Consider the following 72,089-nt stretch of genomic DNA (forward strand, 5'->3'; position numbering starts at 1 on the left):
CTTAAGGGTGGAAAAGTTTTAGATTGAGGTATATTTGGGTACCCTCGTCTTTTCAATTGGTATTAGAGTAGGAAAACATGAAAAGATCTAACAATATGTGTTTGGTGCGATCCAACCTATAAGAATTAAATCTAATGACTGATTCTGTTAACGTAATACAAGATAAAAGAGTTCTGTATTAACTCTTGATGACGAGAAAAACATTGTTTCTTCGAATATAGAAATATCTTAGTCAAAAGAATTATAGGAAAAATTTCTTTCGTGTTCAACCGAACTAATTCATTCATTAGAAAGAAAAGGCAAGATTTTAGACGATGTAAGCTGTCTGCAAGCCAAAAATGATCAACTTGTTATTTATCTTGCCTCCTCAAAGGTTGAAAATAATTCTCAAAATATACAAAATCTTGAGGAAAAATTAAGTGCTAGTCTTTCTCGAATGGAACTTTTAGAGAAAGATCGTAATGCTTCTCTTGAAAAATTCTATTTGTTTGAAAAGAAACTTGCTGAATCTGAAGCAAGGAGTAACTCTCAACAAGTAAGTTTTGAAGAGAAAGAATGTGTATATCTCTCTCGATAAAAATACCTTGAGGCTGATCTAGCTGGTGCTCTTGATAAAATCAAGACGTTGGAAGAAGAAAATTCGGACCTTAAAAAATTTATTGTTAGCTCAAACAATTCAACCTCAATGTTAGAAGCAAGTAGAAATCATCGTGATACACGAGGATTGGGATATAAGGGAATAAATGCTTCAAATATTATCAAAGAGGTAAAATTTGTTAAAGATACAAATTATTCTCAACCATAGGCTTCTACTAATGTTAATGATGCTCTTATTTCGTGTAAAGAAGAAAAGCCTGTCAAACCTAAGAATTGTGTTCAACCAGCAGCAATCAAAGAGAGCATTTATGCTAATGTCAAGAAAGCAACAACGTTGAATAAAGATAAGAAGAAGAAAACTCGTCGAGCTCCAATGCAAGAGGATCCACAAAAAGGTAACATTAAAACTCATACTTCGTATATTACTAAGCATTATTGTTATTGTGGTAATAAAGGATGCAAGATTCGTAAGATAGAAGATACAATTTCTTTTGTATCAAAAGAATTGGCTAAGATTTCTCCCCAAAGGAACTCAGATCGATCTTGTCCAAAGTTTAGGCAAAAGAATTATTATAGTGATAGTTCAAATTTTTCCTATCGCTCGACAAGGTCATCTTATAAAAGACCCAAATATAGAAAGAGAGATGACTTTGTGAATGCTAAGACAAGATCTGATGTTCCAAATTGGAGAAAGGTTGTTTCGCAAAATATCCAAAAGGACAATGATCCTAATGGTATGAAGGAGAAAGCTGCTCCTGCGAAACCCAACTCTAAATAGGTCTCAAAGTCCTCCATAGCCAAGAAGGGACCAAAAGTTAGTCAGAAGAATGACTCCCAGCTTGTAATTGTTGGTGACAATAATTACAAAAGTTTTCTTGAAAGACTAAAGAAAGACATCATGTCTGAAATCTCTTATACTAGTGAACGTTGTGATAATGATACTCTTCACCACAAGTCAAAGAACAAAAAGAAGAGATGGAACAAGAGAAAACAAACCAAGCAAGAGGTCAGGAATGATGATTTTGTCTTAGTCACTCGTAACGAACAAGACAAGGATCAACTCAACACAACCTAGTTGTATTGGAATGTGCATGCTCACCCTTGTGCTCAATATTATGAAGGGTGAGGAAGCACGTGAAACTGAGCACATGATCTCTCGATTATTATATGACTAATTAACATCTTTAGGGATATTTTTTTCTTCTATTCTATACTCATACCTTCTCTATCTATATTTGAACTTTTGATAGAAACAGTAATTTGGACTTTATGATGTTGATATCTACTGATCATATATGTGTATCTCTTGTTTACATGGTTAAAACGAGACAAAAATCACTGAACTCGGATATCGTATGCAAAATTTATGTCTAAAAATGTTTCGTGCAACCTACCTGGTATCATAACCTAGTTGGTATCATAACCTAGTTGGTATAACCTGGTATCATAACCAGTTGGTATAACCTGGCATCATGACCTGGTATCATAACATGGTACATACAAAGGAGTGTAAAACTGTTTTACCCATAATCTCTTCGTCCGAACTCAGAATGACCTTATTCTTTTTGTGTTGGTTCCGTAATTAAATTTTCTACAAGATTGAGGTAACTGCAATACTTGATTTTATGTTGAATATTTATGGTGCATTGCAAATTAATTTATGAGATGTATGTTTTTAGTTTTCATAACCTTAATATTCGATCTCATATTGTGTGAACCCTTATGGTTTTGGTGACTTTTTGGTTTAGCAGGATTAATTTCTAGCCCATGTTGGTAGGATTTATCAAAGGATCTTAAGGGGTTCCAATTGAAACTAATATGTGAAAAAGTCACAATATGTTGAATCATTTGGTTTAGCATACAAGCATATGTGTTTCGAGGTTTCAACTTTTGCATCGCATAGTTAAAACTGGTTTTCAACCTTTCTCTGGTAAAGGTTGGTCCTTGTTGTTGTTCTTTTGTTTTGGAGAGAGGATGGCAACACAACGGGTGAGAGTTCTAATATGAACTTTTGCTTAATGACATATCTTTCTAGGGTGAAGAGGATGCTGAACTTGAGGTAACGAATTTGTTAGTTAATCATTTTCCTGTTTAAGAAAAGCCTGATTTTATTGCATATATTTATTGCTTTTGCTTAACAAAATTTCGGTACAATTGATGTTTATTCCATTATTTGTGTATGGATGTGTGTGTGATTCAATTGTTTCCGGTTAAGAAAAACTATTGATGTCTTGCTTTATTGTTTGGTATCAATTGTTTAGGATTACAAAATTACGGTGCAATAGCGGTACTATAATGTCTATGTTTTTTTCAATTGCTTCCGGTTGAGGTAAATAATTATGCAAGTTGATTTATTTGGTTTTTATGAATCGTTATGGCTTAACAAAAAGGTTTTCGGGATAAATTGTTTAGTCCAATTCAATTCCGGGTAAGAAAAACTAAGTTATTTATGATCTTCGTTAGACTTATCAAAGTGGAGGTTTCAGTTATTCAAGTCTAATCGAATGCCTTAACAAGAAATGCTATTTAACTAACCTAATACTTTTCTTGTTTAAAAGTGAAAGGTCTAAGTTATTATTTGAATAATTAGAACCTGATGAGAAAAATAGAGTTAATTCTGATCTTTATTTTGGTCTTATCGAACAAGCGATTGTATTTGTATAATTGGTTTAGCAAAAGAACTAAGATGCTTAGTCAATTTTTGATTTTCTAAACTATTAGGGAAAATTGCTTCAGGCAATTGCTTCCTTGGTAACATATCAAAACAAAATTACTTTGTAGTTTCGCTTTTGATATTGGTTATCTAAAATGGTGTTGGAACCCTCATGCTTAACTCGTATAGGTTGCAAACCTTTTGAGATTTGTAACATCCTTCGGGTTGTCTGTTATCTGCGTGTACCTTTGTCATTTTTTGACAAAAATTGGGAGAAATATATGGAGTAAACAAGTTCTTTGGTATCACTAAGGAAAGGCCAATTGTGCTTAAACGTTATATCTAACGAAAGAGTAAAGCATAGCCTAAGGGGGAGTAACATATCATCTTGATACTTGTGGTTATCTTAACTACAAAGGGAATAACAAAGACGTGCGAATTGAAAATCTACCTATCTTACCTTTAGGGGGAGTATTAACTTTGTTATTATAAAATCAATATCGGCATTTATGGATTGAATGTATACAGGTTATTGTGCTATTGAAACTTGGAATCAAGCCTATGTGTAATGAATTCTTGTAATTTTTTTATCCATATGATGTAAGAGTTTTTTCACTAAAAATGACAAAGGGGGAGATTGTTACAGCATTTCTCGGTTGAACCCACCAAGCGTTGGTATGTCAAGTTTGGTTGTCATATTTTAGTGAATCAAAACTCATTTAAAGAGTTGCTTGATTATTTACTAGAGTCAACTTCGTATAGGTTAGCTAGAAAGTTACTAGGATATGAGACTTACAAGTATTACATTAAAACTTGAAGAATGTGAAAAAATAAAGAGCTATAACGACGACATCATCCTTCCACTTGAGGTTCGTAATATTTGACTTGAACTTTCATTCCTAACGTATCTTTCAAGTCGTGCATATTGAAAACATAACTACGAAGTTGTGAATGATTATACCTTAATTAGACATAGTATTAAGGAATTACAATACGAAGCATAACGTCTATCTTTTGAACTTCGTATATAAGACATCGACATAATCGTATGAATGCTATTGTGATTATGTGTATGGGTATGGGTGAAGATTTTTTCCTAGGAAACAATGTTTTACACTCGTTTAAAGGAAGTATAATTCATAAACTTGTTTTATGGCTTATTGGTATTGTTATTCATTGCAAATCTTTGGATTACCAATATGTGTGTTTAGTATAACCGCTCATAACTTGTTTATGTATCTTGGTAAAACTATTCACAATGCCTGAATTTTGTATTGGTATGACTTTTATTAGTGAAACCGATCCTAAGTAATCACCTGAGATGGTATGATCGATATTTGTAATTGGTGTGACAATTCCTAGTCATTGGGTGACCGATCCTAGAACTTGGTTGGGATTAATCACAAGATGTGTAATCGATCCTTGTAGTAGGTCAACAAGTTTTAGTAATTGGTGTGTCTGATCCTATAACTTGTGAAACCGATCACAAGTAAGTACCATAAATAAGTGGTAACCGATCCTGGTACTTAGTTAACAATATTTTGGAAACTAATGTGACCGATCCTAGTATCCACTTGGAGGTAGAACCGAAACGTGTTTTGGTAGAACCGTTAAACCCATGAATGGTGATTGAATGTTTTTGATCAATCACATAGTTCTTGGAAATCAGATGAACCAATTCTAAACTCGTTTGGAAGTGTGGCAAATCGGTTCCAATATTGTAAATATGAAAAATGATTTACAAAGTAAATATGTCGACATACTTTAAACATGTGCAGTAACTCTTATCTTTTATTGTTCAAAGATATTCCTTAATAACTAAAGGAGAATCCCGGATCGAAATAAATTGAGAATCTTTTAATTAAGGTTTTTAGTTTTATATGCTTTTAATTTCCAGCAATTAAAATGCATATCTTTAGAAAATAAAAATTGGTAATGTGCATTTACTAATTGGAGATTTTCTACTGAGATATCGGTCAATATTTAGACAGAGCATTTCCAGGAATTATGAAAACCTAATTTGGAATATATTGCATATCTTGAGAATATTTTAGGTTTTGGAAATTCCTTGGTGTCCGAACTTCCTTGGTCTATCAATATTGAAGTTTGCATTTCAAGCAAACTAATCCTCAGAGCAAGCAAACTAATCCTTGGTCTATAAATATTGAAGTTTGAGAATCTTCTCTTCTGATATAAGATTCACTCAAACTAGATCGAAGTTTCGACGGGGATCTTTAGACTGTTTATAGATCTAAAAACGTCTTGTGATAATCCATTGTTAACAGAATCCGTTCTGTGTGTGATTGATCACAAGAGATTCAAGTTGATTGTGTGCGGGTGTTTATTGAATATCTAAGAAGATTTGAAGACAAAGAAGATTTCTTGTTTGAGTTCATAAGCTTTGGTGTGCACAAAACTTGATCGGCTGGGTATCCAACTATAATCGGTTTATTTTTGTGATAACCTTGATTGATTAGTTGAGTAGATCGGCATCAACATATTGTCTTTCTGACTAAGAAGTAATGATTGCAAAACCTAGACAATTACTTTGGTAGTTGTTGAGGAGATAGATCTAAGAACCTGGCAAAAGAGTTTATTGGGATAAACGGAAGAGCCTTTTGTCAAGCTCATATCACTTGTTTGAAAATAGTTGTTACCGAACAGATTTGTTGTTCTTTTACTGTTTGGAATACGAACCAAAGGAATTGTTCCAAGTGCGTGACTTATTGCAAGTTGGAGGCACAGGGATACAGATGGAAATAGGTGAACTATAGGTTTAGTTGCTTGGTCTCAACTATTCGAAGTTGGTTTAGATTTTGTATAGCGGCTTAATCCTGAGAGTATTCAATTCTGGACAAGGACCGGGGTTTTTCTACATTTGCGGTTTCCTCGTTAATAAAATCTTCTTGTGTCTTTTACTTTTCTATTTCCGCAATTATAATTGTTTTTATTACAATTAGAAGTAAAATACACAAAACGTTAATTCCTAATTACTTGATAGCAATCCTATTGTGTTTTGTTAAGTCCGAACCTATTATCAAGTAATCATACTTCGTTGTTGTATTGTCTTGATATTGTATCCATAGTCAATCACACAAGTTATCTTGTTGTCGTATTGTCTCGATCTCGTATCCATAGACGATCACACGAAGTGCGAACCGATTAGTTGTATTGTCTCGACTCAGTCCATAGACAATAACTTTCGGAGAAAGGACTTATAGGTGGAAAAGTTTTAGATTTAGGTATATTTGGGTACCCTCGTCTTTTCATCTCGGATTAGGATAGAATGTGTAATTGAGCTTTAGACTTCACGGAGTTCACCAATTGAAGAAAAAGATCTACTGAGGAGCTTGGAGGAACTTCATCAACAAAAGGTATGTGGAAACTAAAACTTATTTATCACTCAGAAGTCTATTCTATTCTACCTTCTAATGAGACTAAGTCGTATAACTATATAAACTTTTAAATTGTACACATTTGATATTTCGAGTTTAGTTTATCTCGCGTATCTATTTCTCGAAATACGTGTTATAAGATTTTTGCTTTAGATATGTTCATCGTATTCTTTACGAGTTTAGTTGGAAACAATTTATTTGTTGGAAACAAAATATCAAGTCAAAAGATGATCATGTGAAAATTACCTTGAACATCTTATATGAGTTGTGTGAGAGAGTCATTTGATGTTAGATCGGGAAGTTTCGTATTCATCATTCGGTGACTTGAAAGTTACTTGAAGATAATGGTATGTGTGAGATTAAATGGGAGTTTAGAACGATTACCCTTGTCTGGATACAACACGGTATGCATACCTAGTATGCGAACTGTATTGTGATGATTCAGGTCCAGATTCTTGTTTGCGTACCTAGTATGCGAACGTATTTACCTGAGAAGGTCCGGAACTCTTGTTTGTGTACCTAGTATGCGACCGGGCTTGCTTGAGTTAGGTCTGGAACGGTTGTTAACGAACTGGGTTTGCAAACGGCTTGACTAGGCCAAGGTCCGGAGCTACTGTTCGCATACCCAGTTTGCGAACACAGTGGTGAAGTTCTAAAATTGGTAATGTATGATTCTCATACTCATGAACTAAAACATTTATGATTTAGGAATGAAAATTAACTTTGCAAACAGTGGATTAATGTTCATGAATTGATTCTTTTATAAGTACTTTGTATGATTATGAATCACACTAATTTCGTTTCAATTTTTTCATGAATATTTCTATGAGGTAGTGAACCATTGAACAACTCTATTTGAAGCACAATTAGATTCATTTGATTATCTATCATGATTGATTGATCTTCATATTTGATCTGAAAGTGTTAGAATACGGCTAAGACAAAAGTATTGATATGGCTAACTTCGGTTAACTGTTATTGAGCCAACTCAATATACACGTTTAGGTACGGTTATCCATATCTAAATATCAGTATATTTCATTTGTGTGTAACAAGCTAATACCATCTAACAGTGGAGATTGATCGCTTAATTTCTAAGTAGACTTAGCTTGAATCTTAAATCAGGAGTTCATCTAACGGTGAATATTGAATGCTTTGTTACTAAGCTATCTTAGCTTTGATTGTAAGCAACCCTAATTTGAAACACTATATAAGGGAGAACTCTAGCAACTGGAAAACCTAATCCCAACACTTTCTTGTGTCCTAGTTGCAAACTAGAGTCAATTCTCTTTTAACCTAGGTTTTCCAAAACCATTATTAGGTTAACGACTTGAAGACTTCATTTGGGATTCGTGAAGCCCGATCCAACTATTTTCTCTGTAGTTGTGTATTATGATCTTACTTGTTCTATCATATTGAGTTTTATCTACTCTAAGATTTACTCGAGAGTTATCTACGATAGGTAAGATATAAGAAAATCACAACAGTTCTTCGTCTCAGACTCTTGTGATTCCGCAATAACTTTTTATGTTAATCAGTTAGGTTATCGTGAGGTGAATAATATTTCTAGGCTGCTCTTCGGGAGTATAAGACTGGATTATTAGTTGGTTCCTATTCACCTTGATCTTTGTACCAAAAGACGAAACAAAAACATAATAAATACTATACATATCTGTGGGAGACAGATTTGTTTATAAGTCTTCGACTTTGGGTCGTAGCAACTCTTAGTTGTGGGTGAGATCAACTAAGGGAATCAAGTGCCTAGATCCGGCGTGGTTCTAGAGGCGTAAGGAACGCGACTGTACCTTAATCAGTGTGAGACTTGGTTAGGGCTCAACTACATTCCAGTCCGAAGTTAACTTGTAGTAGGCTAGAGTCTGTAGCGTCTTAATACAGTGTGGTGTTCTAGGTCCCGAGGTTTTTCTGCATTTGCGGTTTCCTCGTTAACCAAATTTCTAGTGTCTGTGTTATTTCTTTTCCGCATTATATTTGTTTATATAATTGAAATATCATAGGTTGTGCGTAGTTCAATCAGTTGATAAATCAGACCTTGATTGTTGGATATAACTTGATTGACACTTGGGCATTGGTATTTGGTATCGTCCAAGTTATTTCTCATATCAATCAGGCTCACGGATTTCTATCTGTTCGATTTGCTGATTGTATTGAGAAAGAAATAAAAACTCTTTTATATAATTCTTGATTGAGTCTCTCTTTTAAGTTAGTGCTCTCGGAATATAATTGGAGTTTAGTCCATAGAAATTGCCGAACGAATTATTGGGTGTGGTTGTTATACCCCCAGTTTTTCAATTGGTATCAGAGCAGGCAAACACGTAAAGACCTAAAAATTCTCTGTTTGTAGCAATCTGACTTTATGGACAGAAGTGATATCTCTATAAACGTACCACCAGTATTCGATGGTTCGAATTACTTATGGTGGAAAATTGCTATGCGTGCCTTCCTTCAAGTGCACGATTTTCAATCATGGGTTCGTGTTGTAAATGGCTATAATCCTCCATTAGTTACAGTAGACGGTGTAACTGTTGCAAACGATATTGGTGATTATGATGTTGTCGAGATTCCTTCCGCAAAGCAAAATTCTGACGGGTTAAATGCTATCACCCCAGATCTTCAGCACCATGTGACTACGTGAACTCGGTATAAAGATGCTTGGGATATCTTAGAAACCGTATTTGAAGGGAATACCTCAGAGAAAGAAGCTAGGCTTCAAAACCTAAATTCTGACTGGGAAAACCTTCGCATGGTTGATGAATGTTGTTCAGGTCATTTTGATCTTAACAGATCATTGATTGCACAAAAGATCAAGGATATTGTGAAGAGAACCAAAAGATTTGAGAAACGGTGCTCTCTCTCTCTGATGCTTCAGATGATTCAATACAAGAAGTAAAATCATGTTAGTTCGTCAATAACATGCATACTTCTGAAGTTTGTACATAAAATTCTGCTCTCTCAGCAGAAACTTCTATTAACTCAAATTCGGAGAATATGCTGAGATTTTGTAATTCTTGGATAAAAATGAAGAAATTCACCAAGAAAATCTTCAACTAAAGAATTTGTTGAAGAAACTTGAATCATTTCTTTTGGTGAAAATCTTGAGATTAATAACCTGGATGATGAATTCACCAGACCCTATCTTTAAAGGAAAGAAAGATAGATACTCTTAAGTGTGACTTGCAAAAGTTGTCTGGAAGTTCTAACAAGATCTCAACAATTTTATTTGGTCAGTAGTCTTTTGGAAACACAAATGGTATAGGGTTCAAAAGCAAGACTGTGAGCACAAACAATTCCTTTGTTCCATCCGGTTCTGGAAAGATGGATGTAGAACATTGTGATAAACATGAAGTCAATAGCCAGAACAAAGATTCATTTATGAATTGCTTATTTTGTTGAAACGCGAATCATGTTCAAAGTAAGTGTTGGAAATTCAAGAAGAAGAACAAAAGAATTGCCAAGCTTCAGAATAATATGCAAAAGATGAATCTGGCATTGGGTAACCAACAGGGATCCTCAGATGCCAAGAAGAAGTCTCGAAGAACCAGAGTCAGGCAAGGTAAGAAATCTGTTTATACAATAAATATTGGTATGTCATCCTGTGACACATGAAGTGAGCATTTTGTTCATTATGTTGCTACCTAACGGTAGTAATGTTTGCATCTCATTATTAACTTGAGATATGAGGAGTGCGTCAAGGTTGTCAAGTCTTGTATAATTATTTTTTTAAACAAGGACATGTTAGATTAGTTTTGTAAAGAGAATATTTTCTTATCAAAAATAGATAATGAATCTTGAACCGCGAGGACTTTTTCAAAGTGCCTTTAGGGTTTTGTGTTTCCGGTATTCTATTTATATTCCTTTGAAATAAAAAATTCCCATCACCCTTTTTCTTTGAAAGATACAGTATCATGGCTCCTGTAACCAGAGGTACCACAAAAAGGGATGCAGTGGAAGCAGTTAATGTGTATCTATGTGAAGGAATCCATTCCTCAAGGAAGAAAAATGAGAAGTCCACAAAAGATGAAAAGGTTCTTCCTCTAACTGTTTTTTACTTTTTTGTCAGCATGAAAATAACTTTAGGGCTATGGTGAAGGATTTCATCAGCTAAAGAAATGATTTAAAATCTCAAATCATTTTATCTTTGGAAAAGATATCTCACTACGAACAAATGTTTTCTCTGACAAAGAACACCTTGTGTGAACTAAAAACAGAGCTTAGTGAGTTAACTGACATTTCTGAAGATTTGGAAGAATTGAATGATCTTATAATCAATAGATTTTTTCAATAATGAAAAGGAATTCTCGGTAAACGCCCTGAGAAAGCTCTACGATGTCTAGGAAACTTCTTATGAGAATTTTTTCTTTTGTTTAAGAAGGAGAACTAGGGTTTGGAATAGTAATTAATGTGATTACACATAGCTATTTCAACGATTTTCATCTTGCAATGTTTTAAATTTATTTATTTAAATTCTAAAGTTATTTGGACGATGATTTTTGCAGTATTTAATCTTTTTGATTTCATATATTGCAATTGCTTATGAGGTATATATGTGTTTACATTCGTGAACCGTGCTTATCTCATATATGCTCAAAAGTTAAGTCTATTATGTCTTTATCCAAATATTGATAAAAGATAAAATGAACTTTTGAAATTTTTTGCAGTATTGATCTTACCCTGATCCACTTTTATGTGAAATTATTGTATGGATCCGTAAGTTTTCTTATGTTGAGTATTTCTGATTAAATTAATCAATAAGGTCTCCTTGGTGGTTAATTTATTCGAGTTTACTGGATACAAATCCATGTAATTTGTTAATGTCCAAAGAAATCCTTCTTTTCTCTTAAAAGTAAGGTCGCTCATGTTGTTCTTTTGGGAATGACATCAAACACGGGAGATTTCTTAAATGAACTTGTGCTTAATTGCTATATCTTGGTGGGGAGTGCGGTTGTGGAATATTGTAGGAGTTATCTTATATCTTTATAAACTCCTTGATGAATATAAGTTTTGACTATGTGAAATCATCGAAACAAAGTTGATATGTTCTCTGTTAGTCATGAAGTATCTTTTGGAAAATTTCATTATGATCCCGTAGTTTTCTTACCTTTGCCAATTTATATTGACAAAAAGGGGGAGAATTATTTGGTAGTTCACACTACATACATATGGTTTACGGATCATTATGTAAGGGGGAGTGGTTATCATTGTAAGATTGAGTTATTGACTAAGGGGGAGTGATATATATCACTATAGTATTATTTCAAATTTGTGAGACAGTTGGACTTTGATTCTATAGTAATACTATGACACTGTATAACAATGATTGAGAACATCTGTTTTCTTATTGTTATGGCCACATATTTTCAACAACAATGATGCTGAGTTGAACACATTCAGAATTGCTGGAGTACTTGGAGTAACCAAGAATTCAAGGAAAGTTGAAGAGCCACGGAAATCAAGCATGATGGATGAGAAGCTACAAAGTTTATTTATTTTGTAATCCATATGTATTGATAGTTTTGTCACTAAAATTTACAAATGGGGAGACTGTTAGAGCACTGCTCGGTCGAACTCGCAAGCGCTGCCATCTCAAGCTTGTTTGTCAAGTTTAGTTGATCAAAACTATATACTTGATTTCTAGTCTACTTATAGATATGTCTCGGATTAGGATAAAATGTGTAGTTGAGCTTTAGACTTCACGGCGTTTACCAATTGAAGAACAAGATCTGCTGAGGAGCTTGGAGGAACTTCATCAACAAAAGGTATGTGGAGACTAAAACTTATCTATCGCTCAGAAGTCTATTCTATTTTATCTTCTAATTATACTAAGTCGTATAACTATATAGACTTTTACATTATACACATTTGATATTTCGAGCTGAGTTTATATCGGTTATTTATTTCTCGAAATACATGTTGGAAGCTTTTTGCTTTAGCTATGTTCATTGTATTCTTGACGAGTTTAGTTGGAAACAATTTATTTGTTGGAAACTAAATATTAAGTGAAAATATTATCATGTGAAAATTACCTTGAACATCCTCTATGATTTGTGTGAGGGTACCCAAATATTAGGATCGCACCAAACACTGATTGTTAGATCTTTTCGTGTTTGCCTGCTTTGATACCAATTGAAAAGGTGAGGGTACCCAAATATACCTCAAGCTAAAACTTTTCCTACCTATAAGTCCTTTCTCCGAAAGTGATTGTCTATGGACTGATCGAGACAATACAATTAATCGGTTCACAATTCGTGTGATCGTCTATGGATACGAGATCGAGACAATACAACAACGAAGTATGTTTACTTGATACAAAGGTTCAGACTTAACCAAACACAATAGGATTGCTTATCAAGTAAATAGGAATTAACGATTATGTAATTTACTTTAATTATAATAAAAAAATTATAATGCGAAAAATAAAAGTAAATGACACAACAAGATTTTGTTAATGAGGAAACCGCAAATGCAGAAAAAGCCCGGGACCTAGTCCAGAATTGAATACTCTCAGGATTCAGCCGCTACACAAAATTACACTAACTTCGTATAGTTGAGACCAAGTAACTAAACCTATAGTTCACTTAGTTCCTTCTGTATTCCCACGCCTCCAACTTATAAATAAGTCACGTACTTGGATCAATTCATTTGGTTCGTATTCCAAACAGTAAAGGAACAACAAATATGTTTGGTATCAACTCTATTCAACCAAGTGATATGAATCGGAAAAAGGCTCTTTCGTTTATCTCAACATAAACTCCTTCGTCAGGTCCTTAGATCTATCTTATGTTCAATCACCCAAAGGTAATCAATTAAGATTAAGCCAACAACACCTTTAATCCTAAGAACCGTGTTAATGCCGATCTACTCAGTTAATCAATCCAATCTACCACAAGGATAAACCGATTATTAATTGGATCCTCTTTTACCGAAACAAATATTGTGCACACCAAAGATTATAAAACCCAAGTCAGATCTTCAATATCTTCTTTGTCTTCAAATCTTCTTAAATCTTCAATAAAAACCTGCACACAATCACTTGAATCTCTTGTGATCAATCATGCATAAAACGGAGTCTGTTAACAATAGATTATCACAAGATCGTCTTTAGAACTAACAACAGTCTAAAGATCCCTGTCGAAACTCTGAACTAGTTTGAGTGAATCTTATATCATAAGAGAAATTCTCAAGAATAAACAAACTAGGTGCAATCAGATTTCAACCACCGTTAGTCAATCAAATCAATCGAAAACAAAAGATAAACCACAATTATCTAGTTTCCCACCAATGGGTCGCGCTAGAGCTTCTCAATCCCAAATAATACTTTAAATTGAGCTTCCGTAAGAGATTTCTCCTAATTAGGTTACTCTCCTCTCCGAATAGGAGGCTACACCAGTAACAACAACAAAAGAGTAAATCTGTTGTTACGAAGGATTAGTTTGCTAGAAAGGCAAACTGCAAGTGTTTATAGACAAGGAAGTTTGGAAACCAAGGAATTTCCAAAATCGAAAATATTCTCAAGAAATTCATTAAAGCACAAATTTGGTTTCCATAATTCCTGGAAATGCTCTGTCCAAAAATAACGATCGAAATCTCTCGGAAAATCTAATTAGCAAATGCACATTACTAATTCTGTAATTTCCGTACAAAATGAAATTAATAACCTTAATTAAAAGATTCTTAACTTACTTATGTTTCGATCCTGGGATTCTCTTCCCTTAGTCGTTAAGGAATATCTTTGAACAATTAAAGAAATAAACATTCACAACACGTGTTCAAAGTTTGTCGACATCTTAACTTTGTAAGTTCTCTTTCACACTTACAACCTTGAAACCGATTTGCCACACTTCCAAACATGTTTAGAATTGGTTCATCTGACTTTCAAGAACTATGTGATTGATCAAACCAACATTCAATCACAATCATGGGTTTACGGTTCTACCAAAACAAGTTTCGGTTTTACCTCCATGTGAGTACTGTGCATAGTCAAACTAGCTTTCCAAAAATTCGGTTGACTAGGTACTAGGATCGGTTCCCCACATATATATGGTATCTAACTTATATGTGTTGCACATGTCCATAGGATCGGTTCCCCTTTCTGCTATAAACCTTGCTGCACCCCATACAAGGATCGGTTTCCCTTTTCCCAAAAGTTGTCAGACATACAAAACCGATCATACCACAGGTGGTTACTTAAGATCGGTTTTACTAATAAAAGTTATACCAATACATAATTCAGGCCTTTGTGAATAGTTCTACCAAGAACACAACAAGTCGTGAGTGGTTATACCCTATCACACATATTGGTCGTTCATAAGATATGCAATGAATAACAAAACCAATAACACCTGGCAATTTCCTTTTCGGTTCACAAACAAGTTTATGAACTTACTTCCTTATAACACATGTAAACATTGTTCCCTAGGATGAAATCCTTACCTCATACCCATACATAATCACAATAGCATTCAAATGATTATGGCGATGTCTTATCTACAAAATTTAATGGTTAAGCAATAAACCTCGTATTGTATTCCTTAATACCATGTCTATCTATAGTTCAAATGCTTCGCAGTTATGTTTTCAATATGCACGACTTGAAAGATACGTTAGGGAATGACACAGTTCAAGTCAAATATCACTAAAATCAAGTGGAAGGATGATTGTTGTCGTTGTAGCTCCTTACTTCTTCACATCTTCAAGACTTCGCAATACTTGTAATGTCTCATATCCTAATACTTTCAAGCTAACCTATACGAAGTTGACTCTAGTACATAATCAAGCGACTCTTAACATGAGTTTTGATTCACTAAAATATGACAACCAAACTTGACATACCAACACTTGGTGGGTTCAACCGAGCAATGCTCTAACAACTCGGACTGTGAAGATTATAGTTTAGACGAAAATACTAAAAATAAGGAAAATATATATACAAGATTTGCACGATAATGAGAGATACTAGGACTTCAAATTCCACCATTAATCACATTCAATTGGTTCATATAATGACTCATAACAATTCTAGCTCTTTTATTGACTCTTTTCTTTGCCAAGGTAGATTTCTAAAACATTAGATGTAAATCATAAGCATGGATTATCAAAAGTTCTTAACACTAAGCATAACCCATCAAACTAAATCACAACTAATCAAGAAAAATCATAAATCAATTGGATCAAGTACAAAAAGTCATAGAAAATCAAATATAGTTACCAAACAATTGTGAAATAAGGCTTCCTTCGTTGTCCTAGTGATGGGGTTTAGCTCCTCATGGTAAAAACACGCTCAAAATAATAAATCATAGCTTAATAGGTGTTTTTATTGAATAAGATATATAACACAGTGATTCTGCAACAATGTATTAGCGTTACAGAAGTCACTGTTACAAGAGGTGTTACTAACTGAAGATAAACATGACTAATGGACTGTTACAGAACAGTTTAAAAATAAGACATTGATTGCGACTATTGTCTGCAGCTATATGTTCTTCAGCCTAGGGTTCTTGAGAACGACACTTCATGTATGTCGTCTGCAACTCTTCTTCTCCCTCTTCTTTGTTGCTACCGCAGAATCGCTTTGCAGTGATTTTTCTTGCTCTCCAACTACCCCTAACTCTCGACCCCCCCCTCTGTTCTTCTCCGGTCTCTATTTATATATGCAGCAACCCAAATTCTCCCGGGAATATCTTCTTTTTCTTTTCTTCTCTTCCACGGAAAATATTTCTTCGGGAATCATTTATTTCCTTTTTCTATTCTCCTACACATCTTTTATTGCAGTCCAAAACTCGTAAAGATAAAATTAATTCTTCAGAGAAGATATCTTCATTTGTTCACAACGAAATTTCCAAATATTTGACCCAAACCCGATATTCTTTCCTTTTCTGTTTTATCGTGTTTATACGTGAACCTTCCTGTTTTAAAAAACTACCAAATATAAAGAAAATTTCATACCTTCTTTTTGATTCCAACACGTCACTCCTCCCTGCCTTGTCGCAATAGACTTAAACCAATCGGTATGCATGAATAACTTGCATAAAGTCATCACAAAATCTTCGTATATTCTCTTCCCTTTTTAACCGAGATAAAGAAGAAAATATTCCTCTCTTTTTTTCGAAACAAACCCTACTACCTACCCTGTTAAGACGAAACAAGGCCTAACCAATCGAACCGCATGACAAGATCCGAGTAAACCTCTGCCAAAAATCAACACAGGAAACTCGCAGGTGAACTGAAATTTCCCGCCGAAAATTTAGTTTGAATTGGTGAATAAAGGTGTCCCCTTATCCAGTGCTGGACTTCCTTTAGCCACTGGGTGCAAATAGTATATTCATGGGGTGCCGTTATCCGATTGAGGTGCCCCTTATCCATTTTTTTTGGGGGGTGCCTTTATCATTTGTCTTGGGTGAAAATAACAATTCTTGGGGGATGTTTCCAACATATTTCCGGGGTGCCTTTACGCATATTTTGGTGCCTTTAGTGATTCCTCCGGGGGTGCAAATATCACTTTTCGAGTCAATTTTGCCGCAAAAGTCTATTTCTCCAAAAACACTTACAAAAACATAAAATAATCAAAAATACAAAATCGAGCACTAACAATGCACATAATTGAGAACAAAATAGACACATAAATGCGTCTATAAAATACCCCCAAACTTATTATTTGCTTGTCCTCGAGCAAATCTACTCTACAAAATAAAATCCTTACTCATTGTCGCAGGCATCGCGATTGCACTTATCATGTGCAACAATCCTTTAAACCCCTACGTGGCCCTAGTGGCCGAGTTGTAGTCTCGGGAGGGTTTACAAGAGAAAGACCCACAAAACCTTTATTCCAGGTCCTAGCTATCTAAGCAGAACCTTGAAAGGTATTAAAGAATCTCCTTGGTTGGAATACTCTCATCAACCACAGGAGGAAGTACCCTGATACGAAATTCCAATTGTTGAACACGGGTTTGCACTCAAGCATATTAAAATTCGTATATAAGTGACAGAGATCTACTCAGGTAGTCGCACTATGGACATCAATATCCGGAGTCAACAAATCACATGAATAGATTAAAAAGATGGATATAGAGAAAAACGTAGATGGTTTTGATGTTGACTAAGGTGAACAGTGTTCCCCATATCAGTCTGAAGGCCATTGCCAAGATGAACCTAACCTAATGGGCTGAGATACTGGTATACAAGGGAACCAGTGGTCGATAATCTTTCTAGATCAACTCAGCTGGCATATACAAGGGAACCAGCGGTTGATTAACTTTTTTTTTTACTAACAACATGATTAGATCTTGCGGATCCAAGCGCATGCTTCTTGTCAGCAGATTACATGGTAATTCCCGTGGATCCTGCGTTCCATGCTTGTGTAGGCGACGGAGACAGGGAGAACACACATATATTGCTATCCAAGTGTTATTTTTTATTTCTTTTTATTTTTGAGAATTATTTCGTTTGGTCTGGTTTTTTTTTTTTTTAGTAACTCAATCACTCTATTTCACCATAGCAGTGGTAACAAATAGGAGTGTAGGCCCCACTAAATCACTTAGAAACATAATTTAAAAAGAAAAAAAAACAGAAGGTGAAAATGACTCAACGAGATATGGCGAAACTACCATGTTATTCCTAACACCTGAGCTCTGTGCTTTTATGAATAGACTCTATGTAGATGTTTCCATCCACTCAGATTGGTTCCTCAACTCCTATAATTAAGATGCTTCCATCCACTTAGATTGGTTAGTGCCATCCTTAATAGGCATAAATTTCTAGGCTCTGGAGTTTAATTATTACAACTAAAAAGTTTCTCCCATACCCCCAAACTTAAATCTAACATTTTCCTCAAATTTCTAAAGGTAAAATTAAAAGCATGAACAAAGAGAAACTGTTACCATTTGAAGCAAAAGAGTTAAGGAAAGATATTACCGTGTTGCATAAGGAAGGGTTACCTCCTAAGAAGTGCTAAGTTTAACGTCTTCAGCCAGAAATATAAAATAATTAATCACCTCGAACCATATAGCAATAGCCGGAACAACTGTGGGTCATCTGCATTAAAAAGTGTTATCACAGACAAATGGAAACCGCAGCAAACCAAGAACAAACATAGCACACCCTTGTCTAGTTTCCTGTTTAAGACAACTACATCTAGTTGTGGTTCAAGTTCAATATTCTATAAAGGGGTCTAAATAAAATATTTTCATGGGCTGCACCTCATCATAAGTAAGATTCGATTTATCAGGTTGTAAAGTCTGGAAAAACTCAAATAAGAACTTAGAAGCACATAATAATAACCTGAATAATTGAGGATCATCTAAGTCAATCAGATTTGATTTACACCGTTGACCACATTGAGAGTGGTGGTCATTCTTAAGAAAATGTGCCGATTCTAATATCCTAAAGTACTTAGGCTTAGTCTCGTAACTTAATAACTGACACATGTGAAACTCATACGTTCCCACAATCGGTTGAAAAATATTTGGTGAGAAAACAAAATCAATCTGTGTATCATAGCCCGGGTAAACCACATCAACCAGAGGATGGGTTTCTAACAACTGGACTTCTTCCTGGACATCATTAGGTTCGGGAAAACGTGTCTGAAGATGATCTTTTAAAATGGTAGAGGTACATAATTCAAGTCCCAAGTGTGGGATGTATGTAAGAGCTAAAGGTAAGGCACATGGAGAATGATAATCACCCCCAAGCTTAGAATTTTGGGTATATCTAGATAGACTAGTTACAATTTCCCTAATTTCTAGATCGTCATAATCCTGAAAATAGTCAATTGCTTTTTCTAGGTTATACTCAGGTGATGCATCCTCACTCATATTTAAAAGCTCTCCGTTGTCCCTGTGATGGGGTTTAGATCCTCATGGTAAAAACACGCTCAAAATAATAAATCATGGCTTAGTAGGTGTTTTTATTGAAGAAGATATATAACACACTGCAACGATGTGTCGGCGTTACAGAAGTCACCGTTACAATAGATGTTACTAACTGAAGATAAACGTGACTAATGGACTGTTACGGAACAGTTTAAATATAAGATACTGATTGCGACTATTGTCTGCAGCTATATGTTCTTCAGCCTAGGGTTCTTGAGAACGACACTTCTTGTATGTCTTCTGCAACTCTTCTTCTTCCTCTTCTCTGTTGCTACCGCAGAATCGCTCTGCAGTGATTTTTCTTGCTCTCCCACTACACCAAAACCAGGATTTTGTAACAGTGCAACCTGTCACAGTTTATTTTCCAGTCACAGATACAACTGTGATAACTCCTACTACAACAGTTATAACTGTTATTAAATTTTGTATTGTGATAATAATTAGAAATATTAAATTCTTTTATTAGTCACAATAATATTTGTTGACAATTTTACCGACAATCACAATTATAATTCAAAGTGATGATTCTACCCAAATATTTCACCACATCTAAAACAACCCCAAAATTATAACACTTTGAATTTTATTTGTCACTAATTTCCCACATTTGTACAAACTAACAATTATATTTCATTTCTATAAATCAAAATACATTTTTCTTTTTCTTTTTAATTTTTTTAATATTAGAAATCAAGATCAAGACCAAGTCAACAAGTCATGACTTTAAAGAAATTTGACTTTGACATATCTGCTTCTTCCGAAGATGGTACCACCCTTATCGGAATAAGTGCAGTAAAAACTCCGAAGATTGTGAATATGACCAGACTACCCTTATCGGAAATAAGTAAAGTAAATATTACAGATTGTTAAAATGACCATATTACCCTTAATGGAAAAAAGTGCAACAAAATATTATGCAGACTGTGAAAATGACCAGACTACCCTTATCAGAAGTAAGTGAAGTAAATATTAGAGACTGTGAAAATGACCATATTACCCTTAATGGAAATTAGTGCAATAAATATTATGGAAACTGTGAAAATGACCAGACTACCCTTATCAGAAATAAGTAAAGTAAATATTACAGACTTTGAAAATAACCATACAACCCTTATAAGAAATAAGTAAAGAAAATATTACAGACTGTGAAAATGACCATTTTACCCTTACTAGAAATAAGTACAATAAATATTATGGAGACTGTGAAAATGACTAAACTACCCTTATCGAAAATAAGTAAAGGAAATATTACACATTTTGAAAACGACCATATTACCCTTACTGTGAAAATGACCATATTACCCTTACTAGAAATAAGTGCAATAAATATCATGGAGACTATGAAAATGACTATATTACCCTTACAAGAAATAAGTGCAATAAATATCATGGAGACCATGAAAATGACCAAACTACCCTTATCAGAAATAAGTAAAGTACATATTACATATTATGAAAATGACTATTTTACTGTTACTGGAAATAAGTGTAATAAATATTCTGGAGACTATGAAAATGACCAGACTACCCTTATCAGAAATAAGTAAAGTAAATATTACAAACTGTGAAAATGACCATATTACCCTTACTGGAAATTAGTGCAATAAATATTATTGAGAGTGTGAAAATGACCAGACTACCCTTATTAAAAAAAGTTAAGTTAATATTTCAGACTGTGAAAATGACCATATTACCCTTACTAGAAATTAATGCAATAAACGTCATGGAGACTATAAAATGACCAAACTGTATTTATCAAAAATAAGTCAAGTAAATATTATAGTCTGTAAAAATGACCATTTTACCCTTACTGAAAATAAGGTTAATAAATTTAATAGAGACTATGAAAATGACCAAACTACCCTTATTGAAAATAAGTAAAGTAAATATTAGAAACTATGAAAATGATCATATTACCCTTAATGGAAATTAGTGTAATAAATATTATGGAGACTGTCTCCATAACATTTATTACACTTATTTCCCCTAAGGGTAAAATGGTCATTTTAGCAGACTGTAATATTTACTTTACTCATATCCGATAAGGGTGGTCTGGTCATTTTCATCAGTCTCCATAATATTTATTGCACTTATTTCCAGTAAGGGTAGTATGATCATTTTCACTGTCTGTAATATTCACTTTACTTATATCCGATAAGGATAGTCTGGTCATTTTGATAGTCTCCATAATATTTATTGCACTTATTTCCAGTAAGGGTAAAATAGTCATTTTCAAAATCTGTAATATTTACTTTACTTATTTTTGATAAGGGTAGTCTGGTCATTTTCACAGTCTCCATAATATTTATTTTACTAATTTCCAGTAAGGGTAGTATAGTCATTTTCACTGTATGTATGATATTTATTGCACTTATTTCCAACAAGGGTGGTTTGGTCATTTTGACAGTCTCCATAATATTTATTGTAGTTACTTACAGTAAGAGTAAAATAGTCATTTTCACAGTCTATAATATATACTTTACTTATTTTTGATAAGTGTAGTTTGGTCATTTTCACTGTCTCTGTGATACTTATTGACTTATTTCTGGTAAGGGTAATATGGTCATTTTCACAATCTGTAATATTTACTTTACTTATTTCCGATAAGGGTAGTATGGTCATTTTAACTGTCTCCATGATATTTATTGCACTATTCATAGTAAGGGTAATATGGTCATTTTCATTTTCTGTGTGATATTTATTGCACTTATTTCTAGTAAGGGTAATACAATCATTTTCACAATCTGTAATATTTATTCACTTATTTCCGATAAGGGTAGTATGGTCATTTTCACTATCTCCATGATTTTTATTGCACTAATTTCTAGTAAGGGTAATATGATCATTTTCACTGTTTGTACTATTTACTTTACTTATTTCCGATAAGGGTAGTCTGGTCATTTTCACTCTAGTAATCTTTGAACCTGTGATATTCGAATCTGATATTCGTCTTTAGTTCATCCGAACGAGAAACTCAGGTCTAACTCTAGTAATCTTTGAACCTGTGATGTTCGAATCTGATATATTTCATCTTCAGTTCATTCAAATCAGAAACTCAGGTCTAACTCTAGTAATCTTCGAACCTGAGATGTTCAGTTCTAATATATTTCATCTTCACTTTATCCGAACGAGAAACTCAAGTCTAACTCTAGTAGTTCTTCGAACCTGAGATGTTCAATTCTAATATATTTCATCTTCAGTTCATCCGAACGAGAAACTCAAGTCTAATTTAGTAGTTTTTGAACCTATGTTGATCAATTCTGATATATTTCGTCTTCAATTCATCTGAACGAGAAACTCAAGTCGAACTCTAGTAGTATTTGAATATGTGTTGATCAATTCTGATATATTTCGTCTTCAGTTCATCCGAACGAGAAACTCAAGTCTAACTCTAGTAGTTTGTGAACCTGTGTTGATCAATTCTGATATATTTCCTCTTCGGTTTATCTGAACGAGAAGCTCAAGTCTAACTCTAGTAGTATTTGAACCTGTGATGATCAATTCTGATATATTTAATCTTCAGTTTTTCTGAACGAGAAACTCAAGCCTAACTCTAGTAGTTTTTGAACCTGTGTTGATCAATTATGATATATCTCGTCTTCAGTTCATCCGAACGAGAAACTCAAGTCTAACTATATAGTAGTTTTTGAACCTGTGTTGATCAATTCTAATATATTTTGTCTTCAGTTCATCCGAACGAGAACTCAAGTCTAACTCTAGTAGTATTTGAACCTGTGTTGATCAATTCTGATGTATTTCGTCTTCAGTTTATCCGAACGAGAAACTCAAGTCTAACTCTAGTAGTTTTTGAACCTGTGTTGATCAATTCTGATATATTTCGTCTTCAGTTCATCCGAACGAGAAACTCAGGTCTAACTCTAGAAATCTTTGAGCCTGTGATGTTCGAATCTGATATATTTCGTCTCCAGTTCATCCGAATGAGAAACTCAGGTCTAACTCTAGCAATCTTTGAACCTGTGATGTTCGAATATGATATATTTCGTCTTCAGTTCATCCGAACGAGAAACTCAAGTCTAACTCTAGCAATCTTTGAACCTGTGATGTTCGAATGTGATATATTTTGTCTTCAGTTCATCCGAACGAGAAACTTAGGTCTAACTCTAGCAATTTTTAAACCTATGATGTTCGAATCTGATATATTTCGTCTTCAGTTCATCTGAACGAGAAACTCAGGTCTAACTCTGGCAATCTTTGAACCCTTGATGTTCGAATCTGATATATTTCGTCTTCAGTTCATCCGAACGAAAAACTCATGTCTAACTTTAGTAATCCTCGAACCTGGGATGTTCGAATCTGATGAATTTCATCTCCAGTTCATCCAAATGAGAAACTCAGGTCTAACTCTAGCAATCTTTGAACCTGTGACGTTCGAATATGATATATTTCGTCTTCAATTCATCCGAACGAGAAACTCAGGTCTAACTCTAGCAATTTTTGAACCCGTGATGTTCGAATCTGATATATTTCGTCTTCAGTTCATCTGAACGAGAAACTCAGGTCTAACTCTAGCAATCTTTGAACCTGTGATGTTCGAATCTGATATATTTCGTCTTCAGTTCATCCGAACAAAAAACTCATGTCTAACTTTAGTAATCTTCGAACCTGGATGTTCGAATTTGATATATTTCATCTCCAGTTCATCCAAATGAGAAACCCAAGTCTAACTTTAGTAATTTTAACCTGGGATGTTTTCAAATCTGATATATTTCTTCCCCAGTTCATATGAATTAAAAACTCAGGTCTAAATTTAGTATTCTTAACCTGTGATGTTTTCGAATCTGATATATTTCTTCTCCAGTTCACCTGAATTAGAAACTGAGGTCTAACTTTAGTAATCTTAACCTGGGACGTTTTCGAATCTGATATATTTCTTCTTCAGTTCTCCCGAATGAGAAACTTAGGTCTAACTTTAGTAATCTTCGAACCTGGGATGTTCGAATCTGATATATTTCTTCTCCAGTTCACCTGAATTAGAAACTCAGGTCTAAATTTAGTATTCTTAACCTGTGATGTTTTCGAATCTGATATATTTCTTCTCCAGTTCACCTGAATGAGAAATTCAGGTCTAACTTTAGTAATCTTAACCTAGGATGTTTTCGAATCTGATATATTTCTTCTCCAGTTCACCCGAATGATAAACTCAAGTCTAAATTTAGTATCTTCGAACCTAGGATGTTCGAATCTGATATATTTTGTCTCCAGTTCATCCAAGTGAGAAACTCGGGTCTAACTCCAGTAATCTTTGAACCTGGGATGTTCAAATATAACATATTTCTTCTGGAGTTCACCCAAATGAGAAACTCAGGTCTAACTTTAGTAATCTTAACCTGGGATGTTTTAGGATATGATATATTTCTTCTCCAATTCTTCCCAATGAGAAACTCAGGTCTAACTCTAGTAATCTTTGAACCTGAGATGTTCGAATCTGATATATTTCTTCTCTAGTTTTTCCAAATGAGAAACTCGGGTCTAACTCTATTAATTGAACCTGGGATGTTCGAGTATGATATATTTCATTTTTAGTTCATCCAAATCAGAAACTCAGGTCTAACTCTAGTAATCTTCGGACCTGGATGTTCGATTCTGATATATTTCTTCTTCGGTTCATCTGAACGGGAAACTATGGTCTAACTCTAGTAATCTTTGAACCTGGGATGTTCGATTCTGATATATTTAATCTTACGTTCATCCAAATGGGAATCTCAGGTCTAGCTCTAGTAATCTTTGAACCTGAGATGTTCGATTCTGATATATTTCGTTTTCAGTTCATCCAAACGGGAAACTCAGGTCCAACTCTAGTAATCTTTGAAACCGGGATGTTCGATTCTGATATATTTAATCTTCCGTTCATCCAAACGGGAATCTCAGGTCTAACTCTAGTAATCTTTGAACCAGGGATATTCGATTCTGATATATTTCGTCTTCAGTTCATCCGAACGGGAAACTCAGGTCTAACTCTAGTAATCTTTGAACCCGCGATGTTCGATTCTGATATATTTAATCTTACGTTCATCCGAACGGGAATCTCAGGTCTAGCTCTAGTAATCTTTGAACCTGGGATGTTCGATTCTGATATATTTCGTCTTCAGTTCATCCGAACGGGAAACTCGGGTCTAACTCTAGTAATCTTTGAACCCGGGATGTTCGATTCTGATATATTTCATCTTCCGTTCACCCGAACGGGAAACTCAGGTCTAATTCTAGTAATCTTTCAACCTGGGTTGTTCGATTCTGATATATTCCATCTTCCGTTCATCCGAACGGGAAACTCGGGTCTAACTCTAGTAATCTTTGAATCGGGGATGTTCGATTCTAGTATATTTCTTCTTCAGTTCATCCGAACGGGAAACTCAGGTCTAACTCTAGTAATCTTTGAACCCGGGATGTTCGATTCTGATATATTTTGTCTTCAGTTCATCCGAACGGGAAACTCAGGTCTAACTCTAGTAATCTTTGAAACCGGGATGTTCGATTCAGATATGTTTAATCTTCCGTTCATCTGAACGGGAATCTCAGGTCTAGCTCTAGTAATCTTTGAACCTGGGATGTTCGATTCTGATATATTTTGTCTTTAGTTCATCCGAACGGGAAACTCAGGTCTAACTCTAATAATCTTTCAACCTGGATTGTTCGATTCTGATATATTCCATCTTTCGTTCATCCGAATGGGAAACTCAGGTCTAACTATAGTAATCTTTGAACCTGGGATGTTCAATTCTGATATATTTCGTCTTCAGTTCATCCAAACGAGAAACTCAGGTCTAACTCTATTAATCTTTGAACCTCTGGTTTTCAATTATGATATATTTCGTCTTCAGTTCATCCAAACCAAAAACTCAGGTCTAACTCTAGTAATCTTTGAACCTGTGATGTTCAATTCAAATATATTTCGTCTTTAGTTCATCCGATTTTAGCCTTTAGTCTGCTAACTATTATACTACCCCGTTTCTGGAAAAGATGTATTTTCACTTTAGCCCAAAAAAAGCCAAATTTAAAAGTGATAGGAAAAGGAGGGAGTATATGCTATGGGGTGTATATAGTGTTTTCTCTGATCATTATTTTATAGCAGAGTATTTTACGGTTAGATGTCCATTCTTGATTTTTACGCACGGCTAGAGATGAAGCATATTTCTTTGTACTTAGAGATAAATTTAAGTCTTTTATATGGACGCATAGAGATCAGATATAGTCTTCTATATAGACGGCTGGAGATGAACATACCACCTCGTTCTTCATTATTCATTCATGTTTCATTTTTCAGAGAACAAACCAAAACCTAGCTTTTTCTCTCACAAGAAATTTTTTCCCACCATGATTCGATCTCAATCTTTGCATAATTTACTTCGATCTGTAACTAATTTCTTCGATCTATAAGTATTTTCTTTCTTTAATAGTAGAAAAAAGATGGAAACCCATTTTGTTTCCTCATCAGTATAGAAGAGTAAGACAGAAATCAACAGTGAAGACGTTTTGAATCCCCTTTTATTTCATCATCAATAGTATTATCGGTGGATTTCTCTGTGGTAAGAAACATGAAGTGAAATCCCTAATTTTCTTAGTTTCAGTTTTTTTTTATAAATCTGATTTATACTTCATTTATTCATTTCATTTAGTAATTATTTTTGTCTAGCCAAGCATATGGGTAATGATATGTGGGATGTGGCTATGGATAGAAGGACACGAAGCTGGTCGAGAAATTGGTTATGTTGAGCAGTATTAGGTGAGATTTGATTGTAGGTGTAGATTTTGATTTTGTATTGACGAATTTACTATATCATTTTCTAGAACATCAGCAGGTAAAGTTTGGGTTTTTATTTTCGTCTCTCGTTATTTGGTTGAAACTAAAATCTCTTTTGGTTTTTCTTTTTGTGGAATTGATGATCTAAATGTAAGATTGTTAGGGTTTCAATTGACTTGATCTAAAATGTCTGGTGGTGGTATTAGATCCAAGTAACCACGGAGTGATGCATTTTTGCAAGGTAGGGTTGTCCGATAAGTTTTTTTTTCTTCTAGGTTGAACATGTTAGTGCTCGAAGGAACCTGCTTGCAGAAATTACTAGCCCCTGCATTGTCAAGCTCTACTTTTCATTTCAAGATTCGAAGTACTTGTATCTGATCATGGAATATTTTCCTTGTGGTGACGTGATGTACCTGCTCATAAGAGAAGACGCCTTATCTTCAATATTCATAGGTTGTATTAGTATTTTTTTCGGCAAATGTTGTTTTTGGTTTTTTCTTCCTGTGCTTAATTGCTATGAGCAAATAAAAAATTATCTTGGGGCTTGTCTTTGAATTCGCTTCAGTCGAGCTTCTAATGTAGGTTTTCTTTAGGAGGCTATTGGTGTTGTTTTCCTCTTGTTTGTTGGTGTTGATGGTGTGTTAATGTGATGGAAAAATAGTCGGAATCATTGTCATTATTGTTTCTTTTTCAGGTAGTTTATATTTGAAGCAAGTAGAGAGACAAACACGTCGATCTGTGTTTGTGTGGCGGCTTCAACGAAGAAAGCTAAATTAGCAGCTAAGACAGCTTGTCAAACAGAGAAAAGATGGGTATATAAATGCTTCGCTCTGTAGTCTATAAAGGTCATGCTTTTAAACCATTTACGTAACTTCCCACTAGTTGCTACTACTATAAAATTGATATTTTGTTGCATTTTGGTTAGTTCATTTTGGTGCGATTTCAGGTTGCATGATTCAGGTGTTATTGCTTCTTTTGAAAAAAAAACTGAAAGTCATTATTTTTGATTGGTTCGCATGGATGCATTACTATTGGTTTTTGACTAAGGATGGTATTGAGTTCTTGAGGACTTATTTGTATCTACAATCTGGGACTGTGCCTAATATTTTGAAAGTTTGAAGAAAGCGGATCAAACTGGTAGAGCACCACAGGGTGCTTTTCTTTACTGCTTACTTGGTCAAAGCATTTGGTCGATTGGTAGTGTTCTTGAGTTAAAGTGTTGGTTTCAAATCTTAATTTTTGATGTTCTTGTAAGAAGTTAACTATTTACTGTCCCCAATCCTGTTTTTGTTGTTCAAATGCACATGTTAGATTATTTTTTGTGATGTGAGCTGTTGTATCTTATAATACCTTGTTTATGGAAGTTCATATTTGTTGCAGATGACACAACTAATATCCCGGACAAAATGCCAATCCGCAACCTGATCCCACAGCCGTGGAGGACATATCAATTTGTTCCGTATTTTCGATGGCGTAGGCATCGAGCTGCTGCTAAGTGCAGGTATATCTGATATGTTCTTGTCATTCTATTTCTTTTTTTTTTTTTTTTTTCTGTAATCTGTACTGCACATTGTATTACTGTTCTAAGTTTATTGTCTTATTGTTCAGGTGGAAGTGGGAGTCCTGGTTCAACCGATGTATAGGTACCAAAATCTTTATTCACACATGGTTGAGTTGCTTAAGTTTAAGTATTGTGTTGTTATTGTTTTGAATTCACTTTTTGTTTATTTTTGCAGGTGGATTCAAGGTTTGAGCATAGAACTGGCAAGGTACGCAGCTATGGACCTCCATACGAATGACAACCAACGAGTTTTATTGGTAAGGATTGTAATTGATGAAGTTTGTGGATTATCTGCTAAGACTTCTATAGATTCACCGTGATAAGTTTTGGGCCAGGATCTTAATCTCTCCATGAGTTAGGGTTGTTGGAATTTTTTATATATGATGAGTTCTTGACTTGAAAATTTTAAATTCAAGTGATAGCCTTGTCCTTCGGTTGGTATATAAGTAATGATGTGCAAAATTTGGAGAATGAGAAGATAACAATGCAATATTGTTCAAATCTGATAGGTATATAAGTAATGATGTGCAGTATCTTTATTCCAAAATGTCCAAGGAGCGAAATCATTTTTACATTGGTTAATGTTTGGTTATCTTTTTCAGGTATTATATTTCTTCTTTTTCTTTTACCATTTTTTTTCCATCTCCTGTATTTAACTACTGAGTTTCAAGTAAATAGCTTGATCGTGGTTGTCTTACTTTCTTGTTCATCTCTAGTAAAATTTATGTCAGATTTGGACATTTGACCTGATTGTCATTTTTGCTATTCTAACAGCTTCCCAGGGAAGGCTGCTGGTGTTAAAATTGCTAGTGGAGCAGCGGCAGCTCCAGCAGTAGAAGCTGCAAAGGTGAAATTTTGCTTTTCCATTACTGACACAGACATAGCTCACAATTTCATATGTTAGGGGATTAGTAGTTGTTTCACATAAGCAATCACTTTGGAAGTATATATCTGTAAGAAGATTGGTAAATTTATAGTTTGACGGAAGCAATCAATTGGAAAATGTAGTCATAAAAAGATTTATGGATACTCCGTGGGATCACATGTACATATGCAAATGTATATGATTGATGTACTTGTGCAATATACATGTGAAAATGTATAGCTTGGCACGTGCTTTCAGCTAAGATTTGACGACTTGAACCCTCACATGTTGAAGACTTACTTATTGACTCTTTTAGTTATGTGAGTCTGATTGGGACTAAGAAATATTAGATAAAGTGATCCCAGTCAATACTCAGCTACAAAATTTATATCGGTTGTGAGAATAATTTGATTTTGCTATGCTTTTTTATTTTTGGTGTTACAGATTTCTTACGTATTGCTTTCTTGTGATTTTTTAGTGAATGGGACCAACCTGCTGTGTCTGTTCATGTTAAGGTAATAATTGCAGGTTACTTGGTTACGGATTACCCACTCTATTAGAAACAATTATCTTTTGTTCATAGAAAATAGATTGATAGAGCCAATATGATAAGTATGTATAGTATATCATTGCTTTCAAATGTTATTATTGTGTGCAACTGCAAGATTATGAGAAGTATGCATTCTGTCTATTGCAGGTATCTTGTTCATTGGGGTTCCTTGACATGTTCAAGTATGTCATTTCAACCAAGATGGAAGTTCTGAATTCGAGTCAAGGAGGACCTAATTACTCAGCTCTTCCTTTTGTTAAGGTAAACATATTATGGATGCTTAAAATTATAGAATTATCGTTTCAGAAAGATCTTTATTTTGTTTTCTTTGTATTCTTGTGGGTATTGTTAAATTGTTACGTGAACTAATCTCTCAAACTGTTTTCTGTAAGATTAATATCTCAAGAATATGGAGCGTATAATCTTGTTGAGCTTATTCACTTCAAACTGTTTTGTAAAGGTACATTCACTTCATACTAGTTTTCCGTGTTAGTGGTTTGTGTTTGTAAGAGGATTTAATGTTATGAGTGAAGCATCACTATGACCTGGTTTAGCCTTTATTCTTGCTTATGATTTATAGTTTTTTTTTGCTGCTTCAGATGGACATAGGAGAATGACCTGGGCTGCTTCTGATTTATGTTTTCACTGAATTGTAAATTGTGTATCGAAAAGAACAGATTGCAATTGTGTTTCAGGTTTAAATTTAATTGTGTCCCAGGCCTGTAAACTGAGATCCATGGTGACCTGTATCGCAGGCCTGTAAACTGAGATCCCAGGTCCATGAGAATGACCTGAGCTGCCTATTTTGTTAATTGTAATTAAATTTTTATCACGGTTTTAACTGTAACAACAATAGTGAGTAAAAGCAACACGTGCCGTCATCTGAGAGTTGTTGCAAATAAGAGTAACAATTTAACTGTTAGTCGTAACTGAAGGACTGCAAGTGTCCCCGCTTGTTTGTTGCAAATATTGTGTAACAATTAACTATTAGAACAAGTGTGGCAAGTTGAACACGTGTCGCAATCATAAAATTAGTTCAATTGTGACTACTAGTTATTCTAACGGTTTCTAAGTGTGACTGTATTTGGCCATTGTCACAGATAAAAGCGCTACAAAGGCTATCACAATTATTAATAACGACCTGTTTACTACAGGTTATAACCATTACAAATTTTATCAGTAACAGATATAACCTGTGACAAAATCCTGGAAATGGTGTCGTGCAACTACCACTAACTCTCGACCCCCTCCTCTGTTCTTCTCCGGTCTCTATTATATATGCAGCAACCCAAAATCTCCCGGGAATATCTTCTTTTTCTTTTATTCTCTTCCACGGAAAATATTTCTCCGGGAATCATTTATTTCCTTTTTCTCTTCTCCTACGCATCTTTTATTGCAGTCCAAAACTCGTAAAGATAGAATGAATTCTTCAGAGAAGATATCTTCCTTTGTTCACATCGAAATTTCCAAATATTCGACCCAGACCCGGTATTCTTTCCTTTTCTGTTTTATCGTGTTTATACGTGAACCTTCCTATTTTAACAAACTACCAAATATAAAGAAGATTTCATACGTTCTTTTTGATTCCAACACGTCACTCCTCCCTGCCTTGTCGCAATAGACTTAAACCAATCGGTATGCAAGAATAACTTGCACAAAGTCATCACAAAATCTTCGTATATTCTCTTCCCTTTTTAACCGAGATAAATAAGGAAATCTTCCTCTCTTTTTTTCGAAACAAACCCTACTACCTACCCTGTTAAGACGAAATAGGGCCTAACCAATCGAACCACGTGACAAAATCCGAGTAAACCTCTGCCAAAAATCAACACAGGAAACTCGCAGGTGAACTGAAATTTCCCGTCGAAAATTCAGTTTGAATTGGTGAAGAAAAGGTGTCCCCTTATCCAGAGATGGACTCCCTTTAGCCACTAGGTGCAAATAGTATATTCATGGGGTGCCCTTATACGATTGAGGTGCCCCTTATCCATTTGAGGGGGGGGGGGTGCCTTTATCATTTGTCTTAGATGAAAATAACAATTCTTCGGGATGTTTCCAACATATTTCCGGTGTGCCTTTACGCATATTCTGGGTGCCTTTATGATTCATCCCGGCGGTGCAAATATCACTTTTCGAGTCAATTTTGCCGCAAAAGTCTATTTCTCAAAAAACATAAAATAATCAAATAAATACAAAATCGAGCACTAACAGTACACATAATTGAGAACCAAATAGACACATAAATGCGTCTGTCAGACTATACGACAACAAGATAACTTGTGTGATTTACTACGGATACAAGATCGAAACAATACAACTACGAAGTATCATTACTTGATAATAGGTTCGCACTTAACCAAACACTATACGATTGCTATCAAGTAATTAAGAATTAACGTTTGTGTATTTTACTTCTAATTATAATAAACAATTATAATTGCGGAAATAGAAAAGTAAAATACACAACAAGATTTTGTTAACGAGGAAACCGGAAATGCATAAAAACCCAGGGACCTTGTCCAGAATTCAATACTCTCAGAATTAAGCCACTATACAAAACCTAAACCAATTTGGTATAGTTGAGACCAAGCAACTAAATCTGTAGTTCACCTAGTTCCTCAATATCCATGCGCCTCCAACTTGCAATAAGTCACGCACTTGGAACAATTCCTTTGTTCGTATTCCAAAAATTAAAGGAATAACAAATATGTTCGGTAACAACTCTTTTCAAACAACGTGATACGAGTTTGACAAAAGGCTCTTCCGTTTAACCAATAAACTCCTTTGTCGGGTTCTTAGATAGATCTATTCAGTAACTACCAAAGTAATTGTTTAGACTATGCAATCAATACTATGAATCACAAAGAAATGTATTGATGCCGCTCTACGCAACTAAAAATCCAATCTATCAAAAGATAAACCAATTATAGCTGGATCCCCAGCCGATCAAGTTTTGTGCACACCAAAGATTATGAACTCAAATAAGAAACCTTCTTTGTCTTAAAATCTTCTTAGATATTCAATAAACACCTGCACACAAACAACTTGAATCTCTTGTGATCAATCACACACAGAACAGAGTCTGTTAACGATGGATTATCACAAGACGTCCTTAGATCTACAAACTGTCTAAAGATCCCTGTCGATACTTCGATCTAGTTTGAGTGAATCTTATATCAGAAGAGAAGATTCTCAAGCATAAACAAACTAGGTGCAATCAAAGTTCAACAACCGTTAGTCAATCAAATCAATCGAAAACTAATAATATACTGCAATTATCTAGTTTCCCACCAACGGTACTCGTAGAGTTTCTCAATCCCAATGAAGTCTTTAAAACGAGCGGTCGTAAGAGACTTCGCCTAATTAGGATACTTTCCTCTCCGAATAGATGGCTCCACCAATAACAACACAACTAGGTACTTTTGCTAGCTCCGAGGATTAGTTTGATCGAAATACAAACTTCAATATTTATAGACCAAGGAAGTTTGGACACCAAGGAATTTCCAAAACCGAATATTCTCAAAGATATGCAATAAATCCAAAATCGGTTTTCATAATTCCTGGAAATGCTCTATCCAAATATTGACCGAAATCTCAGTAGAAAATCTCCAATTAGTAAATGCACATTACCAATTTTTATTTTCTAAAAATATGCATTTGATTGCTGGAAATTAAACGCATATGAAATTAAAAACCTTAATTAAAAGATTCTCAATTTATTTCGATCTACATCTTTACTTTCTAAATCCTTTTTCATATTTACAATCTTGGAACCGATTTGCCACACTTCCAAACGAGTTTAGAATTGGTTCATCTGATTTCCAAGAACTATATGATTGATCAAAAACATTCAATCACCATTCATGAGTTTAACGGTTCTACCAAACGCAAAGTTCGGTTTTACCTCCAAGTGGCTACTAGGATCGGTTACACTAGTTTCCATAAAATGGCTAACTAAGTACTAGGATCGGTTTCCACTATCTTATGGTATTACTTGTGATCGGTTGCACAAGTTATAGGATCGGTTACACCAATTAATAAATCTTGTTAACCTACTACAAGGATCGATTACACATCTTGTGATTACTCCCACCAAGTACTAGGATCGGTTACCCAATGTCTAGGATTGGTCACACCAATTACAAATATCGATCATACCATCTCAGGTGATTACTTAAGATTGTTTTCACTAATAAAATTCATACCGATACATAAGTCAGGCATTGTGAATAGTTTTACCAAGATACATAAACAAGTTATGAGCGGTTATACTAAACACACATATTGGTAATCCAAAGATTTGCAGTGAATAACAATACCAATAAGCCTAGCGATTTCCCTTTCGATTCACAAAACAAGTTTATGAATTGTACTTCCTTTAAACAAATGTAAAACATTGTTTCCTAGTATAAAATCTTCAACCCATACCCATACATAATCACAATAACTTTCATACGATTATGTCGATGTCTTATATACGAAGTTCAAAAGATAGGCGTTATACTTCGAATTATAATTCCTTAATACTACGTCTAACTAGAGTATAATCGTTCACAGCTTCGCAGTTATGTTTTCAATATAACACGACTTGAAAGATACGTTAGGAATGAAATAGTTCAAGTCAAAATATTACTAACCTCAACAGAAAGTATGATTTCGTCGATGTAGATCTTTACTTCTACACATTCTTCAAATCTTCGATTAATACTTGTAAGTCTCATATCCTAATAACTTTCTAGCTAACCTATACGAAGTTGACTCTAGTAAATAATCAAGCGACTCTTTAAATGAGTTTTGGTTCACTAAAATATGACAACGAAACTTGACATACCAACGCTTGGTGGGTTCAACCGAGCAATGCTCTAACAATCTCCCCCTTTGTCAATTTTAGTGACAAAACTCTTACATCATATGGATAAACAAATTACAAGAATTCATTATACATACGCTTGATTCCAAGTTTCAACAGTACAATAACCTGCATATATTCGATCCATAAATGTTGTTGTTGACATTATAATAACAAAGCTAATACTCCCCCTAAAGGTGAGATAGGTAGATTTTCAATCCGCACATCTTTGTTATTTTCTCTTGTAGTCCATATAACTACAAATCATCATATGATATGTTTCTCCCCCTTAGTCAATGCTTTACTCTTTTGTTAGATATAACGTTTTGGCACCATTGTACTTTCCTTAGTGAATCACATCACTTGTTTACTCCATATATTTCTCCCATTTTTCGTCACAAAATGATAAAGGTACGAGCAAATAAAGGACAAACCGAAAGGATCTTACAAATCTAAAAGACTCGCATAACCTATAACAGTTAAGCACGAAGGTTTCACATACCATTTTAGATAACCAATATCAAAACCGAAACTACAAAGTAATTTTATTTTGATATGTTATCAAGGAAACAATTTCCCGAAACAACTTTCCCTAATAGTTTAGCAAATTAAAAATTGAATAAGCACCTTAGTTCTTTTGCTAAACCGATTGTACAAATACAATCGCTTGTTTGATAAGACCAAAACAAAGATCAGAATTAACTCTATTTTTCTCATCAGGTTCTAATTCGAACAATAACTTAGACCTTTCACTTTAAACAAGACATGTACTAGGTTAGTTAACTAGTATCTCTTGTTAAGGCATTCAGTTAGACTTGAATAACCGAATCCTCCACTTTGATAAGTCTAACTAAGATCCGAATTAAATTAGTTTCTCTTATCCGGAACCGAAATGGACTAAACAAATGATCCCGATTTTTTTTGTTAAGACATAAACAATTCATACAAACCAAATAAATTAAATTGCATAATTATTTATCTTAACCGGAAGTAATTGAAACAAACATTGACATTAAAGCATCGCAATTGCACGAAATTTCGTTAAGCCTAAACAATTGATACCAAACAATAAAGCAAGATAACAATAGTTTTTCTCAACCGAAAACAATTAAATCACACACACATCCATACACAAATATGGAATAAACATCAATTGTATCGAAATTTTGTTAAGCAAAAGCAAAATATATGTAATAAAATCAGGCTTTTCTTAAATAGGAAAACAATTAACTAACAAATTCGTTACCTCAAGTTCCGCATCCTCTTCTCCTTTTCTTCGACTTTCTGGAGAGGAATATCATTGTGTTGTCATCCTATCGCAAGAACAAAAGAACAACAACAACAACCTTTACCAGAGAAACGTTGAAATCGGTTTTAACTAATGCAAAGAAAAAGTTGAAAACCCGAAACACATATGCTTTTATGCTAAACCAAAAGCGATTCAACATATTGTGACTTTTTCACACATGAGTTTCAATCGGAACCCCTTATGATCCTTTGATAAATCCTACCAACATGGGCTAGAACTCAATCCCGCTAAATCAAAAAGTTACCCAAACCATAAGGGTTCACACAATATGAGATCGAATATTAAGGTTATGAAAACTGAAATCAAACATCCCATAAACACATAGAAATAATATAATGCATTCAAGCACATGCTATGTTGTCGAAAAACTATCACAAGAAAAATTAAAAAATAATAATTTTATTCGTAAATAATGGATAGTTTTATTCAAAACAGACCTTATACAATTACTGAAAGAAATCAAAAACTGATGTTTATTTTCCTGAAAAAGAGTTTAAACTTATTCATCCTTGTTATCCTCTGTTTCCATGAATTCATCAAGGTTTTCTTCAAACAGTTCCAGATTGGTAGAGTGAAAACTAATCATTTGAAGATTACGAAAGTCTTTGTAAGATGCCCAACAAACAACATGGAAAATAATTTGCTTATTAGCAATTGAGGATAATTCCTTCAGAAGTTCCTTTCTTCCGATCAGTTCAAGAACTCCTTCACATAGATTTGTTGCTCTTACTTCCGTAAGAGAGAGCATGATCTGATATGAGCACAAATCAGAACAAAGTTCGAGTCTTCCTTTATTAGAGGAATCCAAGATACTTTCCACTTCTTGAATACAATATTCTCCCACAAATTTACTGTATGATCTCTTATTCACAGTGAAAAGTATTATATGAAATTTTTTAGTTAATAGATCATGAAATCTACAGGAGTATATCAAATCAGATATAACATTTTTTAGGTCTTTCATTATTGAGAACCATGAAGGATTCGAATAAGGGTTATGTTCTTATAAGATTTTATCCTTTTATAAAAAGAAACTTTTTATTTAAAGACTTTTTGGAAATCTTACTTAAGAGGAAATAACTAGAACTACCCATTTTAAACAAATTTCTATAACACTGCACTGCTCGAGTACGAAGAAATTTGTTCTTATATAACGATGCATTATTTTTGACTGTTCTTCCTCTTCCATTTCTTGAGATATGATATATCATCATAATTGAAGAACGGTTCAGAAACTACTCCTTTTAAAGGACGAGAGGCACAACTTGATCGTTTAAAATCATTTTTCTTATGCCTTCTTTTAAATGATTTTGGAGTATACTGAGTAGACAAGAAATCAGCATAATAGTCCCTTACTCTGTTTGTTAAGAGTTGAGAATCAAAGTTTATCTTTCTCAATTCCTTTGAAACAAAACAGAGAGCATTTTGCATTTTACGAATCTTGCACATCTTCTGAACATGTTTTTTACTACCACAAGAATAACAACGTTTGGTATTATAAGAGTTATAATGTTTGTTGTTACCTGTTTGTGCAAGGTTGTTGGAGGCTCCTTTGTTTTCCTCTACTCTTCGTACCTTCGATTTCTTCCTTTCTTCATCATCCTTCTTTTTCTGGTTTGAATGATCATCAATTGTTTGTTTGCCCTCATTAGTTTCTCCACAACAATATTGAATATTTTCATTTAGAGGGTCCTCTGTTTGTGCACACAGGGATTTGACAAACTTTATTTCTTTGTTAGGAGCAACGATATTACTACCTTCATAACCTAAACCACATATGTCCCCATGACTTCTCCCTGTTTCCAACAAAGAAGATAAGTTGCTTGAGCTCTCATTAAGTTTTCTCAACATAGAGATTTCTCCTTATAATGAATCAATTTTATCAAGAGCAGAGTTAAGAGTTTCCTCTAAACGCTTTATGTTGGAAAGAAGACTATTATCATTTTTTTTTGAAGTACTCTTGTTCAGAGTTTAATTCTATTTTAGAGTCATCAAGCTCTTTTTCTAAAAGAGAAACATTTTCCAGGGTTTTACCCAGATTCTTTTCACAAGTTTTTACGTGATGGCATTCAATATCCATCTTCTCTTCGAAGTCACAAACTTATTGTGAGAATTTTCCTTTTAGCAAGTTATGCCCTTCCTCGAGATTTTCAAACTTTAAAGTTAAATCTCGTTCTCTTTCAAGTGCTGAAAGGAGTTCATTAGAACAAAAAAGAAATTGTTTACTCAATTCCTTTAGTTTAGATGTTTTCACACTTGATCTTTTATCAGAGATCTCAAGTATGGAACTCAAAAATATATCGCTAGAGGCATCATTTATTGAGCAACAAGAGTTTGAACACTTATCTCCTTTTGAGCATATATCTTGTGATACGTTAACTGAGTCTTTCTTTAGTTTTCGCTCACGCTTAACTTTCTTTTCAATCATGTCTTATAGGTTGGATCGCACTAAATACAGGTTGTCAGATCTTTTCGTGTTTGCATGCTCTGATACCAATTGAAAAGACGAGGGTACCCAAATATACCTCAATCTAAAACTTTTCCACCTATAAGTCCTTTCTTTGAAAGTGATTGTATATGGACTGAGTCGAGACAATACAACATATCGGTTCACACTTCGAGTGATCGTCTATGGATACGAGATCGAGACAATACGACAACAAGATAACTTGTGTGATTGACTATGGATACAAGATCGAGGCAATACAACAATGAAGTATGATTACTTGATAATAGGTTCAGACTTAATCAAACACTATAGGATTGCTATCAAGTAATTAGGAATTAACGTTTGTGTATTTTACTTCTAATTATAATAAATAAATTATAATTGCGGAAATAGAAAAGTAAAAGACACAACAAGATTTTGTTAACGAGGAAACCGCAAATGCAGAAAAACCCCGGGACCTTGTCCAGAATTGAATACTCTCAGAATTAAGCTGTTATACAAAATCTAAACCAACTTCGTATAGTTGAGACCAAGCAACTAAACCTATAGTTCACCTAGTTCCCTCAGTATCCCTGCGCCTCCAACTTGCAGTAAGTCATGCACTTGGAACAATTCCTATGGTTCGTATTCCAAACAATAAAGAAACTAAAAATATGTTCTGTAACAACTCTTTTCAAACAACGTGATATGAGTTTGACAAAAGGCTCTTCCATTCAACCAATAAACTCCTTTGTCGGGTTCTTAGATCAATTTATTCAACAACTAACAAAGTAGTTGTTTAGACTATGCAATTAATACTATGAATCACAATGAAATGTATTGATGCCGATCTACGCAACTAATCAATCAAATCAATCGAAAACTAATAATAAACTGTAATTATCTAGTTTCCCACCAACGGTACTCGTAGAGGTTCTCAATCCCAAAGAAGTCTTTAAAACGAGCGGTCGTAAGAGATTTCGCCTAATTAGGGTACTTTCCTATCCGAATAGATGGCTCCACCAGTAACAACACAACTAGGTAGTTTTGCAGGATCTGAGGATTATTTGCTCGAAATACAAACTTCAATATTTATATACCAAGGAAGTTTGGACACCAAGGAATTTCTAAAACCGAATATTCTCAAAGATATGCAATAAAGCCAAAATCGGTTTTCATAATTCCTGGAAATGCTGTGTCCAAATATTGACAAAAATCTCAGTAGAAAATCTCCAATTAGTAAATGCATATTACCAATTTTTATTTTCTAAAGATATGCATTTAATTGCTGGAAATTAAAAGCATATAAAATTAAAAACCTTAATTGAAAGATTCTCAATTTATTTCAATCCGGGATTCTCCTTTAGGATATTAAGGAATATCTTTGAACAATAATAGATAAGAATTATTGAACATGTTCAAAGTATGTAGACATCTTTACTTTGTAAATCCTTTTTCATATTAACAATCTTGGAACCGATTTGCCACACTTCCAAACGAGTTTAGAATTGGTTCATATGATTTCCAAGAACTATGTGATTGATCAAAAACATTCAATCACCATTCATGGGTTTAACGGTTCTACCAAACACAAAGTTCGATTCTACCTCTAAGTGGCTACTAGGATCGGTTACACTAGTTTCCATAAAATGGCAAACTAAGTACCAAGATCGGTTACCACTAACTTATGGTATTACTTGTGATCGGTTGTACAAGTTATAGGATCGGTTACACCAATTACTAAAACTTGTTAACCTACTATAAGGATCGATTACACATCTTGTGATTAGTCTCACCAAGTACTAGGATCGGTTAGCCATTGGCTCGGATTGGTCACATCAATTGCAAATATCGATCATACCATCTCAAGTGATTACTTAAGATTGGTTTCACTAATAAAAGTCATACCGATACATAAGTCATGCATTGTGAATAGTTTTACCAAGATACATAAACAAGTTATGAGAGGTTATACTAAACACACGTATTGGTAATCCAAAGATTTGCAATGAATAACAATACCAATAAGCCTAGCGATTTCCCTTTCGATTCACAAAACAAGTTTATGAATTGTACTTCCTTTAAATATTGTTTCATAGGATGAAATATTCACCCATACCCATACATAATAACAATAGTATTCATAAGATTATGTCGATGTCTTATATATGAAGTTCAAAAGATAGGCGTTATACTTCAGATTATAATTCCTTAATACTACGTCTAACTAGAGTATAATCATTTACAGCTTCGCAGTTATGTTTTCAATATAGCATGACTTGAAAGATACGTTAGGAATGAAACAGTTCAAGTCAAAATATTACTAACCTCAAGAGGAAGGATGATGTCGTCGATGTAGCTCTTTACTTCTTCGCATTCTTCAAGTCTTCGAGTAATACTTGTAAGTCTCATATCCTAATTACTTTCTAGCTAACCTATACGAAGTTGACTCTAGTAAATAATCAAGCGACTCTTTAAATAAGTTTTGGTTCACTAAAATATGGCAACCAAACTTAACATACCAACGCTTGGTGGGTTCAACCGAGGAATGCTCTAATAATTTGCACGAAAGACTGTGTTGATCGGACACCTACTATTCCATTTACTACTTAACTGTCAGCACGACTTACCACAACTCTCATCGTGGATGTACCTCACATCGCACATGTTATAGGCCTCCAGACCAAAACCCTAGTGGTATCCCTCTATGTGAGTTGAATTGGTGTCTCATGTGTGAGTGGTCAATCTTTGACCTAAGACTATGAGTCTTATGAACTGAACCGACAAATTCAATATTACGATGGATGAAGCATGGAATGTTGAAACATCAACAGGCTCTGCAGACCATAGATGACCGTGTCATATGATTATGCTAGTTGAAGCAGTAATGATAGTCGAATGACTTAGTGGTGGTTTTATGAGATTGATGGATATAATAAACCATTATGTTGGTGCACGATAACTTATAAAAATAATCATTGTTGAATGATCATAAAAAACTTTTCTCGATCCATATTTTATGAGTCAGACGAATAACGAGGAGAGATTATAATATTAAAACAATGGTTGACAGACGAACCAAATGTTGGTTGATGAACCAATAAAATACTGATAGCTGGATCAGTATTAAATTCTCAAATATTGATAGCTGAATCAACATGAGAAATACTACAACTCGAATATTGATAGCTGATTCAATATGAGGAATATTGCCCAGAGCAATTAAATATTGATAGTTGAATCAATATTGCTAAAAATGACGGTTCTGAACCTTGTTGGCCGTGACCCATTGCTAGCTGAAGCGATTAGGGTACTTGACAGATGTAGCAGTGATAGTCAGAGCAAGTATTTCTAGTCTGAGAAAATACTGCTAGATCTATGAATAATTGGTAGCAAGACCAAATAAAATATTAATTAAAATATTAACCGAATATTATTTAATTGATTAATTGAAATATTGATTGTTGGATCAATATTAAAATATTGGTGTTTGAACATATTCAGAATTATGCTAGACATAACATCCAGTTCAAAACCCTAATTATGATCAATGGATGATCAACTGAGAGTCGACCAAAGGACGAGAGAGGGACCGCCTCTATGAGTGATGGACATACCATGTAGTATATGGATGCTGGATAGGGTATTTACCAAACTCCTTTGCAGAGCAGTTGGTAAAAGGATGATTAATTGTTGTTTAATCACTACTAAATTGTGCTTGACTGAGCAATAGGTGGTAGAACCTAATCATGGAAAGAGGAGGGACCAGACAAAAGGTATAAAACCAGCCCTTGGTGGTCATGGGACCACCATATGGTGAGTGGATCATTTCCAGTTGCAGGAAGGAGTTTGAACCAAATATGGACTCTGGATGATTAATTAAGACAAAAATCATCAAGAGAGGTCGGAGCGGAATCTGCAAGCCAAAGGGCCGACCATGACCGGTCATGGTGGCGTACCCGTGTCGTCATGCTCTTCACGGACCAATCCTGGGAATTTTGGTATTTCCTGATGGTCCATTGAGCACTCTTTCATCCTTGTATGAAGAATTTAAGTTTGACTGAAACTCTTAATAGCGGTGAAAGGACCACTACTAAAAATATTAAAATAATATTATTTTAATATTTCTCATGATGGTAGAAAGATAATTTATGGTGGCTGCGAGACCACTTACTTTCGTTCATGGAAAAATATGGAAGTTTCATGAGTTTTGATTGAAAGAGGAAGCGTTGAAAGAGGAAACACTAAAATAATAATAAAATAAGAGTTTTAATAACAAAATATTAAGGAAAGGGGGAGAGGGACCGACCAAACCGGCGGCACGCCTAGTCGGCCAACCGGTGGACAACACCCACATGGCTTCCTTTATTTTGTTATTTTATTATTATTTATATCTCTTTCTTTTCCTTCTTTGATCAGGATTCGATTCCTAGTTCTTCCATGGATGCTCCTTTGAGCATTATTACTAAATACACCTGTGCCTTTTTCTTGGGGTGTCCCAATTGCCCGAAAGGTAAATATCCATTACTTTCCATGGAATTCGACAGAGAAAAGCCACAGATCCTGAGTAGGTAAATATTTAGGGTTTAATCAATGTATAATTTCTAGGAACTCAATCCGATGAATATTTCGACTTGATTTAATTAATTCATTGGTCTATACTAGCATGCAATATGTTTAGGAGCATTTAGATATGATGTGATCAGCATCATATATAATTCTAGGTTGATTCAGACACCAGAAATGGATTCTGAATTCAATAAAATGTGCAGAGTCTTTCAGCTTTAATTATGGAATATTAAAAGTTTTGCCTCAGAAACCTTAATATTACCGTCATATATTATTACTCTCATGATATTACAGAACTGCGATTCACACTTGTGAAGATACAAGTTTCTCATGATTCCGACACCGATCAGTGATACATAATTTTTTCCGATGTGATTTACGAATATGACCTTCGTCAAAAATCCACCATCAACATTAAGTCCCCTGCTTAGTGTGGGACAGTCATGAACCACTTTAGCAAAAATCATTTCATCATGCTCTACATCTTGTTGAGACATCAGAATAATCATCAGGATTTTGAGCTTTGACATCGTCCGCACCTACTAGGGTTCTTTTCTTCTTCCCTTTGGAACGGTAACCCATACCTTTATCAAGAAACCCTTTCGTAAAATCACAAGTGTGAGAAGCAGATGACATCCTTGATACGAGAAAAATAACCTAGAGTGAGATAACTCAACTTCAATAGGTTAGGTATATAAACGGTTTCTCAGGGAGTATATTTTTAGGGTTTTTTTGGAGTCGGTTCATGACACGTTACAAAGGTAGCCGTACGAACAAATACTAAACTCACAAGAGGAAACTTATAAACAAGAACTGTAAAGTTCTTTTCTCAAAGTAAAAAGAACACAGTAAAATTTTGCTATGTGAAAATTTTCTTTCGCAATTCTTAGCTTTTAGGAGGAAAATTTAGAGCACAAGAGAAGCAAACTAAGCATAACTTAATTTTTCAAAATTTTAAAAGGTAGACACTAGAAGAAATTCTCGACACTAAAGAAATACTTATGCAAAGATGTCTGCAGACGGTAGTCTATCTATGAACGATAAGAAAATAGCTCAACTAATCAGAGAACACTTTACCAATAACTATACCTGATTGTTAGCATATCTTAGTCAACATGATTTTTCATGAGTAAGATTTCAAACCTTGTGATTAATTAACACAAGTATGAGCTTTATGCTCATCAAATGAAAATTATTCATGGTTAATCCTCTTTTTCCTTCTAATTTTTGGAGGAAACCCTTTTTGGCGTGAAAAAGTATCATAAAACTTACTATCATCAAAGTAAGAGACTAAGTTTGAATCCGTACCAGAAGAAATTTGTTTGGAGGATTTTGACAGTCTGTTGATAAGATCCTTGTATCCTTCAATTATTAGATTTGGGTTGTCCTTCATATCTCCATTGTTGTTTTCACTTTATGGTACCTCTCTCACATCTTGAACATCAGTCCCCACCATAGTTTGAGGGAGAACCTTTCTGAAATATCCTTGAACGATTTGTGTTAACGCTACTATTACAAGTTCGAACGTTAGATGAGAAGATTGAAATGACTTTCCTGGAAAGATTCACAGGGTGAGTACTAAAACAAATTGGTCTATACATTCGAATGTCAGTTGCACCTTTGAGTATCAAATCTAAGGTGTGTTTAAGTCGACCAAAATAATTGTCATTCAACCTCAATTTGCACTTCCGTTGAACTCGTCCTTTTGAATCACAAAAGAGACATACCTTCTGATCATCAAAGTGATTAGAGTGAGTAGGATTAACAACATAGTTAGAAGATTTATTCCTTCCATGAGATGTGGTGATTCCTTGATTAGTGGAAGTTACAAACACATCTTTAGCAATATGAAGGGTTTGCACTTTAGCTTCTGAAACTAGTTTGACCAGAGAAACATGATTACATGTAGTCACATTTTATAACATTACAGTTGAGTCAGAAGCAACTGGTATAATAGAATCCACAGAACATCCTTTACATTGAATAGAGAGATTACTCAACAAACGTTCAATTTCCAAGTCATCCTCCTTGAGTTTAGCCTCTAGTAAAGTTCGGGATGAACAGACTACGGAATTTTCCTCACGAAGAATCTTTAATTGGGAATCACGATCCTTTACCATACCAATAATAATATTGACTTTGTGTTTCATCCTATTGATTTCAACTTCCTAGATTATAACAAGTTTTAGAATCGCTGCACTCTCTTGGTCTGCTTCCTTTTATAACTTCATAGTCAGACTCGTCAGTAAGATAATCAGGGTAACACTTATGAATACTTGTTTATTTCGTGGGAACAGAATGTTCATCTATATGCGAGATCGATAAGTCATTCCCTTCAATAAATTTCATAGAAACAGAACTTTTATTTCTGGTGATGCGTTTGTCAGAGATAACACTTCTGTCCAATTAGTCAAATTGCTACAAATACAGACTTATGAGGTCTTAACGTGTTCCCTTCTCTGGTACCATCATGGTACCAAATACCAATGCCCAAGTGCTATCTCAAGCTTATAAACAAGCGGGGGTGTAACAACCGCACCCAATAATTCGTTCGGCAATCTGTATGGACTAACTCCAATATAATTCTGAGAGCACCAACTTAAAAGCGAACTTAATCAAGAAATATATCAAAGAGTTATATCTCAATTTCTCAAAACAATCTGCAATCGAACAGATAAAAATCTATGAGCCCAATTGATATGAGGATAATTTGGACGGTACCAAAGACCAATGCCCAAGTGCCAATCAATTATTATCCAACAAACAAGGTCGAACTCACCAATTGATTGGACTACGCATAACCTGTGATATTTCAATTATATAAAAGATATAATGCGGAAAAGAAATAACACAGACACCAGAAGTTTTGTTAACGAGGAAACCGCAAATGCAGAAAAGCCCCGGGACCTAATCCAGGTTTGAACACCACATTGTATTAAGCCTCTACGGACACTAGCCTACTACAAGTTAACTTCGGACTGGAATGTAGTTGAGTGTAACCAAGTCCCATACCGATTAAGATACAATCGCGTCCCTTATGCCTCTTGAACCACGCCAGGTTCTGCGCAATTGATTCCTTTAGCTGATCTCACCCACAACTTAGATTTGCTACGACCAAAAGTCGAAGACTTATAAACAAATCTGTCTCTTACAGATAAGTATATTCTGATAGATAAATTTGTCTCCCACAGAAGTACCTATGAAGTTTTTTTGTTCCATCTTTTGATAAATCAAGGTGAACAAGAGCCAATTGCTAATCCGGTCTTATACTCCCGAAGAGCAGCCTAAAAATATCAATCACCTCACAATAACTTAACTATATGGTAGTAGAAGAAGTTATTGTGGAATCACAAAGAATGAGACGAAGAGCTTTGTGATTACTTTTTATATCTTATCTACCGGAGATAAATCTCGAGTAAATCTAGAGAAGATAAAACTTAATACCATAGAACAAGTAAGATCAGAACACGCAACTACAGAGAAAATAGTTGGGTCTGGCTTCACGAATCCCAAATGAATTCTTCAAGTCGTTAACTTATGATGGTTTTGGAAAAAACCTAGGTTAAAGGAGAATCAACTCTAGTCTCAACTAGGACATAGGAAAGTTCCGGGATTAGGTTTTCCAGTTGCTAGAGTTCTCTCTTATATAGTATTTCAAATCAGGGTTTGCTTTCAATCAAACCTAAGATAACTTAGTAACAAAGCTTTCAATATTCACCGTTAAATGAAAACCTGATTTAAGATTCAAGCTCAGTCTGCTTAAAACCAAAGCAATATCTCTCCACCGTTATATGGTCTTAGCTTGTTACATACAAATGAAATATACCTTAATTTAGATAAGGGTAACCGTACCTAAACGTGTATTTTGAGTTGGCTCAATAATAGTTAACCGAAGTTAGCCATATGGACACTTTTGTCTTAACCCCATTCATCTAACACTTTTAGATCAACTATGATGATCAATCAATCATGAAAGATAATCAAATGAATTTAGTTGCGTTTGAAATAGAGTTGTTCAATTATTTACTATTTCACATATATATATATATGAGCCAATTGAATCAAAATCGGATTGATTCATGAGAATCAATTCATGAACATTAAGCCACAGTTTGCAAAGATTGCATTCCTTAATTCATAAATATATGTGTTCATGAGTATGAAAATCATAATTAACCGATTTTAGAACTTTAACCACTAAATTCGCAAGCAGATACACAAACTATAGCTTTCGGATTTTGGTATTGTCCAGCAGTTTGCAAACGGGTATGCATACTGTTGTCCCGGACCTTAACTCAAGTAGAACTGTTGGCATACTGGTATGCAAACTTGGTTCCCGGACTTTAACTGTTAAAACCGTTCACATACTAGGTATGCAAACAAGGTTCCCGGACCTGAATCATACCAAAACAGTTTGCATATTAGGTACGCATACTGTGATGTATCCAGACAAAGGTTTTTGTTCTAAACTCCCATTTCAATCATTGAAACATCCTTAGAAGACGACAATAGCTGTCTCATACAAAAAATTAGCTTATAAGTAATTTTCAAGTGATCGAATGATAAATACGAAACTTTCCGAATCGACATCAAATGACCGTCTCATACAAATCATGTAGGATGTTTCAAGGCAATTTTCACATGATCATCTTTTGACTTATTATTTAGTTTCCAAGAAATAAACCGTTTCCAACTAAACTCGTCAAGAATATGATGAACATAGCTAAACCAAAAAGCTTCCAACAGATATTTCGAGAAATAGATAACCGAGTTAAACTCAGCTCGAAATATCAAATGTGTATAATATAAAAGTCTATATAGCTAAACGACTTAGTCTCATCAGGAGATCAAATAAATTAGAATTCTGAGTGATGGATAAGTTTTAGACTTCACATATATTTTGTTTATGAAGTTCCTCCAAGCTCTCATCACTAGATCTTCGTCTTCAATCGATGAACACCGTGAAGTATAAAGCTCAACTACACATTCTATCCTAATCCGAGACATAGCTATAAGTAGATTAGAAATCAAGACTTAAAGTTTTGATCAACTAAATTTGACAAACAAGCTTGTGATAGCAACATTTGCGAGTTCAACCGAGCAATGCTCTAATAATCTCCCCCTTTGTCAATTTTAGTGACAGAACTATCAATACATACGGATTACAAAATAAATAAACTTTGTAACTTCCCATCCATCATGCTGGATTTCCTTGGTTCTTCAACATTCCTTGAATTCTTAGCCACTCCAAGTACTCAAGTGATTCTGAACGTGTTCAACTCAGCATCATTGTTGTGGAAGATCCGTATCCATAACAATAAGAAAACATATGAAAAGCATCTGTTCTCAATCATTGTTATACATTGTCATAGTATTGTTACAAAGCATTAAAGTCCAATTGTGTCACAACTTGACAATAATACTACGACGATATGTATCACTCCCTTTTAGTCAATACTTCCATCTCACAATGAAAACCACTCCCCCTTACATAATGATCCGTAAACCATATGCATGTATTGTGAACTACCAATGAATTCTCTTCCTTTTTGTTAATATAAATTGGCAAAGGTACGAAAATTACGGGATCATAATGAAATTTTCAAAGAGATAATTCATGACTAAAAGAGAACATATCAACTTTGTTTCGATGATTTCACATAGTCGAAACTTGGTGTATACATCAAGGAGTTTATGAAGATACAAGATAACTCTTACAGTATTCCACAGCCGCACTCCCCATAAATTAAGATTTGGCAATTAAGCACAAGATCATTTAAGAACTTGTAAGGACCCTCAAGCTCGTCAACGCTATTAGATGATAGGCTTTCGGGATTGCCTATATGTAATAACCGCAATCGCACGATGTCCAACTAGTAGACAGAGGCAAGTACGGGTCGTTCCCACGTGGAGCGGTGGAAATACCGTAATCAATATAATATCTAATAAATTAACCAGGAATGATGTTTTTGAATTTTTAAAATTGTAAAACCAAAGAAAATAAATTAAACTAATAAAATGAATCCAATGAAAAAGTCGGTAACCAGGGTTTATAGTATTCACCACTATTTCTATTCAATTATTGAACTGAAACATAATTCATGAATATTTAATTATCGTTCGTTCTATCGACATCACCTATTATATGTATTAGAATCGCAAATATCACTGGGACACCCTAAGCATGGCACATCAAAAGAATAAACCCAAGCATGCACCATCAAATTGCGTTAGCGAGATAGTTATACGAAACTAAATACAAGTTCACAAATAATATACGGCTATTCTAAGTATACCCCATCAAAGGATTTACCAAAGCATGAAATATCAGACAATGAGACAAATATATTTGTGACCCTAACAATTATGCACAAAGGTTATAATAAACCGGGGAAGCAACAACTCATATTTCGATAAATCAATAAATAATATCAAAAATTAATAAAATCAAATCATAATAGTCTTTGCTCAATTTTATTTAGTTCCAAAATAGCCTAATACTCAAGTGGATTCAATCTATAAAACCCTAGTTACAAGATCTTAGCAAGACATGGCTTTTTTAAAAGCCATTAATATATTAAGAGAATCACAAACAAAACAAATCGGAATCGAAAAAATGGAACTTCAATCCGTAATCCTCTCTTCCTCACTGTTGCTGCGCCTCCCTTTGTTTCTCTGCCTATTCTCGGCTCTGCAGCCGGCGTCCTCTTTTTCCCCCTTTTCTGTTCTTCTCAATCAAAATATATAGGTGCTGCCAGAAACCCCTACTTGGACCAAATTAGCATGACCAAAGGCCCGATCCAAAACTCTATAGATTTATACAGCCACAGCACCAGAACTCTTTCCAAGACCCGACCAACACCTCACTACCGACGGCGTAGCTTGGCCAACTACTTACTATAGCCTGACCAACTAACTCTTGGTCACAGCATCAATCTCGGACAGCAAGCACACCCCCGTATACATTGTTGCAGATGTAAAACCAACATAGAAACGCTGGAACTCCATGTTGCTGCTTCTTTGTTTCCTGAGCTCGCTTTAACCCATCTGACTCTCGACCAATCACCACCACTGACACCAGTAAACCTCGTCACTATCCGAGCCCTCTCCAGTTCGCTGCTCGAACTCAACAGCACCTCCACTTCACGTCTGCAATTCATTATTCACTCCCATCGTCTCAAGATCATTTGTTTGGCTAAGTACAAAACTGCTGCTCCAGACTTTCTCTGTTTCTTTCCACCAACTCTCAGCACCCACCGGCTGTTCATCTATCTCAATCACCCACCGGTTTCACAGCTTAGCCAACTGCTAGTCCCGGACCACTTAGATTTCAGCCATGACAAATCTTTTGGGCTTCAGGAGCAGTTCCCATCGATATTGCTCAGAGGAGATTGATTTCGTCTTCTTAGTTCAGTTGGCTGTTGATGATTTCGCGTAACTTCGACTCCATTTTCTTCACAGACTTCCGTCACTTCTCACATCCAGTCCCATTGAATATCAATCATTCCATAAACCAATTTCAGTTCAGCCATCGACAACCACTCTCTATTGTCATGTCTTGTGAACCTCTCCTAGTAACGATCACCAACAGCTCAATCATCTCCAGCAAGGCACAGCATCAACAGCTTCTTCATGGCGTTGCTTCCCTAACTTCAAAGCAAACTGGTATACTCCATCACCAGAAACTCTCGTCTCCGCACAGCAACAGCACCACCGTACCACCATCCAACTAAGAGCATCTCAGGCAATCCATTCGAGTACCACCAGCACCACTGCCTTCTTGAACCCATTGTTCTCAGCCATGAACATGATAGCAATTACGCACAAAAGATCCCATTTAAAACCACAACAGTTTACATCCAACCTATAAACCCTTAATATCATTGTTGCTTAGCTTTTCATGAACTCTCACTGAATTCCTTTGATGTTGCCGTCGATCATTTCTCAGTTGAGAAATATCATTCCATTTAGCTTCAGATGAGACCTCCAAATCTGCACAACTGCACATCTTCCTTTGCATCATTCAGTCCGAGCTCTCTCTACAGCCACCAATCCGAGAACAACCATTATAGTCCTAATTTCCACCAAGATAAATAAAAACCAACCGGAGAGTACTGCAGCTGCTTGGAGAAATGATGGGAAGGCTGGAAAGTGCTCGAAACCCTTCATATAAGAACAAAGAAAGATACTTGAGGTAGAAAGTCGGATACTTCCATCTGTTTTGTAGTCCCTACTAGTAGCTCACGTGTTTGGCAAAGGAGACATTTCTTGGCTTTGGTTTATTATTTCCTGGCCGCATTATGGCATGTAGCCAAGCAAGTGTTGTGAACCGCAACATCGGTAATTTTCATAGCAAACGCCACTTTAGCGTGGGTGACTAAATTCACCGGTAGTTTCTACAAAAGCACTAAAACAATATCGTTAGTCAAAATATCGAGTCTTAACTAATATAAATACGGGTATAAAATGTAGCATTTACGTGTTTATCAACACCCCCACATTTATATTTTGCTAGTCCTCGAGCAAAACAAAATATTAACCCGCTACACAGCTGGTCATATTATAAGAGAGAGAGTTAGAATTATGGCATTTCTTGGCTTTGGCTTATTATTTCCTGGCCGCAACATCGGTAATTTTCATAGCAAACGCCACTTTAGCTTCTTGGGTGACTAAATTCACCTGTACTTTCTACAAAAGCACTAAAATAATGTCGTTAGCCAAAATATCGAGTCCTAGCTAATATAAATATGGGTATAAAATGTAGCACTTACGTGCTTATCAACACCCCCACATTTATATTTTGCTAATCCTCGAGCAAAACAAAATATTAACCCGCTAAGCAGCCGTGCGGTAAGCACAAAGCGAACTATTCTTTTTCCTTTTACTAAAAAAAAAAATCATAACAGAGAGTTAGACCCGCTACACAGCTGGTCATAAAATGAAAATTTGAAATATTATACACAAGACCCGCTACACAGCTGGTCATAGAAAATACCTTATAAAAGACCAGCTACACATATGGTCATGAAAGATACCACACAAGACCCGCTACACAGCTGGTCATAAACCTAAAAATCATAATAATATTTTTTTTTAAGACTCGCGACACAACTGATCATCCTTTTTTTTTAGACCCGCAACGCAGCTGGTCATAATATTGCAAGAAAATTCCTGAAAAAGAAAAGTAAAAAGTTAACCACCACACCTCCACACTTAAACATTACATTGTCCTTAATGTAATTGAGTCATCCAACATAAAAAAAATAAGATGGGAAATCTCTAAAATGATGTGCAAGAAGTAACCAAATAAAAAAGAAAATAAAACAAGAACATAGATACCTACTGGAATATACAAATAAGACTCTCCATATATCAACAACTTAAATATTTGGGGGTCAACCCAAAGCACAATATATACAATTAATGACAACCTCACACTCTCGTTGTAGCAACGTAAAGATATAGAGACTATCAAAAGCAAAGAGCTATCCCCAGACCTAGTTTTTGCAAAGGATATATTTTCAGTAACAAGAATTACCGACTCAACTGATTCATTGGGTATGGGTACTGAAACGATCTGCGAGACATGCACAGGCAAAGAGAAGTCACGAGATGCAAAATAATCTAGCAATACTGGAGAAGCACGCAGTTCTAATCCAAAATTAGGAATCTTCTGAAAAGTTGTGCTAACAATTCTAGGTATATGAACTTCTCCACTGGGTTTGTGACCCTGTACTAAATCATCATCATAATCATCATCAACCAAGGAATCAATAGGAATATCACAATAAAGATGATTAAAAGAAACCTTATAGATAGATTGTAATTTCTCTAAGTGGTTAGACTTAACTACAGTTTCCTCGGAATTAACACATTCTTCATAAGCATCATTGTTATAGCATTGATATGTCACATCGTCTAAAAGAATGGTGTCCTCAATCCTAAACTCATCCTTTTGAATAGGCGAGTGATCATTAACACGATCAGGAGTTGGACTAAATACACCACCTTCACTTGGTATGACAATGTCTCTATTCCTATGATCACAACTATCAAGTTCATCATCATTCTCCATACACATTGATTCATTAGTTAAAGCGGATTCAACATAAATATCAAGAGTATACGAAAAATTATAACTTGTATCTTCGGTAAGACCACGATCTTCTACTAATTGCGTTAGTTGCGCAATCGATAAATCAGTTTGTTCATCAAGTTGAGCAATATAATCATGGCTTTTACTAAGCTCGACAAAAAATAACTCATTAGCTTTGGTCTGTTCAGCAATGTCAATATTGAAGCGTTCTAAAAAAGATAGTTGTGATGCCAATGGGTCACAGTAAGATTGATCATCTCTCTCATACTGTGACGGAAAAGTGTGTAAATAATAATTGGAATCAACAAATTGTGGCTCATAATCAGGGTAAGGTTGGTAATGATCATAACCTTCACAAGGTTTGGAATGATCATACCTATGAGAATAATTACAATCATTATTTAACACTCGGTAGGTTCTTGGTAATGAGAAGGTGCATATGCATACTCCTCAGGTGAAATATCAAATGACTCCTCTGTCTCAGCTCTTTTGGTAAGATTCCAAAAAGCTATAAAATAAGTCAACTCGCTGGAAACCATAATACAAAGTAAAATTTTTCCAATAACTCACCTTTCAAAAGCTTCGCGAGAATATCAAGTACTTACTTAAGGCATGTTGTTGACTCCAATCGTCGCTCTTCAGACTAAGGTACCTAAGAAAAATCAAATAAGCTACGTAAAAAGAACTAAAAGAAAGTACAAAAATAAAAGAAAGCTATGTACAGAAAATAAAAAAAATAATAGTAAAAAATATGTACAAAATACCAATTATAATAATATTCCAAGCATGCACCATCAAATTGCGTTAGCGAGAAAGTTATACGAAACTAAATACAGGTTCACAAATAATATACAACTATTCTAAGAATACCCCATCAAAGGATTTACTAAAGCATGAAATATCAGAAAATGAGACAAATATATTTGTGACCCTAACAATTATGCACAAAGGTTATAATAAACCGGTGAAGCAACAACTCATATTTCGATAAATCGATAAATAATATCAAGAATTAATAAAATCAAATCATAATAGTTTTTGCTCAATTTTATTCAATTCCAAAATAGCCTAATACTCCAAGTGGTTTCAATCTATAAAACCCTAGTTACAAGATCTTAGCAAGACATGAATTTCTTAAAAGCCATTAATATATTAAGAGAATCACAAACAAAACAAATCGGAATCGAAAAAATGGAACTTCAAATCGTAATCCTCTCTTCCTCACTGTTGCTGCGCCTCCTTTTGTTTCTCTTCCTATTCTCGGCTCTGCAGCCGACGTCCTTTTCCCCCCCTTTTCTGTTCTTATCAATCAAAATATATAGGTGCTGCCAGAAACCCCTACTTGGACCAAACTAGCATGACCAAAGGCCCGATCCAAAACTCTATATATTTATACAACCACATTACCAGAACTTTTTCCAAGACCCGACCAAAAGCTTACTACCGACGGCTTAGCTTGGCCAACTACTTACTGTAACCTGACCAACTAACTCTCGGTCACAACATCAATCTCGGACAGCAAGCACACCCCCGTATACATTGTTTCAAATGTAAAATAAACATATCCAGGGGAAAGTAAAAAAGCTAGAAACCTAATGAACCAAACAACACCAATAGACTGCCGTAAGTATTGAAACGTAGCAGTATCTAGAGGTTTGGTGAGAATATCATCCGATTGTTGTTCGGAAGGCACAAATTCCATGTTAATGATATCATTTTCATATTTATCTGTAATAAAATGATACCTGATGTCGATGTGCTTAGTTCTTGAGTGCTCAACAAGATTATAAGTGATGCGAATCGCACTTGAGTTATCACAAAAGATCTTTATTATGCCAGTGTCAATTCCATAATCAGCAAGCATTTGTTTCAATATATTCTGCTTCGTAGGTTGAAAGGGATTGCGAGTTTTGTTTCTTGTTATGCCATGCAACGGGATTCAACCCTACATAGTAGAAACACCTGGATGTACTCTTTATGTCTTCCACACATCCTGCTCAATCAATATTTGAATAAGCAGTAAGATCAGTGTTAGTATCAAAAGTATAAGATAAACAATAATCGATAGTGTGTTGAATGTATTGCATGATCCTTTTTGCAGCTGCAAGATGAGACTCCTTTGGATTAGCCTGAAATCTAGCACAAAAACCAACTACTAAAAGCAATATCAGGTCTTGTAGCTGTAAGATACAAAAGACTTCCAATGATTGATCGATAAAGTTTCTGATCCACATTAACACCTTTATCATCTCTATGAAGCTTACCAGTAGTGGACGTAGGAGTAAGTTTTGGAGTTGACTTCTCAAGACCGAACCTTTTTACAACATCCCTAGCATATTTTTCTTGAGATAAGTAAATTTCATCCTTGTGTTGTTGAATTTGTAATCCTAAAAAGAATTTTAATTCACCAACATTTCTCAACTCAAATTCCCTTCTAAGAGAGACTTGAAAATCTTTTGCAAGTTTCTCAGAGGTTGATCCATTGATGATATCATCTACATATACTTGAGCAATAACAACATCCTTCCCACTCCATTTGGTAAACAATATTTTATCAGCACCGCCTCTCGAAAAACCTTTCCTAGTTTTTCAAACTAGGCACGAGGTGCTTGTTTTAATCCATATAATGCCTTTCTGACCCTAAAGACATGATCTAGAAATTCTGAACATTCAAATCCTTTAGGTTGGGCAACATATACCTCTTCCTTTAGGCATCCATTTAAGAATGCAGATTTCACGTCCATTTGAAATAACTTAATCTTGAGAAAACAAGCATGAACTAAAAGCAGTCTAATGGACTCAAGGCGTGCTACATGAGCAAAGGTCTCGTCAAAATCGATATATTCAATCTGTGAATATCCCTGAGCAACAAGTCTAGATTTGTTTCTGACAATTGTGCCAAATTCGTATGACTTGTTCCTGAATATCCATTTGGTACCAACAATATTCACATTGGAGGGACAAGGTACGAGTTTCCATATATCTTGTCTTTGGAATTGATTTAATCTCCATGCATTGAATTCACCCAGAAAGGATCGTTAAGAACTTCATCAATGTTTTTTGGTTCTACTTGCGATAGATAACATCCAAAATTGCAAATATTTTGAAGTTGTCCTCTCGTCTTAGCTATAGAATCCTTACCTCCAATAATATTTTTAGTATCATGATTCCTTTTAACCTAGAGGTGTCGCGGTGGAGCACGTTCTCGTTCAGCAAGAATACCCTGACTAGGGGTTCTCTCCTCATCACTAGAAACGTCAGGATCAACAAACTTTGGAACAACTGCTGCTGATTCTGGGATTTCTTTGACTTTGTCAATTGTCTCTGTTGGAGGAAATTCAGCAGGAGGGTCATCATGAAGTAAATATCTTAGATCGTCAATGATAACATTTGTTGATTCCATCATAACATGGGTTCTGAGATTGTATACCTGAAAACCACGATTGTCAAATGCATAGCCAAGAAAAATACCTTCATCGCTTTTCGAATCAAATTTCTCTTTCTGTTCTCGATCTTTTAGAATGTAACACTCACTTCCAAATACTCTGAGATAATGTAAGTTTGGCTTCTTACCGCACCACAACCCATAAAGAGTATTTAGGGTCTTTGATCGTAGATAGACACGGTTGATCAAATAGCATGATGTAAAAACAGCTTTTCCCGAAAACTTTAACGGTAAGTTTTTATTATGGAGCATTACCATTGCCATTTCTTGAATGTCCTATTCTTTGTTTATACAACTCCATTGGCTTGTGGAGTAATGTGTGGTGTTGAATAATCCCAGTTTATCACAAAATTCAAACACCTTAGTGTCCTTGAATTCAGTTCCACGGTCTCTTCTAATTTTCTTTAGCTTGCGACCCTGTTCGTTATGGATTCTATTAACAATAATCTTAAATTCACCAAGGGTTTCTTCTTTATGAGCTAAGAAAGCTACCCAAGTGAATCTGGTGTAATCATCTACCACAACTAAAGCATACTTCTTCCTAGCAACAGTAGGTTGTTGAATATGACCGAAGAGATCCATATGAATTAAAGCAAGTGGATCTTTAGTGAGAATATCTCAAGATGATTTATGTGGAACTTTTGTTTGTTTATCCTTTTGACAGGCACCACAGACACCTTCAAATCTTAGCATTGATTTTGGGAACGCCTCCAACAAGTTCATTGTTAATGATCTTAGTTAGAAGGCGGTAATTGATGTGACCAAAATGCTCATAACAAAGATGTATAGGTTCCATCTTAGTCAAATTGCAACAATTATTAAACTGAGTATCTAAGAGATAACAATTATTTTTACCACGAGTTCCCTGAAAAATTACTTTTCAAGTCTTGTCTACAATGTTACATTCTTTCGCATCACAAATTTTATTAACAAAAAAAGAAAATTAGCAGTCATACCTTTAACGTATACGACATCATGGATTTCAGGAACACATGGTAGTTTGATCGTCCCCTTATTTCTTATATAGCAATAACTCCATCCCCGAATGTTATTGGCCCTCCTTCAAAATCGCTCGAGTTCACAAACCAAGAAGGATCTCTAGTCATATGTCGGCTACATCCACTATCAAGGAATCATTGAAAAGGTGATGTTGATTTTAGAGCAAAAGCTCTCATGCTAACACTACTATTCCATTTGGGTTTTCTTGTTAGTTTTGTACACCTTTTTAGAGCAGTAAATAGTTGTTCAGCTTTCTTGTGAAGATCACTAGCAACCTTTAAACTTCTCTTGAAAGGCATACATGTATGTTGAATATGATCATGAGAACCAGAAAACACACATTACCAATATCTTTAAAATCATCTGAGAAATTCTGAATCACATCAGGTTTCGCAAAGCCTAAACCTCGCTTATCTCCTGATTTACGACAACCCTTCAGGGAAGAATTAAAGGAGCTTCTCAAATCCATTGAAGATACTTTGACAGGCTTTTAAATCCTTACTTTTTGCAATTTCTGCAGCAAGATCAGTATTGATCCAGATTTATTCATCCAACTTCTTCTGGAGATAAACTACCTCTTCAAAATATTCTCGAAGATCAGAGTTTTTGATATATATTTCGCAATGAAGACCATCAATTTTCCTTATTAATTGATGTTTTTATCGACAAATATTTTTGATGATTTTCTCTAGATCAAGACACTCGACCTCATCGATGTTTTCGAGAACACACTCGGAGTTGAGTTGATATAAACATAGTGAAGCGTTTATAGAGACTTGACTATCCATAAAGTCAGATTGCTACAAACACAGACTTATGAGGTCTTTAACGTGTTTGCCTGCTCTGATACCAATTGAAAAAGCGGAGGTATAACAACAACATCCAATAACTCGTTCGACAATCTGTATGGACTAACACCAATATAATTCCGAGAGCACCAAGTTAAAAGCGATCTCAATCAAGAAATATATCAAAGATCTACATCTCAATTTCTCAATACAATCTGCAATCGAAAATATAGAAATATGTGAGCCCGATTGATATGAGAAATAACTTGGACGGTACCAAAGACCAATGCCCAAGTGCCAATCAATTACTATCCAACAAACAAAGTCGGATTTACCAACTGACTGAACAATACACAACTTGTGATATTTCAATTATATAAAAATATAATGTGGAAAAGAAATAACACAGACACTAGAAGTTTTGTACGAGGAAACCGCAAATTCAGAATAACCCTGGGACCTAGTCCATATTTGAACACCACACTTTATTAAGTCGCTACAGACGCTAGCCTACTACAAGTTAACTTCATACTTGAATGCAGTTGAGCCCTAACCAAGTCTCACACCAATTAAGGTACAATCACGTTCCTTACGCCTATTAAACCACGCCGGATTCTACGCACTTGATTCCCTTAGCTGATCTCACCCATAAATAAGAGTTGCTACGACACAAAGTCCAAGACTTATAAACAAATCTGTCTCCCACAGATAAGTCTACTCTGATAGATAAATATGTCTCCCATAGAAGTACCTATGAAGTTTTTGTTACGTCTTTTGATAAAATCAAGGTGAACATGAACCAATTCATAATCCGGTCTTATACTCCCGAAGAGCAGCCTAGAAATATCAATCACCTCACAATAACTTAACTATATGGTAGTAGAAGAAGTTATTGTGGAATCACAAAGAATGAAACGAAGAGCTTTGTGATTACCTTTTATATCTTACTTATCAGAGATAAATCTCGAGAAAATCTTAGAGAAGATAAAACTCAATAAGATAGAACAAGTAAGATTAGAATACGCAACTACATAGAAAATACTTTGGTCTGGCTTCACGAATCCCAAATGAAGTCTTCAAGTCGTTAACCTATAATGGTTTTGGAAAAACGTAGGTTAAAGGAAAATCGACTCTAGTCGCAACTAGGACACAGGAAAGTGTCGATATTAGGTTTTCCAGTTGCTAGAGTTCTCCCTTATATAGTTTTTCAAATAATGGTTTGTTTTCAATCAAAGCTAAGATAGCTTAGTAACAAAGCATTCAATATTCATCATTAGATGAAAACCGGATTTAAGATTCAAGCTAATTCTGCTTAAAACCAAAGAATTATGTTTTCACCGTTAGATGGTATTAGCTTGTTACGCACAAATGAAATATACCTTCATTTAGATATGGGTAACCGTACCTAAACGTGTATATTGAATTGGCTCAATAATAGTTAACCGAAGTTAGCCATATGGACACTTTTATCTTAACCACATTCATCTAACACTTATAGATCAACTATGATGATCAATCGAGCATGAATGATAATAAAATGAATCTAATTGTGTTTCAAATAGAGTTGTTCAATATTTCACTATTTCACAGAAATATATATGAACCGATTGAATCAAAATCGGGTTGATTCATGAGAATCAGTTCATGAACATTAATCCACGGTTTGAAAAGATATCATTCCTTAATTAATAAATGTATTTGTTCATGAGTATAAAAAACATATTAACAGATTTTAGAACTTTAACAACTAAGTTTGCAAACAGGTGCGTGTAGACACCCCAATTTTTCACATAAATATGGGAGACGAATGTTAGTAAAAATACTGCCGCAACGTCGTATCCAGAATGGTGTAAGGCATTAATATTGTTGCAAGCCCAAAATAATAATACCATGTAAACTAGACTTGAAGTCCACTAATTAACCAATGCTAGATGTTTCCAGAGTTTCATAAATTCATATCACACCGTCCACTAAGTGTTAGAGCATTTCTCGGTTGAACTAACATGCTTTGCTATCTCAAGCATGTTTGTAAATGTAAGTGATCAAAACTATAAGTCTTGATTTAGAGTCTATTTATATATGTCTTAGACTAGGACATAGATTGTGTAGTTGAGCTTAGACTTCACGACGTTCATCATTTAAAGACGAAGAACTACTAAGGGGAGCTTGTAGAACTTCATCGACAAAAGGTATGAAGAGACTGAAACTCATCTATCACTTGGAAAAGTCTATTTCTACTATATCTCCTATATTGAGACATAAGCCGTACTACGATATAGTTTTCTATATACACATTTGAGATTTCAAGCTGACTTTATCTCGCTTACATATTTTGCGAAATATATGTTGGCAAGATTTCGCTTCGACCAAGTTCATCTTATATCATGTGAAAATTGCCGAGTAACATCTTACATGATTTGTGTGATACAATCATTTGGTGTAGTCTTGGAATATTTTGTTAATGATTATTTCAATATCTTGAAAATTGCTTTGATGCTATAGTGTGTAAAAACGACTATTGTCATCCTCTAAGAAAGTTTCAATGATTGAAATAAAGAGCTTGGAATCGTGTAACCATGTTTGGATATAAACATACTGTGTTATCACATTTGTGTGTAAGTCCAAAACCGAGAACCTGAAGTATGCATACTCGTATGCGTACTGTCGGTTATTGGATGTCTAGGCAAGTATACGTACCCGTACGCATACTGGCGGAAGTCTCACGTTCGTGAATTTCTGTTGGAGTTTGGAGTGTGTGTGGGTATGCGCACCCGTATGCGTACTGGCGTAACCAAACTCGGCCCGACTACTTAAGTATGCGTACCCGTTTGCATACTTGAGTTGGTTACTTTCTAAAATCGGTTTTGTAAATGAACCTAAACATTTATAAATTAAGGAATGCAATCTTTGCAAACCGTGGCTATAATGTTCATGTATTGATTCGAGTGAATCAAATCGATTTTGCTTCAATTGTGTTCTTGTATACTTCTATGAGAATATATCAATTGAGCGTCTCTTTAACTAGTTTCATTTGAGTCATTTGAACTAGTTATGGTTAAGATGAATAAGGTTTATATGAGAGTAATCATATGACTAACTTCGGTTAACTATTTGTGAGTCAACATGGTGTACACGTTTAGGTACAGTTACATAAACCTAAATGAGGGTGCATTTCATTTGTGTGTAACAAGCTAAGTTCGATCTAAAGGTTGAAAGATATTAGCTTGGTTGAATCAGGTTTTTCATCTAACAGTGAATATTGAATGCTTTCTAACCAATGTAACTTGGATTGCAAACCCTGATTTGAAAACTATATAAAGGAGAACTCTAGCACCTGGGAAACCTAATCCCCACACCTCATGTGTGTTACTAGTTGCATAACTAGAGTTGATTCTCCTTTAACCTTAGGTTTCTATCGAGACCCTGTAGGTTAACAACTTCAAAGACTCCATTGGGATCGTGAAGCCAGACCCAAATATTTTCTTTGTAGTTGCGTGTTATGATCTTTCCGATTTTATCGTATTGAGTACAATTGAAATAATTGACTTGAGATTAATTTCTCCGATATGCAAGATAAAAGTAATCACAAACATCTTCCTCTCATCGTTTGTGATTCCACAATATCTTGTTTCGCTAGTCGATTAAGATTATTGTGAGATGATTGATAATACTAGGTCGTTCTTCGGGAATATAAGACCGGTTTATCAATTGGTTCCTGTTCGCATAACAAAAGATCTTGGGTATTTCTGTGGGAGACAGATTTATTCAGTCTATAGAATTTTCTGTGTGAGACAGATTTGTTTATCAAGCCTTCGACTTTGGGTCGTATCAACTCTTAGTTGAGGGTGAGATCAGCTAAGGGAATCAAGTGCGTAGTATCCTGCTGGGATCAGAGACGTAAGGAACGCAACTATACCTTGAATCAGTGTGAGATTGATTAGAATTCAACTACAGTCCAGTCCGAAGTTAATTGGTAGTAGGCTAGAGTTTGTAGCGGCTTAATACAGTGTGGTGTTCAATCTTGACTAGGTCCCGTTTTTTTTTTTTGCATTTGCAGTTTCCTCGTTAACAAAACTTCTGGTGTCTGTGTTATTTCTTTTCCGCATTATATTTTGTTATATAATTGAAATATCACAGGTTGTGCGTTTAGAACAATCAATCAGAATATCCAACCTTTGGTTGTTGATTTAAATTGATTGATACGTGAACATTGGTCTTTGGTACCGTTCAAGTTGTTTCACATAATAATCAGGCTCGTAGATTTCTATCTATTTGATTTGCTGATTATATTATGAAACTAGGATATTAAACTCCTTGATATACTTTACTCTTCCAAAGATAACGCATATTGATATGTCTTCCAAAGATTCTGATTTCTCCAAAAATCCTTGGTTTGCCTTAAAGGATGGATCCTTAGTAGATTTTTCCGAATCCCGAGGAAAAGACGATTTGTGAGCTCGTATCAGAATCTGAAATGGAACTCACCAGAATATTAAAAAAAACAGCTGATATCATTGACCTTCAAGTTTCTAAAATCAAGACTCTTGAAGAAAAGAATGATCAGCTTATCGATGAATTTGAGAAATCTCTTGAAAAAGGAACGCGAACTCTACATTTTCATTAAATCTCTCTCTAACAATATCGAAAAATGTGTTCAAGAAACTACTCTACAACGTGAAAAGATTAGTACTCTTGAAGATACTGTTAGAGAAGACTCAATGAGAGAAAAGTGTTTAGTCAAGGCTCATTCATCAGAAATAAACAGTTATCGTGTTGAAAAGGAGAAACTTGTTTCATCTCTTCAACTTGCCCGAGAACAGTATAACGCCTTGAAAAGGGAAAAATCTATCTTGATGATTAAGTCATCTTCTACATCTTCTCCTGATACTCACAAGGTTTTACCTAGCATAAAGAAAAATTCCTTTTAGGAATTACCTACTGAGAATCACTTGCAAAATTTGCATGTGCAAGAAGAAGTTTTGGGTCAAGGCAATCATGTCTCAAATCCAAGATGATGTTCCTTCCGTGGGAAAAATAATCACTATGATCTTCATTGTTTTACCAGGAAGAAGCAGATTTCTAATCTCCATAATTTGCTTCTTTGTACTGTCAATGGAGTAAATCGTCTAAAGACATCTACAGTGAGTTTCTTGCTTACAAAAAACCAGAAATCTTATAAAAATGATCTCTCTTCAATAAATCATCACAGGTTACATGTTTCTCATTGTGGTATAAACTTTGGTGCCACTAATGAACATTTTCCCTGTGTTTATAAGAACAAGTCTGGTAAGTCTAGATCAAGAAGATGGAAATCCTCCAACTCTCCTCTTCTGGAACCTATTTCTAGAGGTCCTAGACTCAGTCCTCAGAAAAATCCTTCAGATGGACCGTTGAAAGGATTTATGACAAATTCCCCTGGAATACGTTATAATCGACGGAAAGGAGGTAATATACAAGTAAAACACTCAACAAACTTGTACAACTCTTCTCCCATGGTTCATAGTGAGATATCTTCTCACTCCTTTACTTGACTCTAGGTAACCTCATCCTTGAATCTATCTTGAGAGGAACAAGGATGATAAATTATGGGAGTCTCAAGATTTTTTTGTGCTTGTTAATCAATTTGAGTTGTGCAATCTTGCTATCATGACTCAGGCTCTAATTGTAATATTATTGAGCTATATTGACAAACATTGTATTTTCTCTTATTGGATTTTTCTTAATCCATCCTTCTCTTGTGAACAGTCCGTGAATGTCCGTGTCCTTGTCCTGCGAGTTCATAGGGTTTCCTTAATGAGAAGCATCTTTTCTTTATACATATATATCCTATATTATATTTTTCCATCCCTAACAAAAAAATTATACGGAGAACTTTGCAAAATCTCAATAGATTGTGTATCTTGGTATGGAGGAAGACACTCAAAGACGTGATTCGATTCAAGAGATGGTTTTAAAGAAGATGCTTGCAAGGAAGGAACAAAACTCCTGGATTGGTGAATCGGTCAAGGACTTAAATCGTTTTTCAGGATGATTCAAAGGTCGAGTTTGCAAATCTTCAAGTGCAAATAAACCAACTTTTAGATGGTCAGTCCAGAATCCTTGCAAACCAAAATATTCTGATGCGGAATCAGAAAAAGCTCATCATGGACTGTGTCAAAGCTAGACAACTTGCTCGGGTTGTTGATCGAAAAGTTTGTGTTCTAACTCACAAACATGGAGTGTCTACGGTCAAGAGAGTAAAGGAAATCAGTGATACCTTCTATGATGGATTCATTGAAAGGTATGAGGTTCTCAAAGAACTTTGATTTATTTTTACTAGGAAACTTCTTATGATAATTTATTTCTTGTGTTTTTAGAAGAATTACTAGGGTTTGGGATAGCCATTATTGTGAGTACACATATCTATTTCCAAAGTTTTCATCTTCAATGTTTTTAGATTTATTTATTTAAATTTTAAGTTTTTTGGAAGATGATTTTTGCAATTTTAATCTTTATGATTTTATATATTGCAAATTCTATTTTTCATCAATATTTGCACATGGTATATGATAGGCTTAATCCTTGTAAACAAATTTTTTTATCCTTTCTTCTATCAAAATAATGACATAAAAGGATTTAACTTTTGTTTGTCAAAAGTTCATTCTATCTTTTATCAATACTTTCATACCGACATAATAGAGATAACTTTTGAACAAGTATGGAACAATCACAGGTTCACGGACGTAATCCTTGTGTATTCCGCAGTATTGGTCGATCTCCGATCCACACATTTTTGTGCATATACTGTGTGGCTCCGTAAGTTCTCTTATGTTGAGCATGGACAATTGAATTGATCATTTTTGTGGTTAATTCAATTGAGATTTTTGGATTCAAATCCATGTTTTCATGTGATTTGGCTATGTCCAAAGAAATCCTTCTTTTCTTGTAAAGCAAGGTCGCATTTGTTGTTCTTTCGGGAATGACATATTATGGGGGAGAGTTCTTTTTGAACTTGTACTTAATTGCCAAATATTCGTAGGGAGTGCGGCTGTGGAATATTATAGGGGTTATCTTGTATCTTTATAAACTACTTGATGAATGCATTTAGCTTCGGCTTTATGATTGCATCTAAATTGGTTGGTATGTTATTTTCTTTTGGTCATGAAGTATCTCTATGAAAATTTCATGAGGATCCCACTAGTTTTCGCACCTTTGCCAATTTATATTAACAAAAAGGGGGAGAATTAATGTGTAGTTTCATACTACAAATACATATGGTTTACGGATCATTATGTAAGGAGGGAGTGGTTTTCATGTCGAGATGAAGTATTGACTAAGGGGGAGTGATACATATCATAGTATTATTGTCAAAGTTGTGATACAATTGGACTTTGATACTGTGAAATAATACTATGACATTGTATAACAATGATCGAGAGCATTTGTTTTCTCATTGTTATCGCTACGGATCTTCAACAACTATGGCGCTGAGTTGAACACGTTTAAGATCATGGAGTACTTGGAAGTGACGAAGTTTTCGATTCGTGTTGAAGATGCCTAGGAGAACAAGCATTTAGATGAGAAGCTACAAATTTTTATTTATTTTGTAATCCATATATATTGATAGTTTTGTCACTAAAATTGACAAAGGGGGAGATTGTTAGAGCATTGCTCGGCCGAAATCGCTTGTGTTGCTATCTCAAGCATGTTTGTCAATGTTAGTGATCAAAACTATAAGTCTTGATTTCTAGCCTATTTATAGATGTCTCGGACTAGGATATAGATTGTGTAGTTGAGCTTAGACTTCACGACGTTCATCATTTGAAGACGAAGAACTACTAAGGGGAGCTTGTGGAACTTCATCGACAAAAGGTATGTGGAGAATGAAACTCATCTATCACTTGGAAAAGTCTATTTCTACTTTATCTCCTATATTGAGACATAAGTCGTATTACGATATAGTTTTCTATATACACATTTGAGATTTCAAGCTGACTTTATCTCGCTTACATATTTCTCGAAATATGTGTTGGCAAGCTTTCGCTTCGACCAAGTTCATCTTATATCATGTGAAAATTTCCGAGTAACATATTACATGATTTGTGTGATACAATCATTTGGTGTAGTCTCAGAATGTTTCGTTAATGATTATTTCAGTATCTTGAAAATTGCTTTGGTGCTAATAGTGTGTGAAAACGGCTATTTTCATCCTCTAAGAAAGTTTCAATGATTGAAATAAAGATCTTAGGATCATGTAACCATGTTTGGATATAAACATAGTGTGTTATCACATTTGTGTGTAAGTCCAAAACCGGGAAACTGAAGTATACATACCCGCATGTGTACTGGTGGTTGTTGGATGTCTGGGAAAGTATGTGTACCCGTACGCATACTGGCGGAAGTCTCACGTCCGTGAATTTCTGCTGGAGTTTGGAGTGTAAGTAGGTATGTGCACACGTATGCGTACTGGCGTAACTAAACTCGGTCTGGATACTTAAGTATGCGTACCCGTTTGCATACTTGAGTTGGCTACTTTCTAAAATCGGTTTTGTACATGAACCTAAACATATATAAATTAAGGAATGCAATCTTTGCAAACCGTGTCTATAATGTTCATGTATTGATTCGAGTGAATCAAATCGATTTTTCTTCAATTGTGTTCTTGTATACTTCTATGAGAATATAGCAATTGAACGGCTCTTTAACTGGTTTCATTAGTCATTTGAACTATTTATGGTTAAGATGAATAAGGTTGATATGAGAGTAATCATATGGATAACTTCGGTACTATTTGTGAGTCAACATGGTGTACTCGTTAAGGTACGGTTACATAAACCTAAATGAGGGTGCATTTCATTTGTATATAACAAGCTAAGTTATATCTAACAGTTGAAAGATATTAGCTTGGTTGAATCAGGTTTTTCATCTAACTGCGAATATTGAATGCTTTGAAACCAAGGTAACTTGGATTGCAAACCCTGATTTGAAAACTATATAAAGGAGAACTCTAACACCTGGGAAACCTAATCCCCACACCTCCTGTGTGTTACTAGTTGCATAACTAGAGTCGATTCTCCTTTAACCTTAGGTTTCTATGGAGACCATGTAGGTTAACGACTTCAAAGACTTCATTGGGATTGTGAAGCCTGACCCAACTATTTTCTTTGTAGTTGCGTGTTCTGATCTTGCCTGATTCTATCGTATTGAGTACAATTGAAATAATTGACTCGAGATTAATTTCTCCGATATGCAAGATAAAAGTAATCACAAACATCTTCGTCTCATCGTTTGTGATTCCACAATATCTTGTTTCGCTAGTCGATTAAGATTATCGTGAGGTGATTGATAATACTAGGCTGTTCTTCGGGAATATAAGACCGGTTTATCAATTGGTTCCTGTTCACCTTGATTTATCAAAATACGGGACAAAAATTCTTGGGTATTTCTGTGGGAGACCTATTTATTCAGTCTATAGACTGTTCTGTGTGAGACAGATTTGTTTATCAAGTCTTCGACTTTGGGTCGTATCAACTCTTAGTTGTGGGTGAGATCAGCTAAGGGAATCAAGTGCGTAGTATCCTGCTGGGATCAGAGACGTAAGGAACACAACTGTACCTTGAATCAGTGTGAGATTGATTAGCGTTCAACTACAGTCCAGTCCTAAGTTAATTGGTAGTAGGCTAGAGTCTGTAGCGGCTTAATACAGTGTGGTGTTCAATTTGGACTAGGTCCGGGGTTTTTCTGCATTTGCAGTTTCCTCGTTAACAAAACTTCTGGTGTCTGTGTTATTTCTTTTCTGCATTATATTTTTTTATATAATTGAAATTTCACAGGTTGTGCGTTTAGATCAATCAATTAGAATATCCAACTTTTGGTTGTTGATTTAAGTTGATTGACACTTGAACATTGGTCTTTGGTACCGTTCAAGTTGTTTCACATAATAATCAGGCTCGCACATTTCTATCTGTTTGATTTGCTGATTATATTGTGAAACAGAGATATTAAACTCTTTGATATACTTTACTCTAGATTGAGTCTGACTGTCTAGCTGATTTTATAGAAAGTATATTGGAATAAGTCCTTTCAGATTGCCAAACGAATTGTTGGATGTGATTGTTAGATCCCACATTTTCACTAAGTCCTACCACTCAACCTCCCTATCCAGAATGGTCTAAGGCATTAATACTATTGCAAGCCCAAAATAATAATACCATGTGAACCAGATGTGTCCAAAGTTTCATAAATCCATGTCACACCGTCCACTAAGTCCTACCACTCAACCGCCCTAGTTTACCAACACACTTTGGTTGTACCAGAAGTCTTCCCGTTCAAAATGTCTGACACCATTTCAAGTTTAGCTTTGCATCCAAGATTTTCCATTTAGCTTGAAATCTAGGCATTAATTGGTATCTTTCATATATTTAGTAAATGGGATGGAATATAATTTAGAGTTTTTATTAATTGGAAGAAAGTGGGTCCAGAATGTCTGTGCCACTGCTTGGGTGTGCCCTATGTGCCACACCAATAGAAACACGGTATTTTTTCTTGGATTTGTAATATCTTCTTTAACTAATTAATTATCTTTCCTAATCGATTAGTGTTGTATAAATAGAAAATCTACTTAGTTAATCATGGTTAATGAGAGGAATGATATGGCGTGTTTCTATTGGTATGGCACATAGGGCACACACAAGCAGTGGCACAGACGATCTCGACCCGAAGAAAGTATAATTAATTTGGTAATGATATTTAGGTATTTAATGTGAGCAGCAAGATCGACGTCATTTAATCCTATGGTTATGGTTAATGTAGAAAAAACTATAAATAGGGAGGTAGTTTTGGTGTTTAGGGTGGAGGAATTTTAAGGAGAAATTCTTTTTGGGAAAAACTTGGAAAAATAATTAGTGGGCAATAAAAGAGTTGGCATCTTTGGTGCTCATCAATCTAAGTGACATAAGTTATTGTCTACACCGAAACAGGCCTGTCCGATGTTTGTTTTAGCTTTTGTTTAGCATATCTTGTTCGTATGAATGCTTAGAATGTGGAATCTACGTATGTTTGTTTTCATTTGATGCTCGAAACTAGAAACAGCATTTTTATGAGTTGAGATTGGTCAATGAGACCCTAGTTACGTCTTACTGTCTTGCATAAGTTTGATTCATTCAAAAACAGTTATGTTCCAAGAGATAACATGTGCTTTAACTAATCTTATTGGAGACTAAAATTACACGGTACTTTTTTTTCTTCTATTTTTTATGGTCTGCATGGAAGCGGCGAAAACAAACGAAAAAACAACTACTACAGCAGATAAATGGAAAAGAAACCAGTCTGCAACCGGGTTAAAACGGAACTGAGGGGGTTGAGAAGATGCCCACAAATGCTGGACATTACACCTAACAGCGTGCTTTGCGAGATTGTGAGCCCAAGAATTAGCTCTTTTCTGCACATAAACAAACTTCACCGAACAAATGAGGGAAGTGGTAGCTCTAATTTCCTCCAAGATGGGCATCACTCTCCATGGGATTCGTTCCGAAGTACCAGCAAGAATGTTGATGAGTACGTGAGAGCAAATCCTATGGGTAGTGTAACCCTTTCATTTTGAAAGAGTGACTACCAATTTGGTCTAATTAGAGGCTGCTATGGTTAGTCTTTACCCCACTTTTCCTCCAAACTCGTTCATGTACTCGTTCAGATGAACGAGTGGTTGGGAGTGTAACACTAGGCGGGGGACAGTCCCCCGTCAAAAGAAATTTCAACTTTTTGAAGTAGATGGGGGATAGTTCCCCGTCCACGTTTTTTTTTGGACGGGGGACTATCCCGTCAAAGTAGTAATTTTTGCTTTTTTTTTTCTGGACGGGGACTATCCCCGTCAAAGTAGCACTTTTGGGTTTTTTTTTCTTGGACGGGGACTATCCCCCGTCTAAGTAGTTTTTTTTTGGACGGGGTCTGTCCCCCCGTTTACTTCGAAATTTTTTTAAAAACGGGAGACTTTCTCCCGTGTAGTATCTATTTCTTATTTGTCCATAGTGGCTTCACTCGTTCATTTGGGCGAGCAGTCTTTCGTATGAAAGAGTTAGTCTCCAAATGGAGACTACCCATAAGATATGTTCTGACAATCACCTTCTATTATAACCTGGTTGAAAATCATCGAGATAGCTAATTGTGCAGCAAGAAGAAGTCCCAATGCCTCGGCAACAACGGGAGGCTCACGACTGAAGACCTTAGTCTTACTGCAAAGATGAACTCCCTCACAGTCACGGGCAACCGCAGCACAAGCTGCCCTATCATTTGTTAATGCGGCATCAACGTTAACTTTAATGAAATTTCTAGGAGTAGGAGACCACTCAACAATTGGAGGAACAGTGGTTAGCTGGGTGGTGGATTCTCCACGAGGATCTCCTGTAGATAATAAGTATACTATGATAGTAAGTATTAAACCAAAACATGGCCACTTTAAGGATACCTGCAACAGTTGGTTGTTTATTCTCAAAAACCAAGCTATTACGAGCCCTCCACAACGCCCAAAATAAGCAGGAACCAAGACAAAAACAATAGTAATGTAATCGTCATCAGCTAACACCCATTTTTTTATGACCTCCTCCGTTGACATATGAATATCAGCACCCACTCGAAAACTTAGCGGAGAAGCAAATAACACTGCTTGAGAAAGGGGGCACTGTAAAGATAAATGATCAATAGTCTCTACGTGGACTTGGCATAAATGACATTCCATTGGTAACCCTTCGATAAATCTTCCAACCTTATGAAGAACACTAATCCCATCGCGCAAAATTCTCCACATGAACATACGTATCTTAGGAGCAATTTTTCCGCTTTCCAAAATTTATCCCAAGGAAAATCAGTGTCGTTTCGAGTAGAGGTCTCACCCGTCAGGTTTGCTAGCAATTTTTGGTAGGATTTGGATGTGAACTCACCATGGTTGGTAAAAGTCCAGCATAACTTGTCGGCAGAATTCAAGTGACCGATTTGAACTCTTGAGATGTGTTCAGCTTCAATTGGACCAAACAGCTGGAGAAGAAGTTGAGAATTCCAAGTATTTTGAAGTATGATTAATCAAGTCACTTACTTTAGAAACACCATTGGGAATAACAGCAGGCATTGTGGGTCTGAAATTAGACAAAGTGGGAACCCAGGGATCAGACCATACATTTGTAGAAGTGCCGTTACCAATTATCCATAAACAACCTTTTCAGCCCTTCTCTAGAGCTCAAAATTGCTTCCAAGTACTTGAACATCGTTGAGGAGTTTTGCACGTCCAGAATTCAGAATTTCGGAGATATTTAGCTCGAAGTAAACATCCCCAAAGAGATGTAGTGTCATTAAGAAAACTCCAAGCAAGTTTTGA

The 72,089-nt window shown here is 35.1% G+C and overlaps 1 long non-coding RNA gene across 7 annotated transcripts; it reads left to right on the forward strand.

Annotated features, from left to right (window-relative positions):
- The first annotated feature begins 26,765 nt into the window (after positions 1 to 26,765).
- LOC113333490 lies at positions 26,766 to 31,183 on the forward strand. Of its 7 annotated transcripts, XR_003352065.1 has the most exons (14): positions 26,766 to 27,070; positions 27,178 to 27,267; positions 27,441 to 27,526; positions 27,715 to 27,738; positions 27,980 to 28,130; positions 28,666 to 28,786; positions 28,894 to 28,928; positions 29,022 to 29,103; positions 29,356 to 29,448; positions 29,621 to 29,693; positions 30,190 to 30,226; positions 30,409 to 30,522; positions 30,654 to 30,721; positions 30,861 to 31,183. It is a non-coding gene; the product is annotated as an uncharacterized LOC113333490 (long non-coding RNA). The 7 variants fall into 7 exon arrangements; XR_003352063.1 differs by lacking the exon at positions 27,715 to 27,738; XR_003352064.1 differs by lacking the exon at positions 27,715 to 27,738 and having other exon boundaries at positions 27,980 to 28,097.
- Positions 31,184 to 72,089: the final 40,906 nt, after the last annotated feature.

This window comes from Papaver somniferum, unplaced genomic scaffold (genome assembly GCF_003573695.1).
Source record: "Papaver somniferum cultivar HN1 unplaced genomic scaffold, ASM357369v1 unplaced-scaffold_133, whole genome shotgun sequence".
In the NCBI taxonomy this organism is placed as follows: domain Eukaryota; kingdom Viridiplantae; phylum Streptophyta; class Magnoliopsida; order Ranunculales; family Papaveraceae; genus Papaver; species Papaver somniferum.